Source organism: Musca autumnalis, unplaced genomic scaffold (assembly GCF_047663935.1).
Source record: "Musca autumnalis isolate F117 unplaced genomic scaffold, ASM4766393v1 scaffold_1, whole genome shotgun sequence".
Taxonomy (NCBI): Eukaryota; Metazoa; Arthropoda; class Insecta; order Diptera; family Muscidae; genus Musca; species Musca autumnalis.
In genome coordinates this window covers 213800968-213873056 of record NW_027411644.1, presented here as the reverse complement: position 1 = coordinate 213873056, position 72089 = coordinate 213800968, and positions in this window count along the sequence as shown.

The following is a 72089-nucleotide window of genomic DNA, read 5'->3' as shown; positions in this document are numbered from 1 at the left end:
GGTCCTAAAGATTCCTTAAATAATCCACGTTTTGGTGGTTCATTAGTGGTCCTACAGATTCCCTAAATAATCCAGTTTTTAATGGCACATAAGTGGCCCCAAAAGATTCCGTAAATAATCTACGCTTTGGTGGCTCATACGTGGTCCTAAAGATTCCTTGAATAACACTGTGCAACATTTTTAAGGTGATCTTGTGCAAACAATTTGAACCCAGGATTTTTTTAAAGTACAGACCCAAACGACAAGAAATCCTAGTTTAGTTTTGTTGTGTCAGATCCAGCTCGGATTTTATGGCCCCATCTAAACATGGTTAAATATTGAGTTTTTAAAGAAATTCGGGGCTATATCTCTGAAACCAATGCGAATCATCTTCTGACCTCTGAAGCAAATTTGTAGATAAGGACAAGGATAACATATTTGGAGAATTAATGAACTCGAAAAACTACATTTATTGCCTCAAATTTCAAAATATATGCAAAAATTACACAATTTTTTTACATTTCGCACCGTATCTCGAAAACCGTTAATTTTTTCTGAATATTTTCGTTTGGAAAAATATTCCCTGGAATGTTATACACAACTCTTCAGAACATGTTGTTGTTGTAAAATGCCTCTATGCCGTTGTTTTCAGTAAATTTTTCAACGACGATTTATTAAAAATGTCAATAATGTAGTGAAGCCCGAAATTCGTGAATAAACTGTTGTTGTGAACTGTGTATGAAATACGTGTTGTAAAAGATATGATGCAAAATACAGCTGAAACAACATGGAGTAAGCATTTAAGAGAACTTTATTCGGAAGATTTTTGCAAAAGGTTACTTGGTTCAACTCCCCATAGTTTAGCCGATACTGACCAGAATTTCAGCAATTATGTAAAATTTTCTATATTTAATAGATTTTAATGCCCTAGATGGAGTTTTTCTTATGTGTTTTTTTTCAAAAAATAAGTTCTACTAGTTTAGGGCTACAATATTGCTAAGGACAGCAAGGCCAAATTCCTATTCGTTTCTGAGATAAAGACCTGATAAATGCAAAAAAGTGTAGATTTAGCCCGGTTTAGATGAGGCCATAAAATCGGAACTGGATCTGACAGGACAAAATCCTACTAGGGTTTTTATAGTCTAAATATGTACTTCCAAAAAATGACTACTAGAAGTTGTTTGCATTTTCAGTGTTGCACAGTGTAATCCACGTATTGGTGGCACATAAATGGTCCTAAAAATTTCTAAAGTAATCCACGTTTTAGTAGCTCATAAGGGGTCCTAAATATTCTTGAATAATCCTCTTTTGGTGGCTCATAAGTGGTTCTAAAGATTCCTTAAATAATCCCCTTTTTTGGTGGCTCATAAGTGGTCCTTAAGATTCCTTGAATAATCCACGTTTTGCTGACTCAAAAGTGGTCCCAGATATTGCTTCAATAATCCACGATTTGGTGGCTTTTAAGTAGTCCGAAAGATACCTTGAATAGTCCACGATTTGGTGGCTTTTAAGTAGTCCGAAAGATACCTTGAATAGTCCACGTTTTCGTGGCTCATTAGTGGTCCTAAAGATTCCTTGAATAATCCTCGTTTTGGTAGCTCAAAGTGGTCCTAAAGATACCTTGAGTAATCCACGTTTTGATGGTCCTAAAAATTCCTTAAATAATCCACGTTTTGATGGTCCTAAAAATTCCTTAAATAATCCACGTTTTGGTGGCTCATAAGTGGTCCTAAAGATTCCTTCAATAATCCACGTTTTGGTGCCACATAAGTTGCCCTAAAGATTCCATGAATAATCCACGTTCTGGTGGCTCATAAGTTGTCCCAAAGATTCCTTAAATAATCCACGTTTTGGTGGCTCATAAGTGGTCCTAAAGATTCCTTGAATAATCCACGTTTTGTGGGCTCATACGTGGTCCTAAAGATACCTTATATAATCCACGTTTTGGTGGCTTATACGTGGTCCTAAAGATTCCTTAAATAATCCACGTTCTGGTCGATCATACTTGGTTCTAAAGATTCCCTAAATAATCCACTTTTTAATGGCACATAAGTGGCCCCAAAAGATTCCTTAAATAATCCACGTTCTGGTCGATCATACTTGGTTCTAAAGATTCCTTGAATAATCTACGTTTTGGTGGCACATAAGTGGTCCTAAAGATTCCTAAAGTAATCCACGTTTTAGTAGCTCATAAGGGGTCCTAAATATTCTTGAATAATCCTCTTTTGGTGGCTCATAAGTGGTTCTAAAGATTCCTTAAATAATCCCCTTTTTTGGTGGCTCATAAGTGGTCCTTAATATTCCTTGAATAATCCACGTTTTGCTGACTCAAAAGTGGTCCCAGATATTACTTAAATAATCCACGATTTGGTGGCTTACAAGTGGTCCTAAAGATACCTTGAATATTCCACGTTTTCGTGGCTTATAAGTGGTCCTAAAGATTCCTTGAAGAATCCACGTTTTGGTAGCTCAAAGTGATCCTAAAGATACCTTGAATAATCCACGTTTTGACGGTCCTAAAAATTCCTTAAATAATCCACGTTTTGGTGGCTCATAGGCGGTCTTAAAGATTCCTTGAATAATCCACGTTTTGGCGGCTCATTCGTGGTCCTCAAGACTCCTTAAATAATATACCTTGAATAATCCCCGTTTCGGTGCCCATAAGTGGTCATAAAGATTCCTTAAATATTCCACGTTTTGCTGACTCATAAGTGATCTTAAAGATTTCTTGAATAATCCTCGTTTTGGTGGCTTATAAGTGGTCCTAAAGATACCTTGAATAATCACCGTTTTGTTGGCTCATAAGTGGTCCTAAAGATTCCTGAATAATCGAAGTTTTGCTGGCTCATAAGTAGTCCTAAAGATACTTTGAATAATCCACGTTTTGGTGGCTCATAAGTTGTCCTAATGATTCCTTAAATAATCCACGTTTTCGTGGCTCATAAGTGGTCCTAAAGATTCCTTGAATAATCCACGTTTTGGTGGCTCATTAGTGGTCTTAAAGATATCTTGAATAATCCACGTTTTGGTGGCTCATAAGTGGTTCTAAAGATTTCTTGAATAATCCCCGTTTCGGTGCCCATAAGTGGTCATAAAGATTCCTTAAATATTCCACGTTTTGCTGACTCATAAGTGATCTTAAAGATTCCTTGAATAATCCTCGTTTTGGTGGCTTATAAGTGGTCCTAAAGATACCTTGAATAATCCACGTTTTGGTGGCATATAAGTGGTCCTAAAGATACCTTGAATAATCACCGTTTTGTTGGCTCATAAGTGGTCCTAAAGATTCCTGAATAATCGAAGTTTTGCTGGCTCATAAGTAGTCCTAAAGATACTTTGAATAATCCACGTTTTGGTGGCTCATAAGTTGTCCTAATGATTCCTTAAATAATCCACGTTTTCGTGGCTCATAAGTGGTCCTAAAGATTCCTTGAATAATCCACGTTTTGGTGGCTCATTAGTGGTCTTAAAGATATCTTGAATAATCCACGTTTTGGTGGCTCATAAGTGGTTCTAAAGATTTCTTGAATAATCCCCGTTTCGGTGCCCATAAGTGGTCATAAAGATTCCTTAAATATTCCACGTTTTGCTGACTCATAAGTGATCTTAAAGATTCCTTGAATAATCCTCGTTTTGGTGGCTCATAAGTGGTCCTAAAGATACCTTGAATAATCCACGTTTTGTTGGCTCATAAGTGGTCCTAAACATTCCTTGAAGAATCCACGTTATGGTGGCTCATAAGTGTCATAAGGATTCCTTCAAAAATCCACGTTTTTCGATTTTCGATTTTCAGAAGTGGTTCTAAAGATACCTTAAATAATCCACGTTTTGGTGGTTTATAAGTGGTCCTAAAGATTCCTTGGATAATTCTCTTGAATTAGTCCTCTTCTTCAAGAGGAGAACTTATTTATATTGTTCGAACACCCAATACTGCGCTTAATTAGTTCGCCCTCTTCTTTCTTGGCACATCGTCTCACACACAATACTAATCATCTTACTAATTATTCCCAATTTCATGCAAACATGCCCTGCACGGTGTACCTTTTTTTTGGTCACACTTGAATTGGAAAAGAAAAGAAGATAAATGCTGAAAAAAAGAAAATTGTTTCAAAACAAAACACAACAACAGGCGTCTATGATACGCTCAATTATTTTGTATGAATTATTGCGACAAAGGAAGAGACATTTAAGGATTTCAAATGGTGGCTGCCGTCGATTCCTACCTCCATTTTTTTCATTTTTGATTTCCTTTTTTTACTTGAAATTGTGGAGGAAATGCAAAGAAGATGTGATGTGTTAAAATGGCAGAAAATGTAAATATCAATTTTCTTAAAACTGGTGCGTGACCCAAGTGACATTTCGAAGGACGCCAACAATGATGATGGTCCATTACGTTTGTGATTTGTGTGGTGACAAAAATATGTGTTTCGAAGTCCCGGCGTGATATTTTAAGTGGATGGGTGTAAGTTTTTGCTTAATAATATAATTGTAAGACTAAGGAGTTTAGACACTTATTTTTAAAGGACAAAAAATTACATATATAACATTTTTTTCAAAAACATTTCCCAAATCTAATTTCAATAATGCCAAATTAATTTCGCATTTATAAGTTTGTACCAATGATACATATTTTTGGAAGATAACTAACGTTAATTTAGACTAAATAGCTCACAGAAAATTATTTGAAAATATATTTTCATCAAAAACTAAAAAAAAAGAAATCACAAAGAACTGGCTTCCTTAACGCTTGATTTGACTGTAACAGACACAATGAAACAGTTGAATTGTAAAGTGCTCGTTTCATTGCTCTTGGTACATCATCGTATTATCCTCCACTTCCCGCCTAAGATGAAAACTGAAGCACAATTATAATTTAAATAATAAAAATTGTACAAAAGTCACGATCTCTGCTTTAAAAGGAAGAGAAGAAGTTGTTGCGTGAAATGATTTCCGTTTTTTTTAATTTGTGAGGATTAGAAAGCACACGACCGTGTTTTGACATACACTCTCCTTTTATGAAACTAATCCAGGACAAATGTTGTGGAAAAAGACAGGATGTTAGTTTTTGTTAAAGTAAGATACCCTATATTTTAATATTGGGTGTTTTCCTGGGATAGAAATTTGGTTTTTTAAGGACAACTACAAATCATTAATATTCGATTTTTTAATATGTATGCCGACATACATGCATACCCTTAAACGATTTCTTTTAAACTTAAAGGGCCATTAAAAGGCCACTTTTATACCTTCAGCCTTAAGGTTTTACGATGAAAATGTGCCTCATCGAAATAATTGTATGGACGATTCAGACAATTTGGAGTCGATTTAGCCATGTCCGTCCCTATGTCCGCGTGGCTGGAGCGCACGATAGCTCTAGAACGGATCAATCGATCGGGTCCAAATGTTGAGACTCGTAATATTTTTTCCAAACTTAGTTAAAGTCGAAGATGGGATATATCGGTCCATTCCTTCGGGTACTTCCCCAACAAAAAAACCACATTTTTCGCTAAAATGGTACGCAGGATAACTCTCGAAGGGAGTAACCGATTTGGTCCATACTTAGTACATCGTAATGTTTCTACCAGTAGTGCGATTCTTTAAGTAGTTAACGACAGAATTACCGGCAACTGGAAATTTTTATTTGCTTATAATTTCGATAATACTGTGACACAAAATGGAACTCAAAGTCTGGGGGTGGAAAATTTCTTTTGGAGAAAAAAGCCTTTGGTTAGTATACTACGAACCTAAAAGGAAATTTTCTCCATAAGTCAAGTTACTGAGATATCGCGCGATAAAGTTTTGGTTTTTTTTCTATAATACTTGGGGAAAGCACCTCTATATCTCTGTTTGGCGTTGTTGGTTCAGAATCAAACAATGTTTTATTTTTCTGTATATTCGTTATTGGTTATGTATAGATATGTAGAGATGCTCATAAATGGTCCCAAAGCTTCCTTGAATAATCCACGTTTGGGTGGCTCATAAGTGGTCCTAAAGATTCCTTGAATAATCCATTTTTTTCGTGGCACATATGAGGTCATAAAGATTCCTTCAATAATCCACGTTTTGGTGGCTCATAAGTGGTCCTAACACTTCCTTGTATAATCCACATTTTGGTGGCTCATAAGTAGACAGCGGAATCCTCTGCAAATGCATATATGGTTAGGATGGTCGTAGAGAAAATCTGATTAGACAGAAACTCGTTTTATTACAAAATAAAACCAATTAAGCCCAGAAATTTCTGCATATTTTGCATATCGTGCATATTTCGACATATTTTTACATATTTGCATAAAATGAGCATATGCAAAAATATATTCACGGATTTGTGGTCTAAATATCATACCGAAATGGCTGAAATTTATTTTAAATCTTCGTTAGGGGTATGAAATTTTACAACTGAAATTTGTCCGCATAGGTCCACGTCTTCATAAAGCCCCCATCACACTAAATTGGCTGACATTTTGTATTAAGTCTTCGTTGTGGGTATAAAACTTTCCACCTCAAATTTGTCGGTATAGGTCCACGTCGTCATATAGCCCCCATAGAGCGGTACCTCCGGATTTCTGGTATTTTTAAGGTTGTGGCCTCAATATCCCACCAAAATGACTGTAATTTATCATTTAGTCGTCGTTGGGGCTATAAAACTTTCCACCTGAAAATTTTCGATATAGGTTCACGTCTTCATATAGCTCCCATAGAACGGCACCACCGGATTTCTGGTATTTTGAAGGTTGTGGCCTCAATATCCCTCTGAAATGGCTGAAATTTAGTATTAGGTCTTCCTCGGGGGTATAAAAAAATTCCATCTCAAATTTCTCGTTATGGGGCCACGTCTTCATATTAGAGTTGTATAGTTCATGAACGAACTAGTTCAATTGAACGATTCATTGAAAAGAGCGTATGAACTAGATCAGTCGATATAGTTCATTATAGTTCAATAGTTCACTGAACTATAATCAGTCGGTGACCGTACGATCAACGAACGAACAAATACATAAAGTGACGGCGTCGTCAATGTTAAGGGATGCCTTCGTAATGGTGATTATCGGGTATGTGATGAAAACCGATGTTTTGGATCAAGGTACATGGAATAGCTGTCCGAAAATGACGATTTCTACAAAAAAACATGCGAGACATAACAGCTTTATGGATAGAAAAAGGGAAAAAATAAAAAGAAACACACACGCACAACGCAATAACAATTTCTACACACACAACATAAGATTTTTTGCCTGCCACCTAAATGAAGGATGTGTTTTTAAATTAATCTTTATTTAAGAATGCAATAAAACTATGTAAATGTAATATTTTTGTTATGGAGTAGTTAAATTATATTAGTCTTTTGTTTGTATTTGGTGTATGTATGCGTTTTCATCAAACGACCGATTAAGAGCCGGTGAACGATTTTGATCCGAATGATTGACCTGGGGCTCAATTCTGTTTCTATGAAAATGTGAAATGAAAACTTTTATAAAGGAGAAAACTGTCAAATGAAAAAAATTATAAAGGAAATATTTTTCATTTCAAATTTTCATTGAACAAGAATCCAGCCCCTGGACAGTGAACTATGAACTGGATTACTGACCTAGTTCAGTTTAAAGAGCTGAGCTATTGAACTAGATCTTTCAATTGAACTAGATTGTACAACTCTACTTCATATAGCCCCCATAGAACGGTACCTCCGGATTTCTGGTATTTTGAAGGTTGTGGCCTCAATATCTTTCCAAAATGGCTGAAATTTGGTATTAAGTCTTCCTTGGGGGTATAAAACTTTCCATATGAAACTTCTCAGTATAGGTCCACGTCTTCATATAGCCCCCATAGAACGGTACCTCCCGATTTCTGGTATTTAGAAGGTTGTGACCTCAATATCCCTCCGAAATGGGTGAAATTTGGTATTAGGTCTTTCTTGGGGGTAAACAACTTTTCACCTAAAATTTGTCGGTATAGGTTCAGGCCTTCATATAGCCCCCCATAGAACGATATTTCCCAATTTTCGGTATTTTGAAGGTTGAGGCTGTGGTTATACATTTCTCCATTTTATTCACTTGCCTGAAGAGAATTTTAAACAGAAAAATTTTACATAAAAACATTTTTGTACCTATTATTGAAATATTTGTTGCATAAGAAAATATGTAAAATGCATAAATTTTGCATATGCAAAAATTTATGCATTTTGCATAATTTTGCATATGTCATATGTTTTTGCAATTTAATCAGAAGCAAAAAAAATATGCCCAGTCCCAAACTTTGACATGAATCGGACCAAAAGTAGGGGTTGCATACAATTCCGCTGTCTACTCATAAGTGGTCCTAAAAAATCATTGAATAATCCACATTTTGGTGGCTCATATGTGTTCGTAAAGAACTCTTTAATAATCCTCGTTTTGGTGGCTTGTAGGTGGTTCTAATGATTCCTTGAATACTCCACCTTCCTTCAATAATCCACTTTTTGATGGCTCATAAATTCTCCTAAAGATTCTTTGAATAGTCCACGTTTTGGTGGCTCATAAGTGGTCCTAAAGATTCCTTGAATAATCAGAAGTTTGGCCCATGGCAAAACTGTTCTTTCGGGTTTATCATATTATCTTCATCGACATTCATCGCCAAAAAGAAACCCCCCACACTTTAATCTTCATACCCAGCAAAAAAAATCCTCCCAAAATAATGGGTTTTTATAGTACTTTTTTTTGGTAGTCGTAACTACTTACAAAACCCCCTACTAACCCATTATTTTAACAAGGGCATGTCGCACTGAGTAACTAGTTATTCTATGACCAATATAACCACTAGAATAGCTAGTTATTTTATGGTCGCTGGAAGTTGAAAAAAAGCTATAAGTTAAAAAATTATATTTTTTATTTTTAGAAGAGTTGAGGTGGAATTTGTTTCCAATTTCAACACGCTTCATATTTTATACCCTCAGCATTCATGCTAACGAGGGTAATACACTTTCATACGGGCAAAATGTGCCTCATTGAAATAATGGTTTTAGACCCCAAGTAAGTTTTGGACGAAATGTGTTTCAGACAATTTGGAGTTGATTTAGCCATGTCCGTCCGTCTGTCTGGCTGGAGCGCACGATAACTCTCGAATGGATCAACCGATTCGGTCCAAAATTTGGCTTTCGTAATATTTTGTCCATGCTTAGTTTAAGTTCGAAGATGGGTTATATCGGTCCACTCCTACTGGTACCTTCCCCACAAAAGTTCGAAAATGTTCGGAAAATTTGTGCGTACGATAACTCTTGAAGAAAGTAACCGAATTGCGTATCCATACTTTGCGTATCGTAAAATTTCTACCAGTTGTAGATAAGGTTCCAATATGGACTTAATATAAGTTTCCAATATGGACTTAATCGGTCTACTCCTTCGGGTACCTCCCACGCAAATGTCGGAAAAGTTCGGTTTAGGACCAGCTCGCGAATCGCTTTGATTTTTGTGGTAACAACTTGTATTCACCGCAACCTATACGACGGTACAAGTTTCATCTGGGGAAATATGGACTTCCTGAGAAATTAGCCTGAATGATGCAAAAACCCCTATGACACCGTGTGCAGAGGTTGGAGAGCAAGATAACTCTCGAGCGGATCTGCCGATTCGATCCAAAATGGGACCTTCGTAATATTTTGTGCAAACTTAGTTTAAATTCGAAGATAAGCCATATTGGTCTACTCCTTCAAGTACCTCCCCAACAAAAGTTGAAAAATGTTCGGAAAAATTGTGCGCACGATAACTCTTGATAGGAGTGACCGATTTGGTCCATACTTTACACATTCTAATATATCTACCAGATATAGATCAGGTTCGAATATGGACTATATTTCTCCACTCCTTCGGGTACCTCTCACTCAAAATTTTGGATAAATTCACTTTAAGACCTGCTCTCGAATCCCTTTGATTTTTGTTGAAGCAACTTGCATTCGCTGGGTACCACCTTGGTGCAATGGTATGCACACCCGCCTTGCACGCTGAAGGTCGTGGGTTCGATTCCCCGGCCAGTCAACATCAAACTCTTTTCAACGGTGGCAAAATACCCCTCAGTAATGTTGGCGACATTTTTCTGAGTATTTCAGCCTTGTACAACTTCTCTACAAGTGGTGTCTTAGACACGCCGTTCGGACTCGGCGATAAACAGTAGGTCCCATATCATTGAGCTTAATATGAATCGGGGGCACTCATTAGCTGTGTTCCTTTACTTACCTGAGGTTACCATTTTTCCCATTTGTTACCATTTTTAACCTGCAAAGCGTTCCTTAACCCCGAAAAGTGGCAAAACTGGAAGCAATTTTTAAGAGAGTGAGAGTGGAGAGAGAGCGAAAATGGCTTTCTCTTCTACCACAGGCTACCAGCAAAATTTCTGCAGGTAAAAAATGGCAGAACTGGAAGCAATTTTTAAGAGAGTGAGAGTGGAGAGAGAGCGAAAATGGCTTTCTCTTCTACCACAGGCTACCAGCAAAATTTCTGCAGGTAAAAAATGGCAGAACTGATTTTTCGACTATTGTTTGACGATTATTTCACAATGAGAAAGATATTGGACGAAAAACAGAAGAAAAAGTCGAACGCTGAAAATCTAAATTAAAAACTGTGAAATAAAAGACGAAAATTGATTTTTTTATGTTTCTTTTTGACATTGCTGCCAGATCTACCATTTTTCCATTCCTTTACTTTTCTGGTAAAAATGTTCATGAGAGAGCAATTTTGACACTTTTCTCTTTTACCACCCTTACCATTAAAAAAGTAAAGGAACAAAGCTATTGATATGAGAGAAGTCTCCCCTGTCCCGCCTGGGATGTTTGTGGAACAATTATAAACTTGAATTCGCTGCCTCAATTACGACAGTAAAAGTTTTTTCAGGGGCAAGTCCATACTTCTTGAGAAAACAGCCTGAAAGTTGTAAAAAAATCCCTATGGCACCATATGTAGTGGCCGGAGAGCTCGAACCGAATACTGTGTTCGTCCACACTTTGGATATTGTAATATTTCTTTGAATATTAGATGAAATTCGAAGGTGGTGCTTATAGGTCCACTCCTTCCGGTACCTCCCCCACAAAAGTTCGAAAATACTCGCTAAAATGGTACGCGCGATATCTCATAGCCGTAGCAACCGATTTGGTCCAAACTTTGGATATCTAAATATTGTCGAAACTTAGTTTATGCTAAAATTTGGGAAAAAAGTATTTCAATCCACAAAGGCTGAGAGTATATCTCTGTCGGCAAAGCCGACTGACACTTTTATACTTGTTTATATAGGTTTTCTCTTTCTAATAGGTTTTCATTATCTCGTCCCACACCAACTATTTCTATCATTGAAGCAAATCAAAACGTATGCATTAGGGTTAGTCATTTTTTCAATTTTTCGAATATCAAAAATCTGTGGAAATGGCATGTAGGGCAGGCAAAAATAATAAGAATTGCGTTGTTACTTTTTCGAAATTGTAAAAAAAAACCTTCCGCACAAAATGCAATTACTTTAGCTAAAAACAAACTTTTTAGTTTACTTTTTTTTTAAATTTTGAAATTTGAGAAATTTTTTTCTGCATTAGTTGTTCTTGGAAATAATTTTTTTAGTTGGTTTCAGTGCATCGATTTCAAATATGCAATTTGATCAAAAATCTGTCATTTAGTTTTTAAGCTACATCGATTTTAAAATTTGCAACTCGGTTTCATTTCCCAGTTTTAAAAAATTTAAACGAATTGCTCTAATAAAAGTTTGACAATACAGAAGTAATGTCATAATACATAATTTATATCGTTTTGAGTTTTAAATTATTTTTTCATAGTTTTTGTTCACATCGCCATATCGTTTAAAAAAAGTTGCAAAAATTTAAAATTTTAAAAATCACAAAAAAATTTAAATAAAAAAGTTGGTTTTGAGCTAAAGTAATTGCATTTTGTGGGGAACGTTTTTTCACAATTTCGAAAAAGTAAAAACGCAATTCTGCTTGTTTTTGCCTGTCCTATATGCTATTTCCACAGATTTTAAATCTAAAAAAAATGACTAACCCTAGTATGCATATTTGATCGGCTGAAGAATAACAATACCGCAGGAGCTAGTATTATACTAAACCAACAAACATACATACGTATTTTATTAATAATAAATTCCAATTCTTTGCTAAATAAATAATTATTTGAAAATTAACACCAAAAATAATTATACGAAAATAATTTTGTTTATTTAACAAATACATACTATTTGTAACTATATTTGCATTTAGCAAAATTAAAGATTCTCTTTTAGCATTAAAGCGAAATGAGGAAATATTAATTGTGATTTTCATGACGATTATAAATTTTCAATGAAGAAGATTTTCCGAGAAAATATCTTAGTTTTGCATCTTTAAACAAAGCTCTGCAGTTGGAGTACCAATAATAATAGCAACAACAACAAGAACGGTGGTCGGTAAATATTAATTAAAAATTAGAATTAACAATAGCAACAAACATTAACTACATACATATTTGCATACAATGTCGGTTTGTAGTACCACAACACCAACAACTAAACACTAAACCCAATACGAAGCACAAATAACATTCAGGATTCTCTACATAATTATTAATTATATCCAGTTTGATTATTTCATCCTTTGTGCTTGAGCATACATTCAGAGTACAGATGTGTGTATGTTTGTCGTTGCAAATGCCATGTGTAAGTGTAAGTGTCAAAATAACAATAGTATTTACGACTGTGTCTATGGATATGTAATTGGCCAACTGCTAATATCGGTGTTAACGAAATAAATCTGTGTTTACACAAAACTAAGCAATTTTCTGTAAATACAAATATCTGTACGTAATTATGTATGCACAGAAGTATGCATATCTATAGATATGAATATATAACTGCACACAGTTACACATTTATTGCTATAGTAATTATAATCAAATATTGCATAATTTTAGTTACACGATAAGGTTAAAAATAGTTCTTAGAATGGGTTATTTATGGGTTAAGTATAATGTTTTTGAAAAGTTTGGTCTTGTGTATAAGGAACTGTTGAGACAGCTAAGTAAATTTCCTATATATTTACTTAGCTGGTTCGATGTACAATAATTTGTGTCAATATCCAAACTAAAATTACATTTCCTTCCCATCTTTTGCTATTATTTCCCAATATCGATTGTGTTGCTTTTTGATCTCATTTACCGCTTCTTCATCCCATTGAAGACTTCACCTAGAGGAGGTCTTTATAACTTCAGCCTTATGACTAATGAGGGTGAATACACTTTGATACCACTATGCGGCACGAAAATTATTAACCATACTAGCAAAATGCCCGCTACTTCGTATGGGGAAAAGGAACACTAATAACATCTATTTTCATTGATGGTATGCACACCCGCCTTGCACCCAGAAGGTCTGCGATTCGATTCCCAAAATCAAATTTTCAATGCTGGGAAATACCCCTCAGTGATGTTGGCTCAGTATTTCAGCCATGTAAAACTTCTCTACAAGTGGTGCCTTAAGACACGCCGTTCGGACACGGCGATAAACAGTAGGTCCCATATCACTGAGATAATATGAATCGGAGTGCACTCATTTATATGAGAGAAGTCTACCTTGTCCTTCTGGGATGTATATACTCCAACATTAATCTTATTTCCAAATTTCAGAATTTCATCTCTATCTGTTCAATAAAATCCAAGTAGTACCAAATTTAGTACTTTTTAAATAAGAATTTAGAAAAATACCTCGATATCTTAATCCCACACTCCGACAGTAATCTATATTCCAAATTGTGAGGATTTCAACTCCATACGTTCTACAAAACCAAAATCGTACCAAATTTAGAACCATTTAGTACTTTTGGTACACTTAAGTACGAATTTCCAAAACTACCTCTATTATATACTCCAACAATAACCTTAATTCCAAATGCCAGAATTCTAGCTCTATCCGTTTTCTAAAATCCAAATTGTACCAAATTTAGTACCATTTAAAATTCTTCGTGTACATTAGTACGAATTTCCAATGCTCCAATTTCTGATACTCCAACAATAATCATTATTCCAAATTGCACTTTTCTAGCTCTTTCCGTTCACCAGAATCTAAATTGTACCAAATTTAGTACGAATTTCCAAAACCACCTTCATATCTCAATCCTTAACTTCACCAGTAATCATTATTCCAATTTTCAGGTTTCCAGCTCTATCCGTTCACCCAAATTCAAAATGTACCAGATTTAGTACCATTTAGCACTTTTCGTACACATATATACGAATTTCCGAGCTATCTCCATATCTCAATCCTACACTTTAACAGTAATCCTAATTCCAAAATTAAGGATTTCACTTCTATCCGTTTACCCAAATCCAAATTGTACCAAATTTAGTACACTTTAGTACTCGTCGTACACATAAGTACGAATTTCCAAAACCACCCTCATATCTTAATCCTACTCTTCAACACTAATCTTAATTCCAAAATTCAAGTTTCCAGCTTTATCCGTTCACCCAAATCCAAATGGTACTAAATTTAGTACACTTTAGTACTTTTCGTACACATGAGTACGAATTTACTTTCATAAACACCACTTCCCAACCTTTATTTCCACACCAAATTTTAAGATTCTAGCTATAGCCGTTCAAAATATACAACTGGTACTAAATTTTATAACTTTTAGTACACTTATATTTCGAAATTCCAAAAACCCTTTGGTACATCTTTCTAACTCTCCACCGGTGACCCTCATTCCAAATTTCAGAATTCTATCTCTTCCCGTTTGCCTAATACAAAGGGTACCATATTTAGTACCTTTTAGTACTTTTCGTACCCTTCCAGTTCGAATTTCCAAAAACCGAGCCTTATCTCACGCCTACATACCAACAGCAACCTACACTCAAAATTTCAAGCTTCTAGCTTCAGCCGTTTCGTCTGGGCGATGATCTGTCAGTCACTCACTCACTTATCACTAAGCTCTTTTATATATATACTAGCAAAATGCCCGCTACTTCGTATGCGGAAAAGGAATAATATACAAATAAACAGTATTTAATATGGTGAACACTGAAAATGTTGATGTACTGCCATCTATTTGAATTTATATTTAATTTCATTTAAGTCTGTTCGTACACATTTTGTTCGAATTTCAAAAAAGACCCCTACACTTCAACAGCGGGCTACATTTTAAATTTCAGTCCATGCTATATTTGAAAATTTAGTTCACATTTTTAATCCACATTTTCCAACTTAATTTTGTGATATCAAAATGTGGAAAACGTTTATACAAAACTTGTTATTTTATTTGAGGCCTTTTTATTCTCAGAATGTAAAAACCTTCTTGTAAAAAGATCTACCTTTTCAAATGAACTTACTGCTTTTTGATTTCAGTACATTATTTAGAAACCGAATTCGTGTTAACATAAAAACAATAGTACACTATTCAGTACAATTTTTAAAATCCAGGACCTTAGCTCAAATTGTACAGTTTTAGCTCTACTTGTTACATGTAGAAACCTTTCATATATTTAAAGGCGGATTTTAATAAACATTCTGATCCAATCTACACAGCGATCCTCATAACAAATTTCATTTATCGATTCACTCAATACCAGTGCTTCAATATTAAGTATTATTACTAGTACACTTATTGTACGACCACCTCTAACAATGAACCTGACAAATAAATAATAAATCGGAATTCCACTTCTATTCCTAAGCCCAATACCAAATTTATTGCAATTTTGTACTGTTCACACACCTTTCATGCAACACCAAACTAGTACCAAATTTAGTACTTCAAGAATTATTTCCTTATATCCAAAACTATATCCCAATCGATTTAGTATTTTTAGTATACATAAGTACGAAATTCCAAAACATCCTCTCTATCTTCACTCTAAACGCCAACTGCTATACTAATACCGAATTTCACAATTTCAGCTGTACCCCTTTACATAATAACAATTGGAACCAAATTCTGTGCCATATAGTAATTTTAGTACACTTACTGTACGTAATACCAAATTTCCGAATTCCGCCTCTATTTCTAATACCATCAATACTTTTCGAATTCCGCTCCTATTTCTAATACCATCAATACCTGAAACCTACACTCCAACATTAATCTTAATTTAGATAGATAGTTATCTGCAACAGTAATTCCGAATTTCAGGATTCCACCTCTATCCGTTCACCCAAATCTAAATTGTACCAAATTTAGAGCCATTTAGTACTTTTAGTAACCATAAGTACGAACTTTCAAAACTATCTCAGTCCTACACTCCAACAGTAATCTAAGTTCCAAATTTCCAGCTCTCTCCTTTCACCAAAATCCAAATTATACCATATTAAGTACCATTCAGTACTTTTGTACTTTTCGCAGAATAGGAACGAATTTCGAAAACCATGCCAAACCTACACTCACAGTAATCTTAATTTCAAATATCAGGATTCCAGCTTTATCCGTTCACCCAAATCCAAATTGAACCAAATTTAGTACCATTTAGTACTATTCGTACTCATAAGTACGAATTTCCAAAACCATATCAAACCTACACTCCAACAGTAATCTTAGTTTCAAATATCCGGGTTCCAGCTCTATCCTTTCCGTATCCATAAGTATGAATTTCCAAAACTTCCTCAATCCTACACTCCAACAGTAACCTTAACTCGAAATTTCAGGATTCCAGCTCTATCCGTTCACCCAAATCTAAATTGTACCAAATTTAGTACCATTCACTACTTTCCGTACCCATAAGTACGAAATTCCAAAACTACCTCAATCCTACACTCCATAGGTAACCTTTATAATAAATTTCAGGATTCCAGCTCTATCTGTTGATCGAAATCCAAATTGTACCAAACTTAGTACTTTTCGTACCCATAAGTACGAATTTTCAAAACTACCTCAATCCTACACTCCAAAGATAATCTTAATTCCAAATTTCAGGATTCCAGCTTTATCCTTTCACCCAAAACCAAATTGTACTATATTTAGCACCATTTAATACTTTCAGTACCCATAAGTACGAAATTGCTGGGTTCCAGCTCTATCCATTCACCCAAATCCAAATTGTACCAAATTTAGTACCATTTAGTACTTTTCGTAAACATAAGTACTAATACTATCACATATATCAATCGTACACTTCAACAGTTATCTTAATTCCAAATTTCAAGTTTCCAGCTCTATTCGTTCACCCAAATCCAAGCTGTACAAAATTTAGTACCATTTAGAACTTGTCGTACACATAAGTACGAATTTCCAAAACTACCCCCATATCTCAATCCTACACTCCGTCAGTAATCTTAATTCCAAATTTCAGGTTTCCAGCTCTATCCTTTCACCTAAATACACATTCTACTAAATTTTGTACCATTTAGTACTACTCGTACACATAAGTACGAACTTCAAAAATAATTTCCTTATATCAACACCACTTCCCAACCTTGATTTAAATACCAAATATGAACATTGTAGCTATATCCGCCCAAATATATACAATTGGTACCAAATTTAGTAACTTTTCGTACACTTATGAGTCGAATTTCCAAAAACCCTTTGGTACATCTTTCTAAATCTCCATCAGTTACCCTCATTCCAAATTTCAGAATTCTAGCTCTTCCCGTTTGCGTAATACAAAGGGTACCATATTTAGTACCTTTTAGTACTTTTCGTACCCTTCTAGGTCGAATTTCCAAAAACCCAGCCTTATCTCACCCCTACACACCGACACCAACCCACAGTCAAAATTTCAGCTTTCTAGCTTCAGCGGTTTCGTCTGGGCGATGATCTGTCACTCACTCACTCACTCACTCACTTATCACTAAGCTCTTTTATATAATAAGATATATATATATATATATATATATATATATATATATATATATATATATATATATACATATATATATATATTTATATAGATTTTGACACCGCAGCGTGATAGAAGACCAAAAATAAGAAGTTACGCGTCCCGGCGTTTTTCCCTATCACTTCAACTTTCGCGGTTATGGGCTCCCAAAGACCTGAGGCTTTAATGTCAAAAGAGATCATTTCGTCAGACACATATCTTCTAAACCGCTAGGAATTTGGGTTTGCTCGTTGGAGCAAAGCTGTAGCTCTAGTCCTACAGAATAATAATTGTGAACACATAAAATGCACATTCAACCTCGACTTCAAGGTCAAATTTCCATTATAATTTTTTCTCGTATTTTAGTCTGTAGATATCAAACCGATCAAAATTGAAGCAAACCGGATCTGATATTCCTTCTAGTTTAAGTTCGAGAAATGAAACAATCGGTCTACGTTTTGGTATTGGTTTTAGCAGTAATTTGAAATTCTCTGTGAACCTCAAATCTAAGTGAAGGCAGCAGTTCCCATATTACCTTTGGCTGGCAGAAGCTGAATCAGGTGGTGTTCTTCGGAAAAGGGGTTAAGTTTAAGTTCGAGAAATGAAACAATCGGTCTACGTTTTGGTATTGGTTTTAGCAGTAATTTGAAATTCTCTATGAACCTCAAATCTAAGTGAAGGCAGCAGTTCCCATATTACCTTTGGCTGGCAGAAGCTGAATCAGGTGGTGTTCTTCGGAAAAGGGGTTATGCTTGGATCAAGCGGTTCGCTATACAAACATGTCTGTTAACCTAGACGAGATGGCGTCTAAAAACTGACATCATCCCTAATGTATTCAGGCCAACAATCCCACGGCGGCCGGTTATATGCACCGGACTGGCTTTGAGAAATCATAGATCAGGGGCCGTCGTATATTTTATCACCATGGGAACGCCACTATATATCGGAATGCCTGTTCCGAGCTCTTTTGGTCAGTGCCGGGATAAAGAAGAACCCCGGGCCATGAATTTATTCATTTTACCACTTCCGCATTCACCACATATCAAGATCGGGGATATGACCAAAAATCATGAAAATTGAAAATGGTGTGTAGCGTTACGTAAAGCTTTTATAAGGTTTTGCTGTTGATTTTATATGAAACATTGACACAAAGTATATAAATTCAGTAGAGAAAGCTCACAATATTTAGGATAGAATTTTAACTTTTTACAGAGTATTAAATATAAGTTCTCGGATATTTAGAATTGAAACTGAAACCACGTTTGGTATAGTCGCCATATAAAAGTTGCGCCCCGTTTTCAGAATTTTGGACCTATATGATTAAAAAATATAGGTCCACGTTATGGTATATCCCAGAATTTTAAAAGTACAGAGAATTGCCATTATTTCTGCTATCGCAAGATTTTCAGTATTTCAAAGCTCTTAATCTAATTTTTAGAATATCAGCTGTAATACAGATTTTGGGATTCCTTTTTTTAAAGAGCCTCCATGCAGAAAGTGGTTAAAATATTTCCACGTGTTAATCCAATCCCTACGTAACTATATTCGCGAGTAGGACGAATAGAGTTATACAGGAGTTATAGGGTATAGGGATATAGTTCTACCCGAATATAACGCCTCATTTTTTAATTACATATCGAGATACCCGTACGACTTCTATAAATTAATTACCTTTAAAAAGAAGAATAACTCGAATCTGCGAGCACAGATTGGACTTCTATATATAGCTATTGTGTCGATAACCTAAGAATAAACTATTCTTTAATGCCATAAAAACGCCTATTTTGATTTTTTACCAGAAGTGTGTAATCCAATTTAAAACTTTAGAAATTTAAAAAGGACGATACAGACTACGGTTCATAGACTCCAAATCCAAAATATCTCAGAAACCAATTGATAAACTCTAGCTAAGTTGTAACAAAATAATATAAGTCGAAAATTTTCATGATTGTTGTTCCGGCTGCATTCTTTACTTTTGGTATAATGTTAAAGAACGCCTTAACTAACTTTAATTGAAGGGTGCTTACACTTGGGAAGTTTTTGCTGTTTCTGAAACTACAATGTTCATAGATGAGAAAAATCTAAAAACAAGAAAAAATCGCTGGATGGATTTTTAAATAAATCGCGGTCAAAGTTCACATTTTTAGGTTCATTTTAGATTTTCAGGATTTTGCTGGGAAGCGGCAAGTCCTATCGAAAGGCAACTAAGGAATATGTTGTAGCAGTGAAAATCCTCTACAACATTTTATTTAGTCCCATTTCGATAGGACTTGTCGTTCCCACGCAAAATCGTGAAAACCTAAAATAACTCAAAAAATGTGAACGTTGACCGCTATTTGTTTGAAAATTCCTCCGGCGATTTTTTTTTTTTTTTTATTTTTCTCATCTATGAACATTGTAGTTTCAGAATCCGCTTAAACTTCCCAGGGGTAAGCACCTTTCATTTAAATTTAGTTAAGGCGCATCGTGAGAAGTTTTTGTACTCGATGACGTCAAACACTTTACTGGACTCAGGTCTTGCAACTTATTGTAACTAGAATTCAAACATTTCTTTAAGCCTAGTATTGAAAAATAACAATCGATACTTAAATAAACCCACATAAAAATTCGGGTGCCACCGTGGTGCAATGGTATGCACACCCGCCTTGCACACATAAGCTCGTGGGTTCGATTCCCCGGCCAGGCAACATCAAAACACTTTTCAACGGTGGCAAAATACCCCTCAGTAATGTTGGCGACATTTCCTGAGTATTTCAGCCATGTAAAATTTCTCACAAAAGTGGTGTCTTAGACACGCCGTTCGGACTCGGCAATAAACTGTAGGTCCCGTATCATTATGCTAATATGAATCGGGGTGCACTCATTGATATGAGAGAAGTCCCCCTTGTCCCTTATGGCATGTTTGTGGAACAATAATTATTATGTGAAGCTGATGTTGCGGGGACTGCGGGGAGTCTCGTATTCGGAGGACGACGACGACTCACCGAGGGGCTATGTTTACGTAGCATGCAGCAACATTGTCCCTGTCTCTTACCTGAGATGCACTCACTGACCCCTGAGATGCATTCACTTCCATCGTCTATTGCATCTCACATAAGTTTGAGTGTGGTGGATGCGTATGTGACAAAGCACCGAGCACATCAATATTGGCCCTGGCTTTTTACAGACCAAAAGAATCCGCAGCAGGCATTCTGGATAATCTGTTCCCAATACAGAAAATTATACAAATACTAACATGTGTAAACTGAGGTGGCAGCCGCTGGCCGGAACATGGATGTTCCAGGTCAATCCCGTATCGAAGAACCCGCCGACGTGGGTTTGGGTTTCTTTAGTACTTTTGGTGGCGGTCACTACTTACAGATCAGGATATTAAGCCATTACTTTCGCACCAAATAAGTAGTTAATCTGGGCCCTTCACTAATAGTTGGCGGAACCTGACTAATAGTTTACAAATAAACTGAAAACAAGTAAAAAAGTATCAGTCGGCTTTGCCGAAAGAGATATACCCTTAGCATATGTGAATTGAAACTTTCATCTACGAACAGATCGAATATATTTAAAGTCTTCTCTGAAGTTTGTCTATTTTGGAAGTAGACCACGGGTCATTTCAGTGGGTCATCGTATAACTTTGGACCAGTATGCCAGGGAGCATGGACTTGTCCACGAAAACATAATATCGCTGTAAAAAGGACCACAATGAACAGCACCGGTATACATTTCCAAAGGATCTTCGAGCTGCACTTAGGCACAAATGTTGAAGTTTTGTGGGGGAGGTAATACTCTAATGCCATGTTCATACCGAACTTTGTTCGCTCTCAATTCGTCGTTCAACCCCGAACGACAAATTAATTACTTAATTCCCCATACAAAATTTTGGTGAGCGAAGGACGATTTTTGTACTTTGTTCAGCTCCAATCACTCTCCGAACGACGATAAAATATGTCTCATCTATAACAAATGAGAGAATTCATCGAAATAAATTAATTATGACAGGAAAATACAAAATTTAAAAATTTATTTAAAACCCAAAAATTTAAAAAACTGCAAATCATGAATGAAAAGTTAACGGTTTAACGACTAGTATATATTCAAATCATAGCAAATTTAGTCTTCTCTTTCATTGCAGTTGCGTTTCTTGTCCATCGTTTTAAATTCGCGTACAAATTTAGGAACAAAAATCAAATGCCTGCCAGAAAGTCTGTATACCAAAAAGTTATTTTGGCAGACCTCTCTCTCTCTCGTTAAATTTGAAAATAGAAAAATAAAAAATGTTCTGAAAACACCAAAATTGCGATAATATTATTTAATATTAAAAAGATATCTGAAAGAAGGACAAATATTTTTCCAGTTCATATCAACTAATTTTACTCGCCTTTTAACTGAAACTTTCTTTAAAATCTGTAAATAAAAAAAATATGAAAATATGTATCATGTTGCTATGAATTGTTTACCATGTCGTATGAACGGGTTAATTCGTATACGTAATTATGAGAGCGAACAACGTGATTCAAATGCTGGTATGAACATGGCATAAGGAGAGGACAGATACGGGCCGAGATAAACTAAATTTAGACAAAATATTAGGAGATCCAAAGTTTGGACCAAATAGGTAGCATACCATTTTAGTGACATTTGTTAAATATTAGGGTGGAAACTAAACTGAAACTAAGTTTGAACAAAATATATAGAGCTTATCTTCGAACTGAACCTAAAAATATTACGAAAGCCAAATTGTGGACAGAATCGGCAGATCCGTTCGTGAGTTATCTTGCGCTCCAACCACTACACACGATTTTATAGGGTTTTTGCACATTTCATGCTATTTTCTCAGGAAGTATGGACTTGCGCCCCTGGTGAAAATCATACCGTCATATAGGGGGGCAGTGAATACAAGTTGTTAAAAAAATCGAAGCGATTCGAGAGCAGGTCCTAAACTGAACTTATCCGAAATTTTGTGTGGGCGGTACCCGAAGGAGTGGACCGATTGAGTGCATATTGGAACCTCATCAAAGTATGGACCAAATCGGGGTAACCGATTCAAGAGCTATCGTACGCACGAACATTTTCGAACTATTGTTGGGGAGGTACCGGAGGGAGTGGACCGATAAAACCCATCTTCGAACTTAAACTATGTTTGGTCAAAATATCACGAAAGACAAAGAATTGTGGTCTAAAACCATTATTTCGATGAGGCACATTTGCCCGTATGCAAATGTATATACCCTCGTTAGCATAAATGCTGAGGGTATAAAAAACATACTGTTGAGATGAAGTTATGTTCAATTGAAAAAACGAACTTTTGTAGCTACCCAGCAAACCAAATGTCGGATGTCCGACACCTCTGAACAATATCGGAAGTAAAATCGTTCAGATTTCGTTCCGATTTCTATACGATTTTTCGATGGGGAATTCGTTCATATTTCGTTCCACATTCTGAGCGAATGTCGGAAGTAATTTTCCCTTCGAGCATATCAATGCTTTTCTTTCGATTTCGGTACGAATTTGGAGCGAAATGTTTTTCCTTCGCAACCACCATCGTCATTGCCGGTATACTGTCACTTTGTGTATGTATCTAACAACTAAGAAAAAAGGGTTGGTTTCATTTTAGTTTGTTGTCGAAAAACAAAGTGGTTGGTTAAAAAATTCGCATATACAATTTATAAACATTTTAAATATAAATGCAACATATATTAATTCAATCTAGTGCTGATAGACACAACATATTCCTACAAAAAGTTCACATTGTTCTGTTGATAACAACAGTGAAAATCATCAAAAACGTTTTAAATTACAATCTTCCAATAATAAAAAACGTAAAATATTGGTCAATAATTGGGGCAGAGAGAAATTTATTACTTCGATATTCATACGACATTATTCCGAAATTGTTGAGAAATCTTTACGAAGATTCGGAAGGTACATCCGATTTTCATATGATATAATTCCGAAATTGTTCAGAAATCTGTACGACGATTCGGAAAAAAACCCTTCCAAATTTCCCAAGAATTTTCTTCCTATATCGTTCGGAAATCGGACCGATATCGATCCGCTCCGACAATTCGTTCCGAAATTATATCAACCACTTCATACAACTTTCGTTAAGATATCGCTTCGATTTCGGGTCCGACATCAGACGTAGCGTCCGAATTTCGTACCGATTTGGTTACGATTGGTTTGCTGGGTAAATACACTACACAGTTTACATGTAATTAATTTGTAATGTTTTCTTCAGGTCAATACATGTTGATTCGCGTCCTCAGCTTTGGCATGAAATTCAAGCATTAGAATTGTTTGTCATATTTCAATAATATCGTTGTACAATGTTTGTAGAAAGGTGAAAGTAATGTCCTGCAAATCTAAAAGGATTTCATATGCGGCACAAATTGGTGATAGGTTGCATTTCATATGTACGTTTACATGTGTTTGTGTTTGTATGTATTTCACATGCATCGTATATTTGTAATTGCTTAGTTAGATGACACTGAGACTCGACTTAATGCAAATTTAAGTCAACAATAATAACTGATTTGGTTTAATTATCTTTTTAGGTCCAAACTGACCGAAGGGGTGTTAACTGTTTAGTCACCATCTGATGCTGATGCCTGCTCATAAACATTCATTCATTCAATCTTGCATTGCCAGAGGACACAGATGTGTGGTATTTGTGAATGGATATTTTGGAGTATGTAGTGGATCATCACTGTGTATGTAAGTAGCCATATGTGTATTAGGGTTATGACTTTTTTACAACCTCATATCCCTGTATCATAGCGTGATGAGTTTTGCCATAAGATTACATAAAATCATAATTATAAGGTGATTCGGTGAAAAAACCTCACGCACAAATTGATTTTAAAATTTGAATTTATCAAAATTATGGACAATTTTTTGAAGTCACTGTAAGCAGATATACAATTGAAAATAAACTTTAGAGTCACATGAGATAATTAAACTGACATAACATTTATTTCTCACTAATTTTCTCCAATTCTGAGAATCGTAAAAATGTCGTAAAAGCTTTTATTTAAAGATATAATTTGTAAACAAAAACAAAAAAATTTAAATTTTTTCAAAGTGGTTTGTGCATGACCTTTTTCAATATTTGAATGAAATAAACATTATTATAGTTATTAGTGAGCTTATATTTATTCATTCGTGCAACAAAAAATAATTTTTGAAAAAAAATTTTTTTTCATTTCATAAATTTTTTCAAAAAATTATATTTTTAAAACCGATTTGTGCGTGAACTTTTTTTATATTTCAATGGAATAAACGATAGCGTAGTGATTATTAGGCAAAAATTCATTCATCCCTGCTACAGGAAATCATTTTTGAGAAAAAATGTCAAAAAGTCATAACCCTAATGTGTATATATAAAACAAGCCCAATCAACCCACCAATAGTGCCGATTTATGCAACATAATTATATTTATGTTATCCTTATAGAGGTTTGAGTTTTGCAGAGATATAGAGGAGAGAAGTTACACCGTACATAAATTTCAATTGAAATGGTTATTGTGAGGGAAGTATTTAAAGACAGTTCGTTGACTTAGAATATACCTTCGTTTATCAAAATATGAAGAATATATACATATGTATTTTCAAAAACCAGAGTAATATACTCATATAGCTGCATAGTCATAATATAATATTTTACGAAAGTAAAACTTTATTCATTCTCTCGAATATGTTTCAATAAAACATTCCGAATCTTAGAAAAACCATTCCTGTGGCATAGCGGCCATCCCACATTCACTTCTAATGTCTACGATTATTATTTTATTGTATGTAGTAATGTTTGTAAATGCCAATATAATTGTACATATTATGTTTAATTGTTGCAATATTGGCGAAGCTTCTAAATTTTCATTATTGCCGTTAATATACACCAAACCCCCCACTAAACAATCAGACTGAATTTTATAAATGCTCGTAAGTATGTAACGGCAATAGTGTTTGAGTTAGAAGGGAAGTTGACTGTGGTGTGGTGGCGAAATGTTTACTTGCGCAACACATTTGCCAACATTTATCCTCCATTCACCACATCGCAAATTCAATGATAATAATTGATTATTTATCGCACTCAGAATCGCATTCGTACGCAAATACAAAACTAAGTCCGCAAAAATCATAATTTCCATTTGCATGTGATCACAAACAGGCCTGTGTATTGTATGTACGTCGGTGTGGTGAGTAGACCCGGGTATTTTAAAAGGGTCACATGATATTAAGGTATAAGCAGACAGCTGTAAGATGAATTGAGGAGTCGGCTCGTTTGTCTTCGCAAAAGAAGCTACATACACAAAGCTACCAAAAGACTGTAGTATTTTTAAGGCGGATATACTGAACATAAAGGAAGCTTACAAATACCTCTACAGTATCACAAATTAAACTGTATAATATTTTTAGTCGACAGTCAAACAGAGCACCTATCGTTTAAAGCAAACTTTGTCATATCAAAGCTTATGACAAAATGTAAAGAAGAACCTAATCTGCTGTTAGTGCGTCCAACTAGAGTCGTTCTTACAGGGATTCCAGGTCATAAGAAACTTGTTGGTAACGAAAAAGTAGACGAACAAGCCAGAACAGGATCCGCATCTGACGGACACCCGAAAGCATCAGTCGCCAGCATCTAACATCACAAGTTGTTGAAGACGCTCTTACCTAGCTGGCCCATTACAGAACATTAGTTCCATAAGCCGAACTAAGAACTTTTACTACCTCAAAATTATAGGAACCAACTTCTACTGCTAGTCCGAGCTCTATGGACCCATTGCGCGTCCACACTATCAACTTTGTCTTTTCGCCGTTTACCGCCAGACTCACTTTTGCTGATTCTCCTTCGACCTTCCTAAAGGTATCTGTTACTTCCTTTACTGATCGTCCGATGATGTCAATGTCATCAGCATAAGCAAGTAACATGTGACTGTTGCTGTAGATTGTGCCATTTCTTCTGACATTTGCATCTCGTATAACCTTTTTTAGCAGGATGAGAACAGAGCACACGAAAGGGTGTATCCTTGTCTGGAACCTCTTTGGTACTGAACTGTTCGGAGAGGTTTTTTCCTATTTCAACTGAGGACATAGTATTAGTTAAAGTTCTCTTACAAAGACTAATGAGCTTTGTGGGGATACCAAATTCAGACATGGCTTGGAATACCTTAGGGCGTAGGGGGCTGTCGAAGGCTGACGTATCCTGGTCACCCGTACTTTCCCTTGGCTCAGACCACCTCTGAATGCCGTACTTTTCTAACCATTGGAAAATTTATTGGCAAGGGTTCAGAGAATTTACCAATCACTGCTTCAAAGAGCTGCCATTGCCTCAGGTCTTCCAGTAGCTGAGAGAACTTTCACTGCAGCAGCCACTCGCTACATACCAGCTGGTCAAATACCCAACAATTATGCCAAATTTCTCCTCAGAGGCGACGTGACCAACAAACGGGTGTTATGTGCTTCGTCGTAAGAATCCTAAAGACCCATGAGTTAGACAACTTAGTCTTAAAGTCAACAGGCAGAAGCTATGCAACATTGGTGTAGAGTTAAATTGTGTGGAACGGATGATAGAACGGTCGTTACTTTTTACTGCGTGACAGTAACTGATCTAAAGAGGTGGGCGTGTTATTTTAACCGGCAGTTTATAGAGCGCCCCGTGACTGATAGGGCGAAGAGGGGCGTGCTACGCCGTATAAGAAGATTACTCCCACCCAAGGTAGGGTACCAGGACAATTTATGCTGGCCGATGTTGCAGACGTCATCCAAAGCGTTGGGCCCACATGGTATATCAATGGTAATGCTTAAGCAACTGGATGAACCCGGAGTTGAGTATTCTACAAGTGTTCTCAATCTATCGTTAGCCACCCATATTGTACCAGAAACATGGAAAGTTTACAAGGTGGTCCCGCTACTGCAGCCAGGCAAGGATGCTAGCAGAGGTGAATTGTACAGGCCGATTTCCTTCCTGTCGCCAGTAGCAAATATTTCAGAGACGCTACTCCTCCCCTCGATGAGAAGCTGTTTTGCAATTGCCCAATATCAACATGAATTTCGGAAAATGCACAGCAATACATTACACGCAATATCTGCACATATCAGTAGAGGACTCTTCGATGCCTTTAACCGTGCCAGGCTGTTCGAGGATATAGAGCAAACTCCCCCCGGCCGTATTTAAAGTACAGTGAAACAGGGAGTTCCTCAAGGTTTGGAACTGTATTTAACCTCTACCATTCTGTAATTCGAAGTTATAGCCTATTATAGCCCATTTAAGATCCGGACGATGCAACCACCTCAATTCATATTGGCCCGAATAGATGCCACGATGCCCAACACATATCCCGCATATGGATTGGTACCGCACGACACGCTGCATTTGTTTACCTGCCCAGCTAACCCCATTCACCCGTTTCCTTTTGGACGCTGCTAGTCCAGAATGCAGAATAACTAAAATAATACACAAACGAACATGTGTTGCTAAAACGACAACCTCATGAAATGAAACAGATGGGCGGTTTTCTAAATCTATTCTTATTTCGGCTTATGGAAAAAACATTTCATATAAAACCTAAGTAAGTAATCATCCAAATATTTTCCACTATGTCCACGTCGTTTTTATGCGAACGAAGTATGCTAATTTTAATCATTTATGCCGTCCACAATACAATCCAAGTCTACACTTTGGTAAAGGCATTTAAAAGCTAAATCATAATACCTAAATGATATTAAGATACACATACACGTATATACACATACATATATATGAGTAACGTATATTTTAAAACTTGTATTTGCATTAACAAACAATTACATACAAACATTAAATAAATTAAAAGTTATGTTTGGAACCGATTTTGGATAAACGGCCAAGACAAATTTACCCTACAATTTCTTTCAAACTTATATGAGTAGTGCGATTCTCTAACACATTTTTTGAGTTACCGAAAAAACGGTAAAATTAAAACCCAAAATTGTGAATGAAAAGTTCAAATAAAAGTTGACAACACTCTTGCTATCGGAAGAACTTTACGACTACTTTTTATTCGTCGCTAACATACCGGAAAACATTGGTAGTTACCGAAATTATAAGCATTTTAATGTTACCGACAATTGTCGGTAACTCAAAAATTTTTTTAGAGAATCAAACTACTGGTCAGATAGATAGGTATATTTTATAATTAGGTATCCGAAAGAGTTGTTCGACTTGGAACTTTATGTGTGTTTGGAAGGCGTTTTACAACATGCAAAGTTTCGTCCAAATTAGGGATAGGTAAGTCAACGTTTGATTAATCGACTTTTTGCATTCAAAAGCGTAAGAGTCGAATACGACTTTTGACTGGAGGGAAAGTCGCATAATCTATTATCTTGTGATCGATTTTCGATTTTGTCCATGTATGTACATAAGTTGACCTTGGCTGCTTTACAGTTCTCTGATAGCTACAAAAAAATCATAAAAGAAGACCCGACGGAACATCGGATACTCAATTCTTAGGTTATCCTCCCCATCTGTTGTTGTTATTGTAGCAATGCAAATATGTTCGATCGTGTGTTATTTCAGTTTTTAGGTTATGGTACCTATGTATTCAGACTCAAAAATTCTGCAACTTGGACTGGTTGCGTCCATGCAAATGCAGCGAGTAGTTGCACTTGCAGGGAATGTGTTGAATATCGTGGCATAAATTCGGACCCGATACGAATTCTGCTACGATGGATGGGGGTTGGTCTCCAATTGCTACCCAAATCCGCCTGATAGGCTCGTTAGTCTAGAGCAGAGATGGCCAGCAACAAAAAATTTCCTATGCCCGCTGACTCCCGCACGATCTACTCGAACGCATAGAGTAAACATATTCGTGTGGCTTCATTAGGTTGGCGTGTTGTTTACATTTTGGAAATCAGTCGATGAGAAGAACGTTGGTTTCTTAGTGTAATACTAATGTTGGTCGTTCGGATTTGGAGAATTCCCTGTTTCAATCTACGGGTTTTGGGCTTTTTTTAATTCCACAAATGGCAGGCGCCCACACATGTAGCTGATTATCCAACGTTTCAACCACGGCTGGAGAATAGTCATATCAATATCCTCGAACAGCTCGATAGGTCAAGTGGCACCATGCTGTTCGGTCGCTCGGTCTGTTCTTGTTCACTCCTCTATTGATATGTGTGGATATGACGCGTAATGCTCTGTAGTGCTATGCATTTTCCGGAATCCATGTTGATGTTGGGCAACTAAAAAACAGGTTCACGTCGTAGGGAGGAGTAGTGCTTCCAGGATCTTTGTTTCTGCCGACAGAGGGAAATCGGCATGTACGATTCACCTCTGCTGGCGTCCTTGCCCGGTTTCAGTATCGAGAGCAACCTGACAACTTTCCAGGCTTCTGGTACAATATGGTTGGATAACGGTAGGTTGAGGACACTTGTTAAATACTCAACTCTTGGTTCATCCAGTTGCTTATGCATTACCATTGATATTCCGTGTGGGGCGAACGATTTAGGTGATTTTGCGTTTCGGATGACGCCCGCAACATCGCCCATCATAAATTGTGGAAGGCTCTTCTTATACGGCGTATCACACTCCTCTTCGGCATATCACTCTCGGGGTGCTCTTATAAACTACCAGGTCTACAGGGTTCGTACAACGAAGCTTATCATGCTAATTTGCTAGTCGCGTCGCCTCTGCTTTGAAATTTAGTCTGATTTCAGGTATTCGACCTGTAGGCATGTAGCGAGCGGTGGCTCCAGTGATAATCAGTAATTTGGGTTGGTGTTGGCAGGGTTTTTACAGTGTTTTATTTAACTTGCTTTGGTGTGTGTTTAGTTCAAATCTGGTAACTCATTTTTAACACGGTTGCAGTTGACCAATCGAACTAAAACGTTGCACACTTTTCAAATTTGGATGACAATACACGAATATGAAATCAAAACCAATATTGGTCCATTTTTACACTGTTTTACAGTGTTTTATCTAATTTGCTTTTCAAATTTGGTAACTAATTTTTCACACAGTTGCAGTTGTCCAATCGAACTTAAAATTTGCACACATTTCAGATTTGGATGACAATACATGAATATGAAATCAAAACCAATATTGGTCCATTCTTACAGTGTTTTTACAGTGTCTAACTTAACCCCCTTTTCAAATCTGGTAACTGATTTTTAAAACGGTTGCAGTTGACCAATCGAAGTAAAACCTTGCACACTTTTCAGATTTAGATGACAATACGTGAATATGAAACCAAAATCAATATGGGTCCGCTTTTTCCTATAGCCCCCATATAACGGTACCACCCGATTTCCGGTATTTTGCTTTTCAAATCTGGTAACTCATTTTTCACACAGTTGCAGTTGACCAATCGAACTAAAACTTTGCAAACTTTTCAGATTTGGATGACAATACATGAATATGAAATCAAATCCTATATCGGTCCATTTTTACAGTGTTGTACAGTGTTCAATTTTACATGCTTTTCAAATTTGGTAACTCATTTTTAACATAGTTGTAATTGACAAATCGAACTAAAACTTTGCATACTTTTCAGATATGGATGACAATACACGAATATGGAATCAAAACCATTATTGGTTCATTTTTACACTGTTTTACAGTTTTTTATCTAATTTGCTTTTCAAATCTGGTAACTAATTTTTTACACAGTTGTAGTTGACCAATCGAACTAAAACATTGTACACTTTTCAGATTTCGATGACAATACATGAATATGAAACCAAAACCAACAAGGGTCCATTTTTTCCTGTAGCTCCCATCCAGCGGTACCACTCGATTTAAGGTATTTTATCGTCATTTTAAGCCCGTATTAGCTGTTTTTTGACAACTAGGGTTTCCAATGGTACAGAAACGTACCCATTAAAAATTATGGACATAGGTCCAGGTTTTGGTATAGCCCCCATATAGCGGTACCGCCCGATTTCAAGTGTTTTAAGGATTTTATCTTCATTTTTATACCGAATTGCGTGTAACTTGGCATCTGGAGATCCCAGTGGTACAGACATTTCTCCACCAAAAATTGTGACATAGGTCCAGGTGTTGGTATAGCCCCCATATTACGGCTTCACCCGATTTCAAGTGTTTTTTGTCTTAATTTTTGGGCCGAAATGGCTGTAACTTTGATTTCGAGTTCCCAACTTCTCCACCAAAAATTGTGGACATAGGTCCAGGTTTTGATATAGCCCCTAAAAATGGTACCCAATTTCAGGCATTTTAAAGTTTGTATCTACATTTCCGGCCTAAATTGGTTATGGGGTTCCGTTGAAAATGGAAAGAGCATGTTGAGTGGGGAAAGTTCGGAGGAGGTTATTCGGCGGTGGTTTTTCGAGGTTCGGTGGAAGTGATGTATATAGGCTCCAAGCTTTTCGAAGAAGGGCAAGCATTTGTGGCATTGAGTCGTGTAAGATCGCTAGATTGATTAAGAATAGAAGAACTGGATGGCTCGAAACTAACAGGAAAGAATCCATGCAATAATGAAGCGTTAACTGAAATCAATAGGATGAGAAACTACCAACCTAAATAAATTTTTACTAACATTATACATTTAATTAATAAATGTAAGCCCATCATTAAATATCATTTATAATCTCAAGTATATACAAATAAAACTGAAAATCTTAAAAATGTATTTACAAAAAAATTTAAAATAATTATAAAATTAATAAGATTCAGTGTTCTATTTTTAAATGCACTAAACACTAGAAAATAAGTATATAATTAAAAAAATTAAGTAACAGTGTTTTCATCATAAATGCACTTAAAAGTAGAAAATAATTTTCATGATGGAATCTCTCAAAAAAAAACGCTTGCCGTTCAATATTGTCACAATTTTTAATTCAAATGCAAGCGTTTTATTTGAGAGATTCCATCATGAAACATTATTTTCTACTTTTAAGTGCATTTATGAAGAAAACACTGTTACTTAATTTTTTTTAATTATATACTTATTTTTGAAGCTTTTGGGCCTTTAAAACAGTAATATAATCACTTTCGATAGATTTGAAACAGTCATTTAACTGTTTGTCAGGAGCTTCCGGAAGGATTTATCCAATATAACCCATCATTGAATTTAATTTAAGGTTGTTGGAAATATTAATTACGATGTGGAAAGTTTGGAACAATGTAAGTCACTCCATCCGATAATTTTTGTGCCCACCAATCATTTTAATTTTGTTTTTAATGTTTTTCCTTGGATGATGATTGGGGAAAATATGTAGTTCAGTTAAATTTTTCCTAAGTTTATTTTTCTTCTCAAGTATTCCATAAAACTAAATTTTGGCATCATGCCTTTTTGTTGCTGTTGTTACATTTGAGATTTTAATGTGCTTTTTAAACTGTTTTAACTGCTTATTGTAATTGTGGCTATATGCAGAAGTGCTATGTAAAACGAAAAACACGTGAGTATTTACATATGCAAATATACACATTTCGTATAGCATTTGTGTCTACATTTACAAATGTTTCATAAAATATTAACAATTTAATTTTTGCTTAGTACATGCATTAATTATGAATGAATTAATTTATGTGCTTCGTGCATTATTTCGTCGTGTAATGCTGGAATTGAAAATCAAAATCATGATTTCTGTAGAATTTGGAGAAAATTTTCATAATTAAACTAGTAATAATGGATGAAAGGTATAAATATGTGTATTTAAATTTAAGGCAATTTAGTTGCTATCAGAGAGATTTGCGATTATTTGCAATTTAATTGCAATGGACTCCGCAGTAACATAGCAGAATTATCGGAGAGTGCCACAATTTACCAGTTATAACCATCGCGTCACCCTTCAAAGATCTGCCCTGCTGATTGAATACCCGAAGTGAGACCATTTGCAGCAGAGGCGACGGTAGTACCGAATGAGTGTGATTTGCTTCGTCAATCTAGCCCCAGTGACCCCAGAGTCAGGCATCTGATACAGGATGTTAACAGCTTGCTCGGTGAGCATAAGCTGAACAAATGGCTAAATCACCTGAAGAGTGAAGAGAATGGTACTGGCTGCACAGATTTATAGCTCTAGGTTTTGAAGGTCAATCAATACGCCCCTACCAGAAATATCGTACAGTCACATAATTTACCATATATAAACATTGTGGCACCTGGTAACACGTCCCGTATCTTGGGTCAGACCATCTTCCCATAATTGTCTCCATCAGCAGACCGCCCGATTTCATCACCTCTGAACTCCGCACTTGCATCAATCATTAAAAAGCTAATTGGCCTGGTTTCAGAGAGTTCACTAATCACCGCTTCAACCTTTCTGATGTTCGGGTAGCAGAACAGAAGTTCCGAGACATCATCACTGCTGTGCCCGATTGCGGTATATCTCATGATTGAATACCGGAAGTGAGACCAAACTTCCCAGCAAAGGCGACGGGATTAGCAAATGAGCGTGATGAATTTCGCCGTGCCAACCCCAGTGATACCTCGGTCAGGAAGCTGACACTGGAAGTTAGCAGGTTAGTCGGTAAGCATAAGCGGAACAAGTGGCTTAATCATCTGAGTGGTTGCAATATTGGAGCCGGAATAAGTGGATTGTGGGTAACATTTAAGTCACTTTCGATGCCTGGAAAGAAGGAAGATAGGGCCTCAATCACATTTGGTAACGTTACGCTGGCTGGTCCTGAAGAAGTGCGCAAGTTATTTTAATCGACAGTTTGTGCAGCAACCCGCGAGTGACAGGACGAAGAGGAGAGTACTATCTCGCATTAACCCAGATGAAGCCAATGGTCGTTTAAACGCCACAAGAAATGAAAAATGATTGCAAAAATTGGGGCAAAACTATGTTTTTTTTCGAATAGTTTTGTGGGGGTTTTTGCATTTTGTTATAGTATTGTCTGTTATCTGTCATTTCACGCTTATATAGCTTATAACCCAAGCTATTCAAAAAAATCAACTTTTTTGTAATTTTCGACTTTTGATGAAAAATTTAAATATGCGATAAAAATTTAATCATAAATGTTAAAATCATATAGAGTCAGGGATTTGTTAGAAATATAGTAAAGGTATTTTCTCAATCAAAAAGCAAGGGATTGGCATATAAGGATACACCTATATTATTGCAGGAAAAATATTCGTTTTACAGAAAAAAGTTATTTTTTAAAAAATGCTTAGAAAGGCTCAGAAATATAATTTTCATAAATAATTTTAAGTTTTCTCGCAATAAAAAATTCTCGGCGCTAAGTGGCTTAAATCTTTTCCTGCCGAGGATGAACCACCACAATTTACAATGAATGATGTTGGGAATGCCATTAGGAACGCTAAATCATTCAAAGCATTGGACCTTGATGAAATCGCCATGGTAATGATGAAACAGCTGGATTAGCCCACATCGTTCTCGAAGTCTGCAAAATAGGCAGGTTGTTCCCGCTACTGAAGACATTAAAGGTTGCCAGCAAAGGGAATCAAACAGACCGGCCTCGCTTCTGTCACTCGTGACAAAGACTCTTGAGGCTTTACATGGATTCCGTAAGCAGCACGGCACGACAACAGCTCTGCACGCCATCTCCATGCATATTGGTCAACTTATCAAAAGCCGTTGATATTGTCATGCATTCCACACTGTTTAAGGACATTCAGCAAACTACCATCCCGTCAAGTTTGTTATAATAATTGTTCCACAAACATCCCATACGGGACAAGGGAGACATCTCTCATATCAATGAGTGCACCCCGATTCATATTAGCTCAGTGATATGGGACCTACAGTTTATCGCCGAGTCCGAACGGCGTGTCCTAAGACACCACTTGTAGAGAAGTTTTACATGGCTGAAATACTCAGGAAATGTCGCCAACATTACTGAGGGGTATTTTGCCAACGTTAAAATGTTGATGTTTGACTGGCCGGGGAATCGAACCCACGACCTTCAGCGTGCATACCATTGCACCACGTTGGCACGTCAAGTTTGTTACGTTTGATAATCAAATATATGTGTTGACGCCAGTGGTACGTGGAATTTAGGAAAATGCAATCCAAGCAGTGATAACTCTGTAACTGTTTAACTTCTACCTCTCCTGTATTCCACCGCCCTCAGAAGGCATTGCGATCGTAACGTGGATGATTGTAAGGTCTTGGGTACAATAGGTGCCTTCCCTGATGACATTTCTGAAAGGCAGAACTCCTATTTGACTAATCTTACCACCTTTTCCACGGGAGAAATACTAAATCTAAACTAAATCTGCGGCCAACCTGTTCACTACAAGGGTTGCAGAGGTGAGCACTGAGTTCAATGTTATGGTCGATGATACCAGAATTCCTATTTTAGGAGCCACATTCGACAGCATGTCAAAGTTGTTCGCGCATGCCACAGCTATCTGCTGAGAAACTAGCCGGCAGCACTTGCAAGTGCAGATAAGTCCCGGTCCACACTACCGTGAATTTCATTAAAAAATTTCATGAAATTAGGTGTTCTTAAATCGAATTCCCCACTACAGCAATTTGATGATTTTACTTTACTATGGAGGTCGATCTAGAGACGCATAATTTCATGCAATTTTTCAATGAAATCACTCTAGTGTGGACCGGGACTAAAGAAACCTTGTTGACCTCAGTTAACGCGATAGGAATGTTAGTGGCAAGCTATGCAGCGCCTGTGTGTTCCGAATATAAGTGCAATGCGATGGAAAAATATTGAAACCAGTCAGAATGCCGCACTGAGGACTACAACCTGGTGCCTTCGCATGTCTTTAGTGGACCATTTACATGAGGAGAAAACGACAACATTTGATATTTGCTAAAATAAGTTCTCATACGTATCCTACCCTTGCACCTAGGCTCGGGGTGAAAACACACAGAAAACCATGTGTATCCTGCTTATGACGCCACCATTTGACCCAATGGATCGAACCTTAAAAGAAGTAACATATATCATTATAAAGTCGAAAAGAATCTGCTAAATTAAAATGTTTATTCTTAGTTCGTGAGTGCCACCTTTGTGCAATGGTAAACAAGTCCGCTTTGTACTCATACGATCTGTGGTTCGATTTCCAGGCTGAGCAAAAACATCACACTTTGCAACGGTGGCAAAATGCCGCCCAGTGTAATGTTGTCGACATTCTCTGAGTATTCCAGTCATGTTAAACTTCTCTATAAGTGGTGTCGCAAGACACGCCGTTTGGACTCGGCGATAAACAGTAGGTCCCATATCATTGAGCAAATGTGAATTGGGGTGCACTCATTGATATGAGAGAAGCCTCCCTTGTCCCTACTGGGATGTGTATGGGAACATGTGTATCTATTCTCGGTTCGGGTACACCTAATACAACACTCCCTTTCCACGTTAAAATCCTAGAAGATGGTTCATTTGTTTACATGTTATCGATTAAAAAATATTTATTTTATATATTTGTTGCATTTACCAAGCTTTTGCTCTTACGTAATTAATGACTCTAATATTCATAGTGTGAATTATAATTAGATTACAAAATAGGCCAAAAATGTACCTGCATTATTAAAAAAAAATACCTTCTAACCTAGCAACCAATCATAACCCATTCTTGCAATAATCACCTTGCAATAGTAAAAAAACAACAACAAAAATAACAATGTTACCAAAAATCTCAACATGGCCAAACAAAATAAATTTATATTATGTCCATAAATTTACAAAGGACACGTCCGATGAAAGTACTCCAAAGTATAGCAACCACCAACCACATTCCTGCGATGCCGTTCAACATAACCGAGGTAAAGTGAAGCGCACTAATGGACTGAACTCTTTTGCCTCCCTTTTGGTCTCGATGAACATTGGGACATGTTTTGCTGGTCGCTGTTTGTGATGATGATGTTACAAAGGAAGGCGATGCCGTTATTCACGTATCCAGTTGATGTTTTATTTTTGTTGCTATTGTTGTTGTTAGTGTTGATGCTGTTGTTTTTGAAATGCAAAATTTCAACGAACATAACCAAAATGACAACAGTGCGCGCCTATCTGTATGTTAGGGGTCGGAAGGCAGCCATCGAATGCTATTGTATCCTTGAATGTCGTTGTCAAGTTACTATACAACGTGGACATACAGGGACATACAGATATATACATACGACTATGCCCATAAGGACCAATCATGTTGTCCTGATGCTAACCATAGGCTTTTAGTTAAAAAAGCTGTGATGTCCTACATCATGCACCCAGAGAATAGGACTTATTTACTTACTCAGATGAAAAATAAATTTTCCACAGAAGATGTTCTTAGACGATCTTCCCTCTATGGAAAACCTTGGTAAGAGATCGTTTATCTGTGGAAGCCCTTCTTAAGAGGACTTCTATTTATAAAATACCTACCTGAAAGGTCGGCGGAATTCTTTCTTAGAAGGTATCTTCTATCTATGGAAGGCCTTCTTTGAAGGTCGTCTTTCTATGGAAGACCTTCGTATGAGGTTTGTTATCTATGAAATACGTTATTAGGAGGTCTTCTATCTATGAAACTCTTTCTTTGGAGGTCTTGTGTTCATAAAAGACCTTCTTAAAAGGTATTCTGTTTATAGAATAATATTCTTCTTAAGAGGTCTTCTGTTTGTAGAAAACTTTCTTATGAGGTATCCCATCTATAGAAGGCTTCTTAGGAGGTCTTCAATGTATGGAAGACCTTTTAAGGAGGTCTCCTATCTATTGTGAATCTTTTTTGGATCTATGGAAGGCCTTCTTAAAAGGTCTTCCCTCTATGGAAGGGCTCATACGAAGGCGTTCTTAAAAGGTATTCTATCTGTAGAAGGAGTTCATAGGAGGTCTTATATATGTGTATATATGTAGATCATTTTAGGAGCCCTTTTATATATGTATGTACGATCCTTATAATATGTCTTCTGCCTAAAGAAGAGCTTATTACTAACTTACTTAGCTGGCCCATTACAGAACATTTGTTCCATAGGCCGAACTAAGAAAAGATCTCCAATTCTCTCTATTTGTTGCTTCGCACTCTGGAATACCGCGCCTTTTCATCTCTTCAACCTGCCAATTCTGCGTGCACCGCCAAGCGTTCCGTATTTATACGCCTTTTTAGCGGGTTCATCATCGCTCATTCTTATGATATGGCCTAGCCAACGCAATCGCTGCATCTCGATACGTTTAACTATTGGCCTGTTCCCGTACTTTATAAAGTGGTAAAAGTCGTAAATGTTGTAAAAGTCGTAAACGATTTTCATATAAATTTTGTGTACGGGAGCGCAAAATGTGTAAAAGTGGTACAAATTGTAAAAACTTTTTAGTTCTGGAACAGAGCTTATATTGATGTCGTTGTATAGCAGATACAGCTCGTTGTTCATGCGACGTCGATATTCACCGTCAACGCAGATTGGACCGTAGATCTTTCGAAGAATTTTTCTCTCGAACACACACCAAGCACTGCCATGTCTGCTTGCACAAGTACCCAGGCTTCGGAGCCATACATCAGCCCGGGTAGTATCAGTGTTTTGTAGAGCGTTATTTTTGTTTGACGAGATGTGGCTTTGTTTTTAAATTGCTTACTTAAACCAAAGTAGCATCTGTGGGCCAATACAATTCTTCTTTTTATTTCACAACTGATGTCGTTTCTTGTGTTTACGGAGGTGCCGAGGTAGACGAAGTCTTTTACTACCTCAATATTATAGGAACCAACTTCCACAGTCGGTCGGAGCTCAATGGACGCATTACGCGTCGACACCATCAACTTGGTCTTCCCACCGTTTACGGCCAGACCCACTTTAGCAGATTCTCCTTCACCCTTCATAAAGGTATCAACTACTTCTTTTACTTATCGGCCCATGATGTCTATATCATCAGCATAAGCAAGTAACATGTGACTATTGGTGTAGATTGTGCCACTTCTTTTGACGTTAGCCTCTTGTATAACCTTTTCCAGCAGGATGTTGAAGAGATCACACGAAAGGCTGTATCCTTGTCTGGAACCTCTTTTGGTGTCAAACTCTTCGGAGAGGTTCTTTCCTATTTTAAATGAGGACCTCGTATCAGTTAAAGTCATTTTACAAAGCCGGATGAGCTTTGCGGGGATACCAAATTCAGACATGGCTTGGAATACCTTTGAACGCAGCGGGCTGTCGAAGGCTGCTTTCTAATCGACAAAAAGGTGGTAGGTGTCGATTTGCATCTCTTCGGTCTTCTCCAGGATTTGCCGCAAGGTAAACGATAACTTTGTTTGCAAAGCGAACGGACGTGTTTTTTGTAAGCTCCAAGAAAACAACAAATTTTTGAAGGCTGTACGCATAGTTAAACACGCAAAATGTGCAACATACGTTATTAAACGACGCTTTTGTGATATACCATAATTAATAGAAGTTTCAATGGTTATAAAGATTGTTTTACAAATATTAAAATATCAATAAATACCGTCGGTGCATAACAAAATATAAGAAAACAAAAAAAAAACAAAAAACAATCAGTGAGAGTGAAGTGAGCGAGAGAGCATAAATGCAGTTTTTAAACGTCAAATGCATAAAAAATAAAATTATAAATAGAGAACATATTTTCGAAAATGTTGAATTAATGTTAAAAAAAAGCTCTTTTATTTAATATCCCTTAAAATATGCTATAGCACAGTAAATTAATTACCAAATCAGAAAATTAATTTATGCTCCTAAAAATATGCAAAAGTTTTCTACACATATATTTAAATAAAATAAAAAGTAAAGTTCCCCATTAAGAGCGTTACTTAAATAGAAAACAACAAACTGTTAAATATAATTACAACATAAATAATAAATAATAAAAATGCCCTCAACAACTGGCCGGAGAAGTTTGAGATCGAAGAAAATATTCTGTGATCAGTGTAAACTAGGAATAAACGAAGGGAAAGAGGACTTTATAGAATGCGACAAATGTGAAAAGTTATATCATTTTGCTTGCACAAAACTTGATAAACAGCAATTCGACTTTTTAGTAAAAAATAGAAAAGAAGAATATATCTGTCATAATTGCAAGATGCAAAATGAAACCCAAATGCAACAGCAGCTACACCGCATGGAAGAAAAGCTAAATAAAATTGACCGACTAGCTGATTCAGTGGATTTTATGTCCACTAGATTTGATGAACTGATGAAAGGCATAAAGGCCAACGCAAAAAGAATCGAGTTTATTGAAAAGGAAAATGTGAAGCTCAAGGCTGAAGTGGTATCATTAAAAGACACAGTGAAAATGTTGAACGATCAACGTGTAAAAAATGATTGTGTTGTCAATGGGATTACTGTTGATGATGGTAAAAGTGCTGTAGAAACGGTTATTGAACTTTCAAAAACTGTTGGTGTTAATATTGATGAAAATAACATTGAAGAAGCCTATTTCATAAAAAAGAAAAACAATAACAATAATAAAAATCAATCATTGATAGTCAAATTTAATACAAAATCTGCAAAAAATAAGCTCATGGAAGCTAAGAAAAATCTTAAAGAACATGAAAATACTAAGTCTATATTTGTGAATGATTTTTTGAGCAAAGAGTCACTTCAACTATTTAATTACACCAAGACATTGAAAACCGTCGGATATAATTTCATATATACAAATGGAAATAAAATCTTTGCCAAAAAAAGTGCCATAAACAAGCCAAAGTTGATTCGAAGAAAGGAAGACGTTGATGACTTATTAATACAAGCTGCTACAAACACATTTCCTGGAAGAAGGTCGATGAGAATGGTGCCAGTTTCAGATGATGATGAAGATACTGATAAGGAGAAAGATGACCCAAGTACTTTCGTATCACCTGATTTAAACCATGCAATTTAATTTTTGTATTTATATATTCGAATAATTTTTCTTTAATTTTTTCAATATAATGTTGGATAATAATAAATATTTTGAAAATATAGATTTATTTGCAAATAACTTTTCTAAAAACAATTTTTCCACTTTCAATATCATGTCTGTGAACTCCAGAAGCATATCCTCCTTTAGTAAATTTAGTCAATTTAAAGCAGTTATTGCACAATGTCCTGTTCTGCCTGACATTATAGCGGTTCAGGAAACCTGGTTTAAGAGAGACTTAACACAATTGTATAAAATTCCAGGATATAATGCCACACACAGTTGTCGTTTTGATGGGTACGGAGGAACCTCCGTATATATACGAGAGAATCTGGCATATTCAGTTGAACTCTGTGAAAGTCAAAACTTTATAGAATCTATTAGAATTTCCTTGGATACATTCATCATTGATGGAACACCGTTGAGAATTACATCTTTTTACCGTTCCCCGAAATGTCATGTTAACACATTTGTTGAGTACTTAGAGAATGAGTTATGTGGTAGTTATGGTACAGCGTCTATAGTTGTTGGAGATTCGAATATAGACCAGCTTAATCCGAGTGAATCATCTGACATTTATTCGACTCTTGCTTCTGTGGACTATGAAACATGTCACACATTAATTACGAGACCGATGAGTAAAAAGTCTATAGACCATGTTTATAGCAATGTGGCAAATAGGATGTGTATTGACTCAATCGAATGTGAACTTTCAGACCACAACATTATATGGTGTCGATTAAGAAGTCATATAAAAAATAGTCAGATAACTAGGAAGTTCATAAAGCTGCGTAATTATAATAATATAACAACACATATTCGAAATAATACAGCAGATTTCATATATTCAGGAAATCCTTCCATCGATATGCAAAATATCGTATCCATAATTTCAGAAGGTATAAGCACGCACAGTACTACAAAAGAAATCAAAGTAAATTCAAAAACCTTACTAACACCATGGGAGAATGGCGAGCTTCAATCCCTAAGGAAATTGAAAGAGAAATTATTAGCACGAAGAAGGAAAAATGGCAAGAATGAAAAAACTGAGTACACTCTAAAGCACTTAAGTCGCGTGATAAAAATTGCTAGCTCAATTTGTATGAATTCGTACATGAGTCGGAATTTGGAAAATATGAATCAAAACCCTCGAAAATGCTGGGAATTTTTAAATGAATGTTTGGGAAGAAATGGAAAGAAACAAATTCTACTAAGAAATGATATGGATGAGATAGTTTATGATGACACTATCAAATGCAACATGTTCAATGAGTATTTTTTGGATATTCCCAAAGTTTTAAAGAGTAGCATTGACCACAGAGATGATGACCATTGCAATTCTTTACGCAGTTTAACTCAATGTAACTCAATATTTCACTTGGAAATCGTAGATCAAAGTGATATAAGAGATTTAATTGAAAATATAGACACTAGCAAAAGCCCTGGGTATGACGAAATTTGTGGCAAAGTACTAAGTTCATCCAAAGATTTAATTAGCCTACACCTAGCCCACATATTTAACACAATGGTAAGCACTTCAGTATACCCTGAAGTACTTAAAATTTCTAAAATAATCCCAATTCCTAAATCTTCAAATTCATGTAAGACAAGTGACTACAGGCCTATAGCTTTGTTGCCATTAATTGGAAAATTATATGAAAAGTTGATCTACAAGCAGCTGTCAAATTTTCTAGAAGAGACTCGGCAGTTATTTTCTATGCAATTCGGGTTCAGAAAACACAGTGGTACCCAAGAGGCCGTAGTAAACGTTGTAAACAGAATCTGTGAAAGCCTTGATGGATGTTTCGGAGGAGTGGGTGCTGTATTTTATGATTTTTCGAAAGCCTTTGATCTTATTGACCACCGTATATTACTTTCAAAACTGCCATATTATGGTATTCAAGGCCAAGAACTGAAACTTTTGGAAAGTTACATAAAAAACAGGAAGCAGTTTGTTGAAATCAATGGCGTAAGAGGAAATATTGGTGTTGCACAGCATGGAGTACCTCAAGGAAGCGTATTGGGACCCATGTTATTTACTCTCTATCTTAACGACATATCTAAGCTAAGTCTTCATGGAAAATTAATCATGTATGCCGATGACATAACTCTTTTATATCCGTATAACCACGAACTTATATTAAAAGGCCAAATGGAAGATGATGCAAAAATGTTAACTGAATTCTGTCGGATTAATAAACTTGTCATTAACTCCAACAAAACAAAAATCATAAGATTTAGACCCCGATGTCCGCAAAATGATCTACATTTCAATTTTTCAATTGGAGAAACTATTATTTATGAAAGCCAATCATTAAAATATTTGGGCATTCATATGCAGAATAATCTGTCATGGAATGTGCATATTGATGCGTTAAAGGCTAAAATATCGCCAGCCATTGGAATTTTGCGCAAGTTCAGAAATAAGTTTAGCGTCGAAACTAAACTTTTGCTTTATAACTCGTTGATTCAAAGTCATTTCAACTACATGGCACTAATTTATGGCTACAAGAAAACCACAAATTTTAAATCATTACAAAGACTCCAAAATAATGCTCTCAAAACTGTATACAATGTACCTCGATTATTTCCCACACTTCGTCTATATGGTAATGTATCAAAAAATATCTTGCCACTGTACGGTATTTATAAATTGCAGTTGCTAACATATATGTTTAAAGCTGTTAAGAACATTGGACATACGTCAATTCTATTTAACGTTAGTCAAAATTTGGTAGATACCAGAAACTGCTCGAATCTAAGGGTAAAAAGATGCCGATTAGAAGTCACAAAACAATGTATAGAACATAATGGATGTCTGGAATATAACCATCTTCCGAACGACATTAAGAATCTGACAGAAATTTCATCGTTTAAAAGAGAGCTAAAATCGTTTTTACTGGCAAACACAGGAATGCTTCTGGAGTAATTTAATTTTCATTTACTTTTCATTTAATTTTCTTTTAAACATATATTTTCTCTACTTTAAAAAAAAAATAGTAAATAACTAAATAATTTTGTTTATATAATTTCCGTTCTTGAATTATAATCAAACACATTAGCCCCTATAGCTTTAAGGCGCTGGGGCGACATATAAATATTGTAATGAAATTGAAATGAAATATATAAATAAATAAATAAAAAAAAAAAAAAAAAAAAATATCTGGTCAATGGTGGACTTGCCACGTCTAAAGCGGCATTGGTATGTTCCAATTATCACGTTGACCATAGGCTTTAGTCGTTCGCACAATATCCCTGACACGATCTTGTAGGCAATAGGGAGTAGACCTATGCCCCTATAGTTAGAGCATACCGTCTTATCTCCCTTATTGTGGACGGGGCACAGGATACTCAGGTTCCAATCGTCGGGTACTCGTTCTTCCTGCCAGATGGTGCTAACTAGCCGATGAATACACCTTATCAGCGTGTCGCCTCCGGTTTTGAACAGCTCGGCTGGTAAGCCATCGGCTCCTGCTGCCTTATTATTCTTCAGCCGATTTATTGCTGTCTTTACCTCATCTTGGCTGGGCGGTATACATTCAATACCATCTTCTGGGATTGGGTCTGTGGTGTCTTCGTCGTCTTCGCTGCTATTGGATACCAACAGTTTTGAAAAATGTTCTTTCCATAACCTGAGCACACTATCTGTATCAGTTACCAAATTACCTTGCCGGTCTCTACAGGAGGATGTGCCTGTACCAAAGCCATCAGTTTGATACTTGACTCTTTGGTAGAATTTTCGGACTTCATTCTGGTTCTTGTACATCTCGATTTTTTCACACTCCCGCTTTTCCATTTCTCCATTTTCCTTGGGGAAAAGACGATTTTCTTCTCTCCTTTTCTCCCGATATCTCTCTCGTGCGCTACGCGTTGCTACGGATTGTAAAGTAGCCCTATATGCCTTATTTTTCTCTTCGGTAGCAGCACGACACTCTTGATCATACCAAGTATGGATTTTGCGGCTGTTTGCATGGAGTGGGCAATACTTTGCCATTGCGCTGATATATTATCGGGATGAGGAGTGCTTTGATTAAGCAATTGGTCTAGTTGAGTGGAATATGCTGTGGCTATCTGTTGTGATTGCAGCTCACCGATGTCTAACTTTCGTGTTGCGTCTGTTCGTACTTTGTTTGCTACGTTTAACCGGGTGCGTACCTTTGCTGGAACAAGGTAGTGGTCCGAGTCTATGTTTGCTCCTCGGAACGAACACACATCCAACACACTCGATGAATGTCTTCCATCTATCACAACGTGATCAATTTGATTTCTTGTTTTCTGATCTGGAGGCAGCCAGGTGCCCTTATGGATGTCGAGATGTTGAAATCTGGTGCTGCTAACTATAATTTTTTTGTCGCTGCGAAGTCTATCAGCCTCATGCCATTGTCAGATGTTTCATTGTGGAGGCTGAATTTTCCGACTGTTGAGCCAAAGATATTTTCCTTTCCAATTTTGGCATTAAAATCGCCTATAATAATTTTAATGCCATGGGCAGGACAACGGACATATGTTTCTTCTAAGCGCTCATAAAAAATACCTTTGGTCAGTTCGTCCTTGTCTTCAGTTGGAGCATGAGCGCAATTGTAGCAAGTCTTTCATTCACTGATGTGAAGCTGGAGACCAGCTGTTTTAACCTTCGACCAACTACAAATCCGCAACCAAGCTCATGCTTTATGTCATGGAAGCTATAATACAGTGCGTCCCCTTTAAGAGTTGTTGTGACGCCTTTCCCATTCGATCGTATTTCCTGTATGACAATAATGTCGGCCTTGTACTTTTCAAGTACATCTGCCAATGCGTAAACTGCACCTTCTCTATAAAGAGTGCGAACATTCCAGGTGCAGATTCGCAGATCATGATCCTTAAAACGTTTGCGGGGGTCGTCAACTTTTGAGGGATTTGTTTTTATTTTCTTTCGTTTTTTCATAGTAGGCTGCTTTTTCAAGGGAGGGTTACTAACCTTGCGCCCAAACCCAAGCTTTTAACGTTCTTATGGTTGAACCCGCGGCACATTTTAGCTCACTACCTTTAACGGATGTTAAAGGCAGCTACCCCAGGTGACACCACGGGGAGGTCAGTGTCCACTTGAGATGAAAGAGGGACCAAGATAAATCCTGGACTTTGTCATGTTAAAGCCGATCAGGACCGTTCCTTTGTATCTTTCATCCCCTACGTCACCCAAAGAAGACCTTATATCTATGGAAAATCTTCTTAGAAGGAATTCTATCTACAGAAGATCTTTTAAGGAGGACTTTTTTCTATCGAAGACCCTTGTTGGAGGTTTACTATCTATGAAATACGTTCTTATGTTTATAGAAGACATTGTAAGACAGAAGACCGTCTATAAAACTTCTTCTAAAGTTCTTCCTTCTTTCTAAAGAGGTCTTCTATCGATTGTGAACCTCCTGCTATCTATGGAAGACCTTGTTAAGAGGTTTGCTATCTCTGAAATAACTTCTTATGAGGTCTTCTATCTATACAAGACTATCTGCAAAGATCTTCCGTGTATGAAAGACTTTCATATGTGGTCTTTTATCTATTCAAGACCTTCTCATTATGTCTAATATCCACAGAAGACATTCTTAGGAGGTCTTCTGTCTACAGATGACATTTTTAGGTGGTTTTATCTGTAGAAGACCTTCGTAAGAGGTCTTCTGTCCACAGAAAAAATCTTAGGTATCTATCTATAGAATTTCTTTGGAGGCCTTCTGTCTATCGAAGACCTTCTTAAGAGGTTTTCTATTTATAAAATACCTTTTTAAGAGGTCTACTATCTTTGAAAGACCTTCGTAAGAGGTCTTTTATCGGCGGAATTCTTTCTTAGGAGGTATTTACCTATAGAAGACCTTCTAAGGAAGTCTTCTATCTATTGTGGACCTTCTTAGGAGGCCTTCTACTTATGAGAGGTATTCTGTTTAAAGAAGGACTTCTTATGAGGTCACCCATCTATAGAAGGTCTTCTTAGGAGGTCTTCAATTCATCGAATATCTTCTTAGGATGTCTTCTGTCTATAGAAGTTTTCTACCAACAGGAGACCTCTTAGAAGGTCTACTTTTTATTGTGAATCTTCTTTGGATCCATGGCAGACCTTCTTAGGATGTCTTCTATCTATAAAGGACCTTCGTAGAAGGTTTTCTATCTTTGCAAGACGTTCTTAGGTGTTATTCTATTTATTGTAGACCTTTATAGGAGGCCTTCTATCTATGGCACCTTCGTAAGAGGTTTTCTGTCTATAGAAGACAGGAGATCTTTTAAGGAGGACTTCTATCTACCGAAAATCTATATAGGAGGTCTTCTATCTATAAAAGACCTTCTTAGGAGAGGTTCCATCTATGGAACACCTTCGTTAGAGATCTTTTATCTATAAAACCTCTTCTTAGCAGGCACAATAGACCTGCTTAGGAGGACTTCTATCTTCAAAAAACCTTTTCAGGAGGACTTCTATGCATAAAATACCCTTAAGATGTATTTTATTTATGGATTGAAGATCTTTTATCTATGGAAATCCTTCTTAGGAGGTCTATATCTGTAGAAAAACATCTTTGTGAACCTTCTTTGGATGTCTTCTATCTATGTCAGACCATCTTTGAAGGTCTTCTATCTATGAAACACGTTTTTCTTCTTAGCAAGTCTTCCATATATGGAAGTCCTTCGCAGGTAGTATTTTATCTATTGAAGACCTTAGGAAGTTTTATATACTGTAGACCTTCGCAGGGGGTCTTCTATCCATGGAATACCTTCTTATTATAAAGTCTTCTATTGATAGAAGAACTTTTCTATCTATAGAAGAACTACTTATGAGGTCTATTATCAAGAGGAGGCCTACTTAGGAGGTTTTTAACTAGTAAGTACCATCGTAGGAGTTCTTATATCTAAAGAAAACCTTCTTAGATGGTCTCTTATATATAAAAAACCTTCATAGGAGGTCTTCTATCTATAGGCGTCCTCTTAGGATCTGCTATATACCTTTTTTTAATGACTTCTATATTTGGAAGAGCTTCTTGGGAGTTATTCTATCTATGAAATACCCTCTTCAGAGGCTTCTAGCTATAGAAGCCTTTTCTAGGAGGTTTTCTATCTACAGAAGACTGTTTTACTACGTCTTCTGTCTATAGAAGAACTTCTTATGAGACCTTACATCTATCTATTTTTACTATCTATGGAATACCTTCTTAGGGGGTATTTTATCTATAAGACCTTCGTATGAGGTCTTCTATCTATAAAAGACCTTCTTAGCAGGCTTTTTATTTATAGAATACCTTTTTTCTGTGTATTCTATCTATAGAAGACATTCTAAGGAGGATTTTTTTCTATGAAAGCTTATATTATGAGGTCTTCTATCTATAAAAAGGACTGTTAAATACCTTCTTAGGATGTTTTCAATATATGAAAGACCTTCGTAGGGCGTATTATATGTTCTAAGGAGATTTTCCATCTATAGCATAACTTCGTAAGAGTTCTTCTATCTATAGAAGACCTTAGGATGTTCTTCTTTGTAGTTATTCTATCTATAGACCTCCACAGAAGTTGTTCTATGTAGAGACATCCTTCTGAGATCTTCTTTCTATGGAAGATGCTCTTAAGATTAAGGCGTTTTTAGCATATTGTATATATAGAAAAAAAGCCTATAAAAGGCCTTAGGTGGTGACCTTAGAAGGTTTTCTATCTTTGAAATACCTTAGGATGTCTTCTATCCATAGAAAACTGTAACATGTCTTTTACAAAAGACCTTAGGAAGTCTTATATCTAGAGACCTCCTTAAAATCACTTCCATCTTCTATGGAAGACCTTAAAAAGCCTTCTATCTGTAGAAAATCTGATTCTCAAAATGTTGCCCACTTCTGTTTACCACGAATTGTGTGCAAATATTCACATTTCCACATCAATGATGTGCTGCTGCCTGTTCCGATTCCTATTCACACAGTCATTTGAATGTTCATGCGGTCTGTTAGCTAGCCCATTGCCTGGCCACTTGGTGACGACACACGACTAACCAAAGCCCGTACAAGCCTAAAAATGTGAAAGGAAAACAACATTTGATAGTCATATTTATGTTATATTTTCTATGAAATGGTGTTTGTGTGCATCTGTGTCTGTTTGAGCTACATGTTTTTGTGCCTTCTTTCCCCAGTTATCTCGTATCCCCATGTATCTTAGACCGGAGAACGTTCTCTGATGTTTCACCACAGCTCCCCCATGGCCTTGCCCACCATACCATTCGTAGAGCATTGTTTGTTTTGGTTACTCGAAAAGCACCAACATCGTCAACATCGGCCGAGAAGGGCAAGTGAAAGGATTGTGGACATTTATAAATTATGCCGGACATGTTGAAATGCCATTTTGAATATGAAATTTGATGCTTCTAAAGCCAGCTTTTGAATTTACATTCCAACATTTTTCGTTTTTTTTTTTGCAACACCGAAGAACACCCTTTGCATAATAGATGCGTATATTGGGGGTGAGAATGTGCAAGGAAAATTATAAATGTGATTCTGGACTATCTTCGACTCTTATGGAATAAGTCTTGAATGTATGGGTAACCAATTAGCCGGAGTCTAAAATATCTCGTCTCCAGATTCACCCTAATGGAAGCCTAACGACAATCCGGTGTGTTGGACGTATTATCGATACGAGTAGCAAACAACGACTCGGATTACAGTAAAGGTTCGACGCCGATTTTGACATAGAAAAGCTGCAAGCACAGCAGATTCCCGTACAGCAAAATGTTGCCCGTTGACTTTATATATAGTCTGTACTTGGTTTCCAGAAGATATCCCAAAAAAGTCGTCTATAGATAAAATACCCTCTATGCGGGTCTACATACAGAGGACCTCCTAAAGGTGTCTTCTTTATACGAAAGACCTCCTAAAATGGATTTTCTCTAGGTAGAAGACATCCTACAGGGTTATTCTATAGAAATAAGACCTTCTAAGGGACCCCCTATATATAATGCCTCTTAAAGGGGTCGTGTATAGACGGAAAACCTCATAAAGGAGCATTCATTCCAAAAGAGTTTTCTTCCAAAAAGAGTTTTCTATAGATAAAATATGTCCCAAAGGGCCTTCTGTAGATAAAAGACAACCTACTGCGGGTATAAAAATAGAAGACCTCCTAAAGGGGTCTTCTTTAGTTAGAAGATCTCCTAAATCCTAATATCCTCTATATATAGAAAACTTCCTAAAGCTGCCTTCTATAGACAGACGAACTGAGGTACCTCAGCTGCGATAGATGGGGATGTTCTCCGAGGACCGCATTCACACTAATTTTGCTTCTGTGGGTGTGTCTGTGTGAATGCTATTCAAATGCCTTCCTGGGTGGGGGTCCTATCCACCATATGGTGATTTCGATGGCTCTCACGGTAACACCCGAACAAGTACTGCAACGAAAGCATGCCATTGTGTTGCTGTACTAGAAGAATCTTTGCCTTCTGATGTAGATGGCCCACTGGAGACATGAGGAGGCACCCTGTTGCTGTTTTCAGGGCGGCATTCTGACCAGGTTAAATATCTTTCCATCGCGTTGCACTCACATTCGCGGCCAAAGTTTATTTTTCTACACCCCAAGTGCTGCTTGTTCCTGAACATGATGTCGAATGTAACCGCTAGCATCGACCATGACATTCAACTCAGTGCTCACCTGTGCGGCGGTTATTTGCATATTCCTCGCGTAGGTTAAATATCTTTCCATCGCGTTGCACTCACATTCGCGGCCAAAGTTTATTTTTCTACACCCCAAGTGCTGCTTGTTCCTGAACATGATGTCGAATGTAACCCCTAGCATCGACCATGACATTCAACTCAGTGCTCACCTGTGCGGCGGTTATTTGCATGTTCCTCGTGTAGAAAAATGTTTAGCCTTTCACAAACGGCATCAGGGAAGGTACTTGACGCTAAGGTCGTAAAATCAACCGCATAAGTAACTATCTCAATGCCCTCTGGAGGGGGTATGGACTACATGAGAGGTAGAGGTTAAACAGTTCCGGATATATCACCCCACCTTGGGGAACTCCCTGTTTCACTCTATGGGTCTTCTTGTTCCTGAATTACACGTACGACTGGTGTCCACACATATAGTTGATTTTGCAACGTTTTAAACTTGGCCGGAGGGTAGTCTGCTCAATGCTCATGACAGTATAAGTAGAGTGCCACCAACACTGCCCCACCGCATGGCTTGCTGTGATTGTGTTCTCAACAAATGTATGTGGAGATGGCGTGCAGCGCTGTTGTCGTTCTGTGCTGCTTACATCGGCAACATCATCCATTGTAAACTGCGGTGGTTCACCTTCGGCAGGAAGAGATCTAATGCGACGTAGTACTCTTCTCTTCCCCCTGCCACTCTCTTGGTGCTTGACAAACTGTCGATTGAAATAACTTGCGCACCTCTTCGGTTCATGAAGTCGAGATGGTTTTACATGATTCTCGCCTTGACGGCTCTAACCATGGTGCACCATTGCACAGGGGATCGCGAAACAATGCGTCGGCCAGTGCCCCTTTGGAATTACTCAGAGTACTCTTAGAGAGTGGTAGCTCTCCACAGAGTCCCAAAGTCTATTCCGCAGGTAGCAATTCGAAGATCCACAATTATGGGCTTCACTTCCCTCTTCGTAAGGGGTTGAGGACTATCTTACACCTCTGCTGCTCTATGGGTCGCAGCACCAGGTTGATTATGCAACTCCACATCGAGCCGAAGCTCTATCCGCGATTTGGGTCCAAACCACAACCATCGCGTTGCAACCAATAAGTGCCGCCTATCCATAGTCAGGCTAGATCAACAGATCTAGAGGCTCCTAGGTACATGGCGAGTGGCTGCAGCAGTGATGATGTCTCGGAACGTCCTTTGCGCTACCGGAACATCAGATGGATTGGGCAGTTCTCTGAAGCGGTGATTGGTGAACTCTCTGAAACTAGACCAATTTGCTTTCCCATGATTGATGAAAGTGCGGCTTTCAGAGGTGATGAAATTTGGGATGATGGTCTGACTCTGAGAAACGACGGATTTGTAGGTGACGTCATTTGTCTGACCAGGCAACACTATTGTTAGGTCTGGCATACTGTGACATTCTCCGCTTTTTTCTGGTAGGGGTGTCCTCGTTGACCGTGCAAAACGTAGATCCATCAATCTGCTCAGCAAGCACTATACCCGTCTTGTCATTTCCGAGGATCGAATGCCACAACTCTTGATGGCCATTAAAGTCCCCCAAATCCAGTCGGTTATGGACCTTCGAAAAGCGGGCTAATGTTGGGCCTATAACCTGGAGTACAACTCTTTACCGGCGGGATGTATACGTTACGACATCTATTGCATCTCACCGATGTTTCTGTGTGGTTAATACGGATGTGACAAACCGAGCACATCCATAGCGGTCTTGGGTTTTCCTCCAGCCATGGCCCAAAAGAATCCGGAGCAGGCATTCCGGGATATGCTGCTCCCAACACAGATAAACTATACAAATACAAACATATGTACATTGGGGTGTCAACCGCAGCCTGGAACACAGGTCATTCCGGCTTCCAAAAACCCGCAGCGGTGGAAATGTGTAAATCAGGTGTACGGCAGTGCCATGGGATGATGACAATAACGGGTGAGATGCGGTTTTGTACATCGATTGATTACGGTAAGTCGGTTGGCGCCAATGTGGCACATCAAGGACCCGATGAACGTGGAAGACACGCTGCTCACGTTTAGTGCAACAACGACACTTTGAATGTTGACGGTACGTAGTTTGATGAGCGCGTCGGCAGTTGGAGGAATTGTAATGGCATGTAGTTTCACGGAAGCATTCGCGCAGCAGCGTTCCGAAATTTGATGATGTCTCGTCTCAAAGCTAAGGACACGTTCTAACAACCCCACTTGACTCCGACGACAACGCAATAACGGCAGTGGCAGATAGATACCCGCTACTGTCTTGTCTTAAAATCAGGGGTACGTGGAGTTGTGCCACCGTGGTGCAATGGTATGTACACTCGCCTTGCACACATAAGGTCGTGGGTTCGATTCCCCGGCCAGGCAACATCAAAACACTTTTCAAGGGTGGTAAAATACCCCTCAGTAATGTTGGCGACATTTCCTGAGTATTTCAGCCATGTAAAACTTCTCTTAGACACGCCGTTCGGACTCGGCGATAAACTGTTGGTCCCATATCATTGAGCTAATGTAAATCTGGGTGCACTAATTGATATGAGATAAGTCTCCCTTGTCCCGTATGGGGTGTTTGTGGAACAATTATTACGTGGAGTTGTACACTTGACTCCGACTCCAGCTACGACAGTGGCATTTAGTGAATTGTAAACTAAATTTATTCCTACCCCCAATATCATATTCCATATGCATGTTTTAAAAACTACCGTTCGTATGGCCAAATTTGAACCCTCTCTCTTACTCCCGTCCACAAGGAGAACAACAATATTTTAGAATTTTTGTTACCTTTTATAAATATAAATTTTTCACTTAGGTTTATTGTCCCAGTCGAAAAAAATTATGATAAAGGACAATGGAGACAACATTTAAGGAGAACTTATTACACAAATGCACATTCTAAGGAGGAACAATATATTTCAATTAAACTTAAACATGTTTGTGCCTGCGGGATTATTAAAAAATGCAATCATTTTACAATATTGCTTTCAAATTAAAATTCATCGTTTTGCTGCTTTAAATCAAAATACAAATATATCTGTATTAGTGTATTTTTTGCTAAAGTCTTAAAATTTCCTTCTGACCCCTACAAATCAGTGTAAACTTTCAGCTGCAAACATTAACAAGGCTTCAAAATCAACACAATATCGTGGGGATGATATATACTCAACTACGGCCTTAAATGATTTTATATATCAAAGGCCGGGGCTACTTTTCTCCCTTCATCCACATAAAGTGGACGCTGACCTTTTCGACGTTTTATTTGATTATTTTTCTTATCACCTCACCTATTGTTAGTAATGGTAACCTAACCCTGCGTTTACAAATGCCAATATTGACAAGACAATAGCAAATATACAAACCTTTTTCACAAATACATTTATAAATTTTTAAATATGCATAGAGAAAAATATGAATGTTTTGGTGAAAATTGTTTGTAACTTTGCTATTGTCTTGCCAATACTGTCTGTGTGTAAACGCCTAGTAACACGTGCATCATGACAGTTTTAAGGATAAGGAAATAGGTCCACAAAGAAAACAATCTATTACGAAAATTTCTATCTCTTTTAATGTTTACAGTCTCCTCAAATATTTTAAGGTCTATCATCAACAAATCTGCATTTCAAACGGCAACATCTTTACAGCCATAAAACTGTTTACGCCCTGGAAAAGGGACTTACAGAGTACTGGGACCCATAAAGAGACTTCATGAAATTGGTCTATGTTAAAACAGAATTAGACACGACTTCAGCTATTAGTTTGCCTTTAGCAGAGGCTAAAACACCTATTCAAAAAAGAAATTTACCTCCATTTTGTATTAAAAAAACGCTTCAACCCAAATAAAAGCTAAATTCATGCTATTATTATAACGAGCATTTTTTTCCCATTTGTTTTAAATTGCAAAAATTGTTCGTAAATAAATAACTGTTCCAAAATATAGACTAATCTAGTTTGTAACAATACTCCTCGCTACTGGTAATGTGTTAGCTAAACTTTTTAAAACATTTTCTCTTCCTACATGCTTTATTACCAACAAAATATAAAACACAAATACATATTTATGGAGAACCAAACACATTCATATATCATAACTTTTTAAGCTGCCAAAAGAAATAAATGGGCGTAAATTTACACAAATCGAAAGTCTTCAATGTAAACTTTATGTGTTATACAAGCTGATTTTGATGTTGTTGTTTTATTCCATGCTGATGTTGTGGGTTGGGTTATATTCCCAAAATATGAACCCATAATACCAAACAATACTAAACAGCAATAAATAAAGCCAATTTAGACATAATTTTCAAAAATGCAGTGTGCGAAGGGTTTGCTTGAGGAAAGGGAAGAGAAAATGTGAAAAAGACAAAGCAAATAACGAATAAGAAATACACTATAGATACGAATGCTCATAAAGGACCAATAGGTCTTCTCATGAATTACAAATAGGTCTGAGCAAAGAAGACTAGTGTGTCTTTTCATAGAAGACTAATAGCACTTCTGATAGAAGACAAATTACAAAGAAGGCCAATAGGACCTCTCATCGAATACCGGTAGGACGTGTCATAGAAGACATATACTCGTAGTTCTTTTCACCGAAGACTAATATATCTTCTCATAGAAGGCCAATAGGTTTTGTCATAGAAGACTAATAAGTCATTTAATGGAATAGCAATAAGTCTTCTCCTAGCAGACCAATAGATCTTCTCATAGAAGATCAACAAGTCCTCTCATAAAATATCAATAGGTTCTGGGACTTCTCATAGGAGTCCAATAGGACTTCTCAGAGAATACCAATTATCTTATCATACAAGACGAACAGGGCTTCCCATACGAGACCAATAGGAGCAATAGGTCTTTTAATCTTCTCCTAGAAGACCAATAGATCTTCTCATAGAAGATCAACAAGTCCACTCATAGGATATCAATAGTTTCTATGACTTCTCATAGAAGGTCAAGGTCTTTTAATAGAAGGTCTATTGGACTTCTAAAGGAAACCAATTGGACTTCTCATAACAGACCAACTGGACTTCCCAGAGAAGGCCAACTGGACTTCTCAGAGAAGACCAATTGATCTTATCATACAAGAGCAATAGGAATTATCAAAGAAGAGCAATAGGCCTTCTAATAGAAGAGCAATAGGTCTTCTCACAGAAGAGCAATAGGTATTCTCATGCAAGACCAATAAATCTTCTCATAGAACACCAATGGGTCTTCATATAGAAGGCCAGTAGGACTTCTCATAGAAGAGCAATGGGTCCCCTCATAGAAGACTAATAAGTCATTTCATGGAATACCAATAAGTCTTCTCATAGAAGACCAATTGATATTCTCCTAGAAGACCAAAAGATCTTCTCATAGAAGATCTACAAGTCCACTTATACAATATCAATAGGTCCTAGGACTTCTCATAGAAGGCAAAGGTCTTTTCATAGAAGGTCAATTAGACTTCTCATAGAAAACCAATTGGACTTCTCATAGAAGATCAACTGGACATCTCAATTGGACTTATCATAAAAGACCAACCGGACTTCCCATAGAAGACCAATAGGACTTCTCATAGAATAACAATAGGTCTTCTCATAGAAGAGCAATAGGCCTTCTCGTAGAAGAGTAATAGGACTTCTCATAGAAGGCCAATAGGTCTTCTTATAGATGACAGGACTTCGCGTAGAAGACAAATAGGCCTTTTTCTTGTAGATCTTGTCGTCATTGAAGAACAATAAGTCAACTCATAGAAGACCAAAAGGTATTCTCATGAGGGACTAGTTGTTGTTGTAGCAATTCAGCCTAATCTGGCTGGGGGTAAATCTCCAGTTCTAGAAATGTAGCTGCTTCGAATGGTTGTACCCGCAAATGTTCTGTATTTAGTTGAGTAGGTTTGGTAGGGCAGTTGAAGAGGTGCAGTGTGTCGTGCGATTCTGTGCCGGATGTTGGGCCGATGTTTTGCGATCCTTGCCCTACATATAGGCGGGAATGCTCTCCGAGGAAAGCATTCACACGATAGTTGTATATGGCATCTGCGACTACATCTGCGTGAATGCTATTCAAACCTGCTTGACAGTCTTGTTGATATTGGAGTTTTCTCTTCTAACGTTTTTCTCTTCTAGACGGTTGAAAATCGGCGGAGCGCCACCGCGGCTCGTTTTTTTCGAGTCGAACCGCAGCCGATTTTGTCGACTCAAATCGGCTAAAAATCGCCAGTCGAGCAAGTACTGCAAGAATTTGACGCTTCTCAGCTGCTATTGGACCTCCGGGGATCGTATTTATACGATCGTTGTTTATGGTATCTATGGCTGCATCTGTGTAATGTTGAAGCTCATTTTCTATATCAGGAATATCCACCATATGATGATTAGGATAACCCTCACTGTAACACCCGTGCAATTACTGCAACCAGAGCATGCCATTGTGTTGCTGTACTGGTATAGTCTTAGATAGTCCACAGAAGATATGAGGAGGAGGCACCCTATTGCAGTTCTCGGGGGTGACATTCTGACAGTTTTGAATAGTTTTCCGTCGCGTTGCACTTATGTTCGCGGACCACATAGCTTATCACAGACCGACCTATAGCGTTATATGTGGTCAAAAAGGTTTTTTTATCTGCCTCCCAAGTGCTGTCGGCTAGGGACTTGAGAACCTTGTTCCTACACTCAGCTTGTAGCAGATAACTGTGGCATGCGCGTACAACGTAAACATGCTTTCGAATCTGACCCCTAGAATAATGAGCTAGTTGGTGGTCGGAATTTTGCCACCATCAAACATGACATTCAACTCAGTGCTCACCTCTGCAGTCTATGTGTTAAACAGAGTGGCCGTAGGTTTAGTGGCGGATATTTGCATATACCTCTTGGGAGGAAATTTAGTCACTTGTTCCGCTTATGCCTACCAATGTCAACTCCCTGACTCTAGGCTTATTGGGGTTTGCACGACGAAGATCATTACTAGGGTTTTGGGTAGGGAAATTCCCGGGAATTCTCGGTTTTTTGGTTACGGGATTTTCCCGGGAAATATGATTTTGTTTCCCGGGAAAATCGGGAAATATCTTTTTACATTTATCACAACTAATATTGAATTAATGAACTATGCCCGTCACTTTTATACCATAGAATCAGAATTTGATTAGATTTTACAGAATCAATAAATTACAAAATATTTGGAAATAACTTTAATCTACAAAAGTGTCTCAGGGAAAAAGTTATAAGAGCCCCACCAAAGTGCGAAAGAATATTTCTTATTTTAAAGTCCCACTTTTATACCGTCAGCCATTGGGCTAAAGAGGGTCCGGCTTGCTGGATGGTGCGCACGATAACTTTCGAACGAAGCAACCGATCAGGTCAAAAATTTGGCATTCGAGATTTTTTTCAAACTTAGTTTTAAGTTCGAAGATGGACCATATCGGTGGTCCACTACTTCCGGTACCTTCCCCACAAAAGTTCAACAATTATCGCTAAAATGGTGCGCACGATAACTCTTGAAGGGAATAACAGAATCGGTCATAATTTTGCGTATGGTAATATTAGTTCCAGGCATAGAACGGGTTCCACACAAAATTAGGAAAAAGTGAAGTTTTAGAGCTCTTCTCGGGTCGATTTGAAATTTTTCAGCAATTTGTCTTTACGGCCCTCTTTACGACAGTACACATTTTGTCGGGAGCAAGTCCGTACTTCCTGAGATAATGTCTTAAAAGCTCCAAGAAACCTTGACAGGAAGTTTCTGATTGGTCCAAACTTTGCATATCGTATTATTTCATCTAGTCATTTATCAGGTTGGAATATGGACTATATCGGTAAAGCCCTTCGCGTGGTACCTCCTACACAAAATTTAGGAAAAGTGCAGTTTAACAGTTCATCTCGTATCGTTTTGAAATTCTTTCCAAAAAGTTCTACTTGAAGGCCCTGTTACGGCGGCGCAACTTTTGTTGGGAGGGCATGTCCACGCTTCCTGAGCTAAAGGCACAAAACCTCAAAAAAGCCTGCAGATACGAACTACATTGGGTAGTCGAAAGGAGAAATCTCCAACACTCTCTCTCTTTTAAATGTTTGGCAACATGTTTTGTGTGCGATCCCAGTTAAAACGGTACACATTTTTTCGGTGCAAATCCATACTTCCTTAGAAATTGGTTCAAAAGCTCAAAAAGTCCCTAGAAACGTCAGAAGTATTGTGTTTGATTCTTTTCTTTAGGTCCGAGGCTGAGGGTATATCTCAGTCGACACAGCTGACTGATACTTCCTTACTTGTTTCAAGCAATCTTAAGCATAAGAATAAAACATACGATATTCGAGGTCCATAAAATTGGAATTTCTCATCAATAACTTCATTGTTTGAGCCAAATCACTTTGCATTGAGCGATTTCATTAGCTCTGAGTAATGGAAATGGCCAGTGTGGGCAAAATCCGGGCAACATGGTGCATTTTTCCATATTTTTTCGTTTTTAATCGATAGAGCGAAAACGTGTCATCCATTTTTGAGCCCGCAACTCTTTGAAAATATTGCATTTCATATAAGTTACTATGCGAAGATAAAAAAATCACGGAAATATTGATCCACTCTCGTATTTTGAAATTTCCCGGGAAATCCCGGATTCCCGGGAATGGCGATTTTTTGATTCCCGTTTCCCGGGAATGATAAAAACCGGGAAAACCCAAAACCCTACTCATTACGCTTATTTGCTTATTTGTCGGAGCAGGTGACGCGATGGTCACATCTGGCGAACTGCGGTATTGGCGTTCTCATTGACCGTGCAAGAAGTAGGGTTCACAATCTGCTCAACCAACAATATACCCCTCTGGTTATTGACGAATGCCACTAGTCATGATGAGCATTAAAGTCCACCAAAACCACAAGGTTGTGTTGGGACTATAACCTGGAGTACAATTATTTAAGTACAGCGTTAAGCAACTCTACATCGGTAGTTTCACATCTTACGGCTACCCCCCCTACATATCATGTACTGGTCATTAGAGCCAGGCTCACGTGAGTTATGTTAGATCCTCCACCTAAACTTCTGCTGCAATACTTCTTCAGTACGTTATAACCATCACAACGTTGTAAGCTGCAGTTGTTGTTGAGCTTGGTTTCCTCCACCGCAGCCACGATGATATTCTTTCGACTTATAAAATCCACCATTTACTCGATCTTATGTCGAAGTCCATTGCAACCTAATTGCAAGAACATATATTTTCAGGGACTGGGACGTCTTTTCTAAGATTTGCGTATGCGGCTGTTGTTGAGAAGACTGCGGTGGAGTCTCGTATTCCGATGACGACGAGTCACTGCATAGTCCCTCACATGGACGAGAAATAATCAACCCCTGAGATGCACCACTTCCAGCATCGAAGTTTGAGTGTTGTGGATGCGGTTGTAACAAACCCGATCAAACCGTATTTGTCCTGTGATTTCCTCCATTCCGGCAGGGAGCGAAGCAATCTGGAGCTGGCATTCCGGTATATGCTGCTACCAACGCAGAAAAAACAATAGAAATATAAACACATGTATACTGAGCTGGCAGCCACTGGAGGGAACACGTGTGTTGTGTGGTTCTGTGTCAATCCGGTATCGAAGAACTCGCCACCGTGCCAAGGACTAGTAGATCTTTCCCTAGAAGACCAATGGCTCTCCTCTTAAAATATCAAGAAGTGTTCGCATAGAAGACCATTAGATTTTCTCATAGAAGAACAATAGGACTTCTCATAGAAGACAAATAAGTTTTCTCATAGGAGACTAACATATGTCCCCATAGAAATCCAATAGGTCTTCTTATGGAAGAGCAATGGGCCTTCTCAAGGAAGACCAATAGGTCTTCTCAGAGAAGATTAATAAGACTTCTCATGGAAGAGCAATAGCTTTATCGCTTTCTTCGCATTATCATGGAAAATAATCACAATGCGTCTTCTCATAGAAGATTAATAGGACAAATAGGTCTTCTCATAGACTAACAATAGGACCAATAAGCCTTCATATAGAAGACCAATAGGTTTTCTCACGGAAGAGCAATAGCTCTTCTCATAGAAGACTAATAATTCTTTTCAGACCAATATATATTCCCATAGCATTTCTCACAGAAGTCTAAAAGGTCTTCTCATAGAAAACTAATGAGTCTTCTCATAGAAGACTAATGCATCTTCTTACAGGCCTTCTCATGCAAACCAAAAGAGTCTTCTCATAGAAGAACAAAAGGTTTTCTCAGATTAAGTCTAAGAAGACTATTTGGAAAAAACCCAACAGGTCTTCTCTTAGAAGACCTACATGTCTTTCATAGAAGACCAATAGGTATTCTCATATCTGACCAATAAGTCTTTTCACAGAAGACCAATATGCATTCCTTTAGAAGTTCAATAGGACTTCTCACAGAAGACTAATAATTCTTTTCAGACCAATATGTATTCCTATAGAAGCCCAATATAACTTCTAATAGGACTTCTCATGTAAGACTAATACATAGAAGACCTATAGAAAACTTATAGAACTTCCCATTGAAATCCAATAGGACTTCTCATAGAAGATCAATAGGCCCTCCCATATAAAACGAATATGCCCTCTCACAGAAGACCAGTATATGTTCTTGTACAAGATCAGTATGTCTGCTCTGCTTCATGGAAGAAGCATCAATATCCTGATATTAGAGTAGGGTACAAAATATTCAAACGAAGATTTATTCGAAACAATGTGCAAAGTTATGATGGGATATTTTGTACTAAAAAATGTGTTTTTGATAAACTCCTCGTTCATAACTGGCTAAAAGGATGCTGTACTGGTCGTTATTGTTGTTTATGTCTTTTCTATTGTTTTCGGTGTAATTTTTGTTTATTCCAAAAGTAGAATTTGTGAAAACATGGAATGAAAAGTGGATGTAATATTTTTAGTAAAAATTAATAAATTGGCGGATGTTGGGCTTTTTATCCGCACCATCATATGATGCAGGGGATGTTTTTGTTGTAGATTGTTCAGCACTAGAAAAAAATGTATTTAAAAATGAATCTTTAGTGGAATTCTGTAACTCATTTTTGAGTTATGGACAAAAGTCGGTAAAATTAAAACCCAAAATATACTGTTACTATCGGTAGGAGTTAGCGATAACTTTATTTTGGTTGTTAACTTATCGAAAATGTTCATTAATTACAGAAACTATAAACATTTTAATTTTACCGGTAACTCGAAAAATTAATTGCAGAATTTCAATACTGGCGACGGTTCATATATAGAAAGAACGGCTCAGTATTCTATTTACAGCTGTGGAGAGCTGTCTGTAGTACAAAAGTGCAAGAAGCTAGAATTACTATTAGACGTTTAGTTGCCAGAAGAACGTTGTTGCGAATTTTCTTTTAAACATAAATTCGTTGTTTCCTTTATAACAGAAAAGCGTTATCTCTGTATACGTAATTCGAAACCACCAGCCTTTAAAATTATGTCTCTTGCAGTGTGCGAAAGAATACAACAACATAAGTTGTTGTTGCATTTTGTTTTGTTATATCTTTCAGGTCATAAATGCAAATGGGTAAAAACCATGTTTTCAGACAATAATGTTGACGTATAAATTTCATCTTTAACCAAAATACACACGAACACGCATTTTGGCAAACTCACTGACTTGCTGGCTGACCACTGCGACTACAATGCGCCATGTTGGTATTTATAGGGTTGCCAACATAATGTAGGGCTACACTGTACTACTCCTTAAGCTTGCAACTATTGGACAATTTGGCACAAATTGTTTCAGAATGCGATTTTACTGGCCAAAACGTCCAGGTTTTTTTTCGACACAGATTTGCAAAATGTTGTTGGCACCCGATAGTAAACGTAGCAATAATAAGGAAGCCAAAAATTATATCAACAAATCCGACACCACGATATACGCAAGACTACGAGGATGTCACCAAATGAAAAAAATCAGAAACCAGATTTATCATGTAGTGATTGATGGAAAAACACCCTTCCAGTGTGTTAGATGTGTGAACCATTCTGGGAGCGAACACAATAGCGACCCAAAAACATTTTTTTTGATTGGAACTCGTACCCCCTAATTTTTTCCATGTGACCCAAACCTCGTATATATGAAATTGTATGGCAATCGGTTAACATTGACCCGTGCCACCCGAGCGATCTTTGTTTCCATAGAAATTTGTATGGGGCCAGAGGTGCATTTTCACAAAAAATTCTCTAAAGGCTGCAATTATGGTCCAACTCATTGTTGTGGCTAAAAAACGAATCCTACAAAAATTTGTGAAAATCGGATCGAATTTCGATATAGCTCCAAAATGCATATTTGGCCAATTTTGGGTATTTTGGCCCTACATAGCTATATCGAAATCCGATCTGATTTTCTCAAATGTTTGTATTAGGATACCCTTAAGCCAATCCCAATCAATGTACAGTGGTCGAAATCCTGATCTAGCGGCAGACTCTGTACTCAATGGGATGTTGTTTTTGTTGCGGCAGCAGTTGCATAACTTTGTCTTGCATAACTTTGATCGCTCGCCCACAGCACTGGTTGCTTACAATCTCACGTCAGCGTGTTCTTCGATATCGGATTGACCGAAACCATTTCGGCCAGCGGCTGCCAACCCAGCATCAAACCTCTGCTTTTACGTAGGTTTTATTCTACCACAACTACAACATCCGGGTTAAAGTCAACGGCTGTCACCTCAGTGTACATACATATGTTTGTTTTTGTATCCTTTTTCTGTTTTGGGAGCAGCATATCCCTGCTCCGAATTCTTCTGGTGCGTGCGAGACTGGGTAAAACCCAGGACCGATATAGATGTCCTAGGTTTGTCACATCCGTATATACCACACTCAAACTTCGGTGATATGTAATAAATGCCGAAATGTGCATCTCAGGGGTCGCTCTGGATTCGTCTATGTGAAAGATAGAGACTATGTTGCTGCATGCTGTGTGAACACAACGCCCAGTAGGTCGTCGTTGTCATCAGAATACGAGACTCCCCGCAGACCCTCCTACAGCAGCCGCACACGCAGAACTTTACAACAACCGTTCCTGTCTCAATCCCTGAGAATACATCTACATTGCAATTTAATGTGATGGACTCGAGGTAAGATCGAGGATATAGTGGATGTATTGAGTCGGAAGAATATCATGATAGTGGCGGTGCAAGAAACCAAGCTTAACAACAACTGCAGCTTACATACTTCTGATGGTTACAACCAACTGAGGAAGGATCGTAACAGAAGTGGTGGTGAGGGATTAGCTTTCTATTGTACCACTCTGTCTGATATACACCTATCTCGCTTGAGTCTGGCTCTAATGACCCGTATGTATGGGGCTAGCAGTCTGGTGTGGAACTGCCGAGGTAGAGTTGCTCAACGTATCCCGTCCATAAATAGCTTTAATCCATGTTATAGGTCCAACATTAGTTTGCTTTTGGAAGGTCATTATCGACTGGTCTTGGGAGACTTTAATGCTCGTAATTAGTTTTGGCATTTGGTTTTCAGAAATGACTAGAGGGGTATAGTACTGGCTGAGCAGATTGATAGCTTTACGTTTTGTACGGTCCATGGGGACACCCCTACTAGAATTTGCAGAGAGTGTCATAGTTCGCCAGATAACCATCGTTTCACCAGGTCTGACAAATTACGTCAACTGGCAATCTGACGTTTCTGTTGGGTCTGACAATTTCCCCATCAGGAGACCGCCCGATTTCATCAGCGCTAAACGACGCACTTTCATCGACCATGGGAAAGTTAATTGGCCTAGCTTCAGAGAATTCACTAATTACCGCTTTAAAGATCTGGCTAACACTTCTGATGTTCAGGTAGCAGAAGGGACGTTTCGAGACATCACCACTGCTGCAGCCGCTTGCCGTATACCTGCGGGTCGATAACCCGAAGTGACAAATTTTCCCAGCAGAGACGACAGGGTAAGCAAGCAGACACTGGAAGTTTACAGGTTGGTAGGTGAGCATAAACGGAACAAATGCCTGAAGAGTTACAACATTGGAGCCGGAATAAGTGAATTGTGGTCAATGGTTAAATCACTCTCGAATCCCGTGAAGAAAGATAGGACCTCAGACAATCTGTCGTGCTTCGCGGGAGTGACATAAGATCCCTTCCTGTCGAGGGGGAACCATCAACATTTACATTGGATGATGTTGCGAATGTCATGAGTACTAATTCATCCAGAACAATAGGCCATGATGGAATCTCCATGGTAATGTGGAAACAGCTGGATGAGCCGGGAGTGGTGTATATTAGGAAAGTTCTTCAGCTGCCGCTAGCCATTCACATAGTTCCGAGGTCTGCACCCAGGCAAGGATGCCAGCAACGGTAAATCGTACAGACCGATTTTCGCTTCTGTAACCAGTAGCAAAGACTCTCGAGGCTTTGCACCGACAACGACAACAGCGCTGCAAAACCAGAACAAGCCATGCGATAGGACAGTGTTGGTGGCGCCACGCTGTATGAGGACATTGGAAAAACTACTATCCGGCCAAGTTAAAAACGTTGGATAATCAATTACGATAATCAATCAGTCGTACGTGGAATTCAGGAACACGAAATTCAAGCTAAGTAGAGTGAAACAGGGTTTTATCTCTAGAACTGTTTAACATTTACAGCTGTGTTCAAAATAATAGGAGTGCTCATTCACACCAGGGGAATGGTCGAATAAACATGGTTAAACTTACCCATTTTGGTTTATTTTGAATTTATTTAACATTGCTGACATCCCAACAGTTAATTCATCAGCAGAAATGTAGTAATCTGTTTTAAATTATTTACTGTTTACACCAACATTATAAATCGCCTTCAAATGTGTTGTTCAAAAAAATAGGAGTACGGAAGAAAAAGGACAATAAAAATATTTTTAGTTGAGTTCAAGATCAAAATTTTCTATATTTTAGTTGACAGTAGTAAATCCAATAGATTTTATGAGATTTGATGGCTGTTTGAAAACAAAAGTTCTTTTGGAGGTAGCCTAAAAACAGGTGATTGCCCTTGCACCGATTTTTTCCATAAATTGAGCACTCAATTGAGTAACTCAATCGGTTTTGTAGACAGAACTTTAGTGATTAGAGTTTTTTAAGATCTGGCTGTTATCTCGAACAATATATAATGATCGGTATCCCGGAAATTCGTGTATTTTTATCCTTGAGCCAAGTTAAAGCCGGTTTCCATTAACTCTTTACGTAAGGATCGGTTAAAAAAGCGTATCTATAAGGCATTAATTTCTCGATTAAGTGATGTTTTGAGGTCCTTAGCATCATAACTGCACGCAGAATTGATTATATGGTTCATTTTTGAATAATTGGATGATTGGCACATATGAGACATTTTTCAAAACGCTTTGTTGAGAAGGAAACTTTAAAGGCAAACTTTTGAAGTTGGCCTAAGATTATTTTTATTAGGTTTTGCATCGTATAATAAACAGTTTTCTAATGAAACTAACCTAAATGAAATATTTTTGAGTGAAAAACGTAAGTTTATATTGAAAAATATATTACGGCGTATACCAACCATAGTGCAATCCCAGCCTGCCTATCACTAAATGGTTCAAAGTACATTTCAACCGTTCACATTTTAAACATTTTTTGAATGGAAGCGAAATTGATTGCATATACAAGGTTAGCACCCAAAGGACTTCCAAATATTATTTGGTTGGGGAATAAATTCCTTATAGATACGCTTTTTTTGGCCAATCCTTACCTTAAGGGCTAATGTAAACTGTCTTAAAATTGAATCAAGGATCAAAATACACAAATTTATGGGATACCAATCATTATATATTGTTAGAGATAACATCCATAGCATCAAACAAATCTAATCGTTAAAGCTTTTGTCTATAAAATCCATTGAGTTGCCCAATAAGTGCTCAATTTATGGAAAAAATTTGTGCAAGGACAATCACCTGTTTTTTGGCTAACTCCAAAGGATTTTTGTTTTCAAACAACAATCAAATCTCATAAAATCTATTGGATTTACTACTGTTAACTAAAATATTGACAATTTTGATCCTAAATTTAACTTAAAACTATTTTATCGTTCTTTTTCTTCCACACTCCTATTTTTTTGAACAAAAACTTTAAACACGATTTATAAAGTTGGTGTAAACAGTAAATAATTTAAAGCAGATTGTCAGATTTCTGCTGATGAATTAACTGTTGGGATGTCAACAATGTTAAACAAATTTAAAATAAACCAAAATGGGTAAGTTTAACCTTATTTTTTGACATATTTCTTTTTTTGTATGGGCGCTCCTATTATTTTGAACGCAACTGTATATCTCCTGTATTCCACCCACTACAGTTGAGATCTTAACGTATGCGGATGATTGTACGATTTTGGCGTCCGATGTCATTCTTCCATAATGTCATTTGTGAAAGGCTGAAATCCTATTTGACTGATCTTAACACCTTTTTCCACGCGAAATGTATGAAAATATCTGCCACTAAATCTACAGCCACTCTGTTCACCACATGGACGGCAGAAGTGAGAACAGAGTTGAATGTAGTGGTCGATGTTAGCAGAATTGCGACCACAAACAACCTCAAAATTGTAGAGGTCAAATTCGACAGACATTCGGATTCAGATAAAGAAAACTTGTCGATCACATATAAAGCAGTAGGTCGGTCTGTGGGGTAAGCATGCGGCGCCAGTGTGGTCCGCGAATATACGTGGCCTCCTCATGCCTTCTGCGGATCATCTACATGAGAAGACAACTTCCAGTACAGCAACACAATGGCATACTTTCGTTGCAGTACTTGCTCGGGTGTTACCGTGAGAGCCATCCTAATCACTATACGGTGGGTGGACCCCCCACCCAGGCATGTGTAGAGGGAAGCCCTAGAGTAATAAGCTTGTTTTAAATAACATTCATACGGATGTAGTCACAGATGCCATAAACAACTATCGTGTGAATTCGGTCCTCGGAGTACATCCCCCATCTATCGCAGCTGCCCAACATGAGGCACTGTCCCTCACAACACACTGGACCTTTTCATCTGCCCTGCCAAACCTCCACAACCAACTCCAGTAGCTTTATGGTTACAACCCATTGAATCAGCCACAATCCAAGAACTGGAGATAGACCGAGAGACAGATTAAGCAGAAAAATGAACTTACAAACATGTCATATGCTGGTTCAACAACATCAACCCATACTTATGTATGCATATGAAGTATAGGTACATACTTGCGAAAGCAGATGCGGCAGAACTGTGTTTGAGAGAGCATTTCTTAAAAAGATTTATGGACCAATATGCGTCGAGTGTCACCTTGTCTGAAACCTCGTTTGGGTTTAAAACTGCTGATCTCGTCTCAGTTAATGTTATTCTGTATAATCGTATTAATTCGAAATAATGGTTTTCGAAATAATGGTGGTTTGTTTGTACGATATCCGTTTCAGACAATTTTGAGTAGATCTAGCAATGTCCGTCCGTCCGTCTGTCTGTCTGTCTGGCTGGTGCGCACGATAACTCTCGAACGGATCAATCGATTCGGTTCAAATTTTGGGTATCGAAATATTTTGTCCAGATTACTCGAAAGGAGTAACTTTGCATATGGTAATACTACCTCTAGGCATACATCAGGTTCGAATATGGATTATATCGGTCCACTCCTTCAAGTACCTCCCACATTTGAAATAAGTGCAGTTTAATGACACCTCACGAATCGTTATGAAATTTTTTGTAACAGGATGTTCGTGTGCCCCCGTTACGTCATTGTAATTTTTTTCGAGGGCAAGTCCATAGTTCAAAAAAACGCTGCACTATATCGCTAGTTCAAATAAACGGTGGCCAAATATAAAAGGAGTTGCCGTTGGCAGATGAATTTTGGTATTAATACTTACAGTTCACTGACAATGTCGAGAGCAAAAAATTGGGAAGGTCGGTCCACGTTTTGGGATAGTCCCCATACAACGGTACTTCAAATCTTTCGGTATTTTGAATATTTTAGCTAAACTTATCACCCAAATTGATTGAATTTTGAGATGCGGGGTTTTCACTTTACAAAAAACTTTTCCTTTGTTTTGTTTATTGTTGAAGTTCAATCTCATTTTCGATTGCTTGAGTGGAGTATTCCCCCATTGGCTCAACTTCATTTATTACCCTCTATTACAGAGAGTAATGTTTTTCAAAACGAACTGACAGTGTTGCAAAATTTTACGGATCGCTACCAATATCATGATTTCATCCCGGCGAAGGGAATTATCAATTATCAAAACTTTTCCGATAAAAATTATAGACATAGGTCCACGTTTTGATACAGACCCCTATAACGGTACCTCACGATTTTCGGAATTTTGAAGATTTTACATATTTTGCACGCCCAAATACGCCGAAATTTTGCTTGAGGGTTTCCAATGGACCAAAAAACTTTTCTGATGAAAATTATGTACATAGGTCCACGATTTAAAATAGCTCCAATAGAACGGTATCGCCCGATATTCGGTATTTTCAATGTTTTATCCACATTAAACAACCAATGTAGCTGATATTTGGTAGTTACGAGGGCAGTTCGGAAACTTCTTAGCCTAGCACAAAAAGCGCGGTATAAACAGAAAAAAGTTAAGTGTTTTGGAAACTTCCATCTCTGTTATGAACACATGTTAAATTTTGTTTCGATCTGGCAACTCCTTCATATAGAAACATGTGTTCAAAAAAGACGTATCCGCAAATTGTTTACAATAGAAAAAATAACAAATGCGTGCTGTCATTAAATATTTACATAAACAAGTAAAAAAGTATCAGTCGGCTTTGCCGACAGAGATATACCCTCAGCCTGTGTATATTGAATCAATTATTCCTCAAAACACGTATGTATTTAGGGGGTTTTAAAATTTTTGGGCGTGAACCGACAAAAATTTTGATTAGGATTAAATATCAAAAGTTTTGCGGAGGAGATACTAAAAGGAATGGATCGACATTGACCATGGATCTCCAGCCACTACATATGGTGCCTATGGGGTTTTTACACCCTTCGGGCTGTTTTCTCAAGAAGTATAGACTTGCCCCTGAAAAAATGTTTACCATCGTAATTGAGGCAGCGAATGCAAGTTGCTTCAACAAAAATCAAAGTGATTCGATATCAGGTCTTAAAGTGAACTTATCCGAATTTGTGTGTGGGAGGTACCGGATGAAGTAGACAAATATAGTCCATATTTGAACCTGATCTATATCAGGAAGATATATTAGGATGTGTAAAGTATGGACCAATTCGGCCACTCCCTTCAAGAGTTATCGTACGAACAATTTGTCCGAACATTTTTGAACTTTTGTGGGGGATGTACCTGAAGGAGTGGACCGATATGGCTTATCTTCATCTTAAACTATCTTTGGACAAAATATTGCGAAGGCCACATTTTGGACCGAATCGGCAGATCCGTTTTAGAGTTTTCTTGCGCTCCAACCACCTCACACGGTGTCATTTTTTTGAAACTTTCATGCTATTTTCTCAGGAAGTGTGGACTTGCCCCTAATGAAACTTGTACCGTAGTATTGGGGACAGTGAATACAAGTTGCTAAAACAATAATCAAAGCGATTCGAGAGATGGCCCTAAACTGAACTTGAAACTTTGTCTAAGTTTGGTACACATTTCAGGATGAGCAAAGTGTGGACCAAATCGGTTACTCCCTTCAAGAGTTATCGTGCGCACAAATTTTCCGAACAATTTCGAACTTTTGTGTGGGAGGTACCGGAAGGAGTGGACCTATATAGCCCATCTTCGAACTTAAACTAAGTTTGGGCAAAATATTACGAAATCCAAAATTTGAACCGAATCGGTTCATCCGTTCGAGAGTTATCGTGCGCTCCAGCCAGCCAGACAGACAGACGGACGGACTTTGCTCAATCGAATCCAAATTGTCTGAAACACATTTCGTCCAAACATACATGGGGTCTAAACCCATTATTTCGATGAGGCACATTTTGCCCGTATGAAAGTGTATATGGTAATTTTCAAATTTCCTTTAAAATTCCATAGAAAAAAATTAAATATTTTTTTGGCGAGCACATCCGCCATTTTTGGTACATGGGTTACGAAAAAAATCGTGATTTCAAATCTGTTCGCGTTCACAAAATTGGATGCTGCACTCAAAAGTTATGGAGGGTTTTAAGCTCTTATAAAGAAAAAATATTTGAAAATTCCTATTGTGTTGTAATAAGAACATGTATATATGAATCGTTAACAGCATTTGATATCTATGCGTAGATGCCAAAATAGTTGCTAAATTTATTTTTATTTTCGCGGAAAATCAAAAAATATTGAACAAATCATGGAGTAATTTTATTTATTCTAACTCAGAGTCCATAAAAATCTCTAAGCAAATAAATTAAAAATACGTACATAATCTAGACAACGCATAGAAAAATATGAGACCAAAATTATAAAGATCGCGTTTATAACTTGCATATTACAGCAACAACAAAGAACGGAAACTTATTGTTGGAAATTATTTCAAAAATATATTTTTTGGTTAAATACGAAAAATTTGAAAAAAAATTTGGGAGATATTCTATTATTTCGCTAAATTTCCATACAAATCCTGAAGTATTTTGCTTAAACTTCTACAAGAAAAGTAATTAGTCATCGTGAAAGTATATTTGCTTTCTGTGATAAGCAATAGAAATAAGCAGTAGAGAGTAATATTGAAATTACAATCAAAGAAAAAACATAGAAGTTAAAAACCGTATAATTCGCGAATCCGTTTAAATCAGTTGAGGTCCACGTGATATTCGGATACAGGGAGTCCATGTGTATCAATATGCATGGATTTTCCCATGTTTCATTCAGCGGCCAAAGTGTGCCATCAGTTGCATCTTACTATTCAAAACACCTTCAAGTGGGCAAAAATTACGCGATGTGCATATGATTATAAGGTGCATCCGATTTCAATGGCCCCCTACTAAAAATACGTCAATATAAATTATTGTAGACAGATTCGCCAAGAACTGCGGATGTGCCACCACATTCTATTTTGGGATAAATAGGGATATTACTCCTGAAT